At 54.4% G+C, this 59,298-nt stretch overlaps 3 protein-coding genes and 1 non-coding gene across 7 annotated transcripts; 2 read left to right on the top strand and 2 right to left on the bottom strand.

Moving 5' to 3' along the window:
* Window positions 1-4,941: 4,941 nt before the first annotated feature.
* On the top strand, window positions 4,942-14,647 carry MAK16 (MAK16 homolog). Its single transcript, XM_075910690.2, has 10 exons — window positions 4,942-5,067; window positions 6,520-6,569; window positions 7,506-7,615; window positions 9,658-9,722; window positions 11,079-11,230; window positions 11,578-11,632; window positions 11,728-11,802; window positions 12,903-13,016; window positions 13,898-13,954; window positions 14,416-14,647. The coding sequence occupies exons 1-10, from the start codon at window positions 5,053-5,055 to the stop codon at window positions 14,623-14,625; spliced, it is 903 nt and encodes a 300-aa protein (XP_075766805.1). The 5' UTR covers window positions 4,942-5,052; the 3' UTR covers window positions 14,626-14,647.
* An 87-nt stretch (window positions 14,648-14,734) lies between these two features.
* TTI2 (TELO2 interacting protein 2) lies at window positions 14,735-22,811 on the bottom strand. The gene is made up of 7 exons (XM_006132633.5): window positions 21,931-22,811; window positions 20,590-20,776; window positions 19,387-19,479; window positions 18,319-18,506; window positions 18,095-18,238; window positions 16,243-16,405; window positions 14,735-14,892 (listed from the first exon to the last, which is right to left on the bottom strand). The coding sequence occupies exons 1-7, from the start codon at window positions 22,671-22,673 to the stop codon at window positions 14,812-14,814; spliced, it is 1,599 nt and encodes a 532-aa protein (XP_006132695.3). The 5' UTR covers window positions 22,674-22,811; the 3' UTR covers window positions 14,735-14,811.
* An 860-nt stretch (window positions 22,812-23,671) lies between these two features.
* On the top strand, window positions 23,672-23,770 carry LOC112547386 (small nucleolar RNA U13). The gene has a single exon (XR_003091129.1). It is a non-coding gene; the product is annotated as a small nucleolar RNA U13 (small nucleolar RNA).
* Window positions 23,771-26,279: 2,509 nt separating this feature from the next.
* On the bottom strand, window positions 26,280-58,853 carry RNF122 (ring finger protein 122). Of its 4 annotated transcripts, none has more exons than XM_075910665.2 (7): window positions 58,500-58,853; window positions 57,367-57,529; window positions 40,550-40,706; window positions 31,749-31,794; window positions 30,174-30,334; window positions 28,943-29,025; window positions 26,280-27,651 (listed from the first exon to the last, which is right to left on the bottom strand). In XM_075910665.2, exons 1-6 carry the CDS (start codon window positions 58,569-58,571, stop codon window positions 28,989-28,991), a joined length of 636 nt encoding a protein of 211 aa, XP_075766780.2. In that variant the 5' UTR covers window positions 58,572-58,853; the 3' UTR covers window positions 26,280-27,651; window positions 28,943-28,988. The 4 variants fall into 4 exon arrangements, with proteins under 4 accessions (XP_075766780.2, XP_075766779.2, XP_075766781.2 ...); XM_075910664.2 differs by having other exon boundaries at window positions 30,293-30,334; window positions 58,500-58,825; XM_075910666.2 differs by lacking the exon at window positions 30,174-30,334 and having other exon boundaries at window positions 58,500-58,835.
* Between the last annotated feature and the right edge of the window lie 445 nt (window positions 58,854-59,298).

Here is a 59,298-nt window from a genome sequence, read left to right as displayed (position 1 = left end):
GGGGGGAAACAGGACTGGGATAGCTCCCCGGGGGGTTGCACCCCTGCAGACGTGTCCTCCCCTCCCAGCTGCAGCGACGTGTGCACTCAGCGTGGAATGAAAAGGAACGAGTCCACGTCAGGAGCTGATTGTATCAGTCGGTGTGTGCCGCTGCGGCAGCTGCAATTTCCTTTGCCCAAAGCAGAGTGGGGGGGGGGGGTGTGTGGAAAGAACAGACGTGCCCTGTGGCCAAAGCCACCTCTGCGGTGGCCCTTTCACCTCTCACAAGCTCCAGTACCTGGAGGAGACACCTCCTTAGAAAGCCGGGGACTGCAGAGATCAGTACGGGAGGCTCAGAAGGGCTACATTAAGGGCAGAGACCTCAGGAGCCATCGAGTCCAGCCCCCTGCTCAAAGCAGGACCAACCCCAACTCAATCAACCCAGCCAGGGCTTTATCAAGCCGGGACTTCAAAACCTCCAGGAATGGAGATTCCACCTCCTCCCTAGGGAACCCAGCCCAGCGCTTCCCCATCCTCCTAGGGAAACAGTTTTTCCTAATCTCCAACCTAGGCCTCTCCTACTTCAACGTGAGCCCATTGCTCCTCCTTCTGCCATCTGCCCCCACTGAGAACAGCCTCTCTCCAGCCTCTTTGGAACCCCCCTTCAGGTAGTTGAAGGCTGCTCTCAAATCCCCCTTCACTCTTGTCTTCTGCAGTCTAAACAAACCCAAATCCCTCAACCGCTCCTCATAAGTCATGTGCTCCAGCCTCCACATCACTTGTGTTGCCCTCAGCTGGACTCTCTCCAATGCATCCACATCCTGCCTATAATGGGGGGCCCAGAACTGGATGCAATACTCCAGCTGGGGCCCCACCAGTGCCGAATAAAGGGGAATAATCCTTTCCCTAGATCTGCTGGCCATGCTCCCCCTAATGCACCCAATATGCCATTCGTCTGCTTGGCTACAAGGGCGCCTTGTAAGACCGGTGTCCTGACCTGGTTTCCATGCACTTTCTGCCTCTCTAAAGCTTTCGGAGGAATTCAGGATTCTATTTCAGCTCTTGGGCTGACGGCTTCTGCGCCCTGGCTGTTGTGCTGAGCACTGTTAAAGAGCTTCCGGGCGCCAGTTCAGAGCTGCATTTCCTGCTGGGGGTTACGATCCCGCTGTGTCATTCACAGAGTGAACGAGATGGGAAAGTGCTTTCGGAAATTGCATTGGCCTTTGGGGGAATCGAGCGGGGACGCGTGTCTGGGGAAGCAGCAGCAGCACCGGCTCTGAGGACTCCAGATACTCCTTAGAAAAACCCCGGCTGCAAAAGGTTCCTAATTTAACCATGCGTTGCCTGTCAGGGACTGGGGACTCGTACATACGTCCTCCATAGTGCCCTGGAAAATGCTGTAAGTCTATAGGTGGCTGGGAACCAGGATGGGACTGTGAACAAGTTGGCACGGAGGTAAAACGGTTGCTCACAGGTACAAAGTCACTGAAGACTTGTCCCTAACGCTACCCAAGGGCACCACACAGCGCAGCGTCCCGGCCCTCTCTCTGACACATCCCTGGGGGCGTGTACTTCTCTACATGCAGCTTTTCTGGAAAGTGGAATCCCTGTTCGTGGGCTCACAGCTCCGGGAGCTCGCGATAACTTCAGCCAAAGGCCCCAGGATGACCTACATATGAGTAAGGGATGTAAAGGGTTAACCAGTTAAGGGGGCAGGTTTACTGCTTCCAGTTAAGGGCTGGAGCTGCTCCCCGACTGACTTGGGCAGGTGGCTGCTCCAGCCTCGTGGGGCCCACAATGGGCAGGGAGTGCTCTGTGGGGCCGGGCCCCCTCAGGTTACACGCTGGCTCCCTGGGAGCCTGGCTGGGGGTGAGGAAGGGCGGGCTGTTGGCTACGCTCCTAGGGAGGCATCGCTGTGGGCTTTGCAGTATAAGGCATATCTTATATATCATCTCGGTTACACAGTTACGTTTTTAAACGACTGTTTACATCCCTAACGTGAATCTGTACCACGGCCCAGCAGAGTAGCGGATGGGTCAGGTAGGTTACCTGTTCGACTGGTTACCTCCCAGGGAGAGGAACAAAGGGAGGAAGGCGGAGGGCAGCCCCTGGCTGGGGGGCAGGGCTGGAAGATGGGCAGTTTCTGTCTGGTATCATGGAGGAAGCAGCCTAAGCAAGGGGCTGGGATTTAGGGGCCCAGTCTCCCCCATCTCAAGGGGGGCTGAGACATCCTAGGCCTGCCTGGAACCAGATTACATCTGTGCTGTATCCTGGAGAAGCAATAAACTTCCTCTGTTCTACTGGCTGGTGGATCTGTTCGTGCCATTACCGGGGTGCAGGAGTCGGGGGAACACTGACGCGTTGTCACAGGGGCATTTCACCGATTCAGCAAATTCAAGGGTGCAAAAGGCCTGTTAGTTCAGCCTCGCCTGTCCCCAGTGCAGGCTTGTTTCTCACAATCTATTCATTAGGGCGACATCCCGTCTGATTTTAAGGGTCCGGAGTGATGAAGCTTCCACTGGTTCTCTGAGGGGGAGGATTTCGTGGCCTCGCAGACACGTTGCCAGTTCACAGCCATGCTACATGTTCCACGGCTGGTTTCAGCCGCCAGTTTAAATAACAAGCTCCTTGCTGATAAGACATCACAATCCCGTTATTTGGCCTCCGTTAATTGCCTCCATGACTCATCCAGAGCCACTGAATACAATCAGCCAAGGCCTCGGCTTTCATCTGGCCCACAACCTATACACATAAGACCTGAAAGACCAGACTTCCTCCTGCTTCTCATTGAAATCCCAGCTGCACGCACAAAGCGGCCGCTTTCATCTGATAAGGTGGGTTGTTATTATTAATAGCCCGCAGAGAGGGACGTGGGTTCTGTCAGAGCAAAAGAACAACGATGGACAAGTGGATGGACGGGGAGGAGGAGTCCAGGGGAACACAGCTCCCCTGAGAGCCTAGCTCAGAGGTGTATGTATATCTTCCCCCAACAGCAGGGCTGTAGTTAGTAAAGAACGTGATGGTCTCTGGTCTCCATGAGAAGGAAAAGGCATCACCGAGAACATAAGAACAGCCAGACTGGGTCAGACCAAAGATCCATCTAGCCCAGGGTGCTGTCTGCCGACAGTGGCCAATGCCAGATGCCCTAAAAGGAATGCACAGAACAGGGAATCATCAAATGATCCCTCCCCTGTCATCCATTTCCAGCTTCTGACAAACAGAGGCTAGGGAAACCATCCCTACCCAGCCTGTCTAACATTTATTGATGGACCTATCCTCTATCAATTTATCTCATTCTTTTTTGAATGCTGTTAAAATCCTCATCTTCACAATATCCTCTGGCAAGGAGTTCCACAGGTTGACCGTGCATCATCTGAAGAAATACTTCCTTTTGTTTGTTTAAACCTATTACCTATTAATTTGGTGACCCCCTAGTTCTTGTGTTATGGGAACAAGTAAATAACTTTTCCTTATTTATTTTTCCCAAACCTGTCATGATTTTACAGACCTCTATCATATCTCCCTTGCCCAGCTAAAAAGTCCCAATCTTATTGATCTCTCCTCATAGGGCAGCTGTTCAGAACCCCTAAACACTTTTATTGCCCTTTTCTGATTTTTTTTCCTAAAAAGGTCACATCGGCACCTCTCTTGTAACATGGCGGGACTTAGCCGTGAAATACTCCTGCCAGTCTGCAAGTTTAGAAGGTTTCAAATCACTAACATATGATGGATACAGAGACAGGAGGAAGGCAGGGACCTGAGAGATGGTTTCAAAGAAGATCCAAGCCGGGACATCGACAGGGCCCACACAGACAGTCCATGACCAGCTCGGGAGAGGTGGCTTCCCTCCCCAGCTTGCCACAGACTCAGGCTACGTCTACACTGCAGGCTTTTTGCCCAAGAAGTTTTTGCACAAGAGCATCCATGGCAGCGTGCACGCTCTCTTGCTCAAGAAAGCTCGGATGGCCATTTTAGCCATAGGTGTTTCTTGCACAAGAAAAGCTGTTTCCGTCCACACTGCCTTCTTGTGCAAGAGCTCTTGTGCAAGAGGGCTTATTCCTCACGGGGAGAGGAACAACTCGTGTGCAAGAAGCCCTCTGTTCTGATGCCTTACTGTAAATGTACTTGTGCAAGAACACGCGGGCCGTGTAGACGTTCCGCAAGTGTTTGGCGCAAGAACGGCCATTCTTGGGCCAAAAGCCTGCCGTGTAGACGTAGCCTCGGTGTTTGCGGAGAAGAGCCCGCCCCGCTGCTCTCCACACCGGAGCAGGGCGGCCCCTGGGCGTGCGATTTGGAAAGCGCGGCGCATCGGCTGCTCCGGGCAGACCCCGCCGGGGTGCGCGACAGGGACCCTCGTGCCCCTCGGAAGCAGCGCTCTGCGAACACGCAGGAAGGACGGACACGCTGAGCCTGGGACTCAGCCAGTGGGGCATTTGGAGGGGAGGAGGGGAAATGCAGACAAGGCGGTTGCAAAAAAAAATCTTGGCCGGGCAGGATCCAGGAGGAACCGCCCCCCCAGCACCGACTTCGGGCATCCACGCAGGACCCACGCACTGTAACCCCCCCCCCCATTATCCTCGGGCAGCAGCAGGCCAGGTGCGCAGGTAGGATCCGCGGACCCCGCACCTGCAAGAGGCGCCTTGCTGCCATCTGCTGGCGGCAGGCGCGAACGACACCCCACGCTGCGGTCCCGGTACCAGGCCTGCCCCAGCGCTCCCCCGGGGGCGGCTTATCAGTCCAGAGCCGGCAGAGGACGGACGGTGGTTGGGGGGCGCTGATAATTGGGGGGGGGATCTAGCCCATGGCCCCGATGCTTCTGCACCCCCCAGCGCTTCCTCCCTCCTTTATACCCCTCCCCCTTCCGACCCCTCCCATCTCCCCCTCCCAACCCCAAAATCCTCCCCCCACCGTTTATCCCCCCTATAATTCCTCCTTCCTCCCTTCGCCCCTCCTCCTTTGCACCCCCCCTCCCGATCTCGCGAGAGCCCGGCCTCTGCCCTCCCACTGTCATGGCGGCTCCCTGAAGCCCCACCGGCCCCACGCGTGTTGCTGTCGGCGGAGCCCGGAGCCAAGATGCACTCGGACGATGTGAGTCCGCGCCGGGGTGGGTTCGGCTGCGTCCGCCCGCTCCAGGCAGCCGCGTCCTAGCCAATCAGCGCGCCCCAAGCCCGGGTTGATTCGGTAGCGTCCGGCTGGGTGGCCCGTCCTCCTTGCCCACGTGGAAATGCGGGGGGCAGGCCCTGAGTGTCCGGGAGGGGAAGCACGTGGGGTGGCAGATAGGGGGCACTAAAGGGGCGATTGTCTGGGGGGCCCCTAAAGAGCCTGGTCCCAGCCGGACTTGGGGACCCACCAGCTCCCATGGGGCGGAGAACAGGGTAAAGCGGACCCAAGTCTCCCATGGGGCAGCATCTGGGGCTCCCTTTCCGGCTTCCTTGCATCTAGGGGTGATGGGAAACCAGGTTTTCTGCAGGGCTGCACGGGGTGCTCGGTATAGCTTGGAAACTGGATTTGTAATCCACCTGGAGTATGTTCAATAGAGAGGTGGGGTAAAAATAGGGTATTTAAATAGATAAATAGGGTCACCCCCATGACTGTGCTGGGGCTGAAAGAGCATGGTCGGGACAGGGATGGGATGGTTTAACTGGTTAACCAGGAAGCCTCACCCTTAATGGATGGGGCTGACCAGTTAAGGTGAACTGATGGGGATGGGGGCGCATTCCAGCCAAGCAGTGGGTGCCCCCTTGTAACTGGTTAACTGATTAAACAACCCTGTTAATTGGCTAACCAGTTAAACATTATTGGGCAGGCACCCAACAAGAGCGTGTGAGGTGCCTGTGCTCTGGGTAGCAGGTTTGTCCAAACAGTCCCGGCTTCATCATGGGCTAGCAGCTGGCTATAATGCAGCCGGCTGCGGTACTGTTGTGTGTGAGTGTCATGGCACCCAACGCTATTCCAACACTAACCGGAGAGCTGGGACCGCACAGGAGAGGTGGTCTCTCTCCTAAAGAGTTCTGGGTTTAAATGAAAACGTGAGAGTCCCAGCGGGGGATGTGGTCCTGGCAAACCCTGCATCCATTGTCATGGGTTTTAATACTTCGGGATTTTGTAGCTGTTGTTTGTTTTACACTGTGAAAACTTCTAACATGTGTCAGCGGCAGTGCATCCTTCCGTGCTCCTTGCACCCTTCAAAACAATGAAAACCACACACCACTCGAAGAAAGTATGGATACACAGGCTGGGTATACCCATACCAATACCAGGCTCCAAATTTGGCTTCCTTGCCTGCAGTGGGCTGTAGTAGATCCACACAAGTCAGGGCTCCTGGGTTCAATTCCAGGATGTTCTGCTGACTTTAACCCCGACAGTTTGCTGCTCTGTACCTCAGTGTTACCCTCTGTAAAATGGAAATAACAACCCAGCTCTTCCCTCAGATGGGCTGATGGTCCAAGAATGTTTGTAACGTGCTGTGAGAGCTCGGGGTGACTGGCTGCTCTACGTGCTACCCTGTGAAATGCACTAACTGAACTCTGCTTAATTCAGGTTGTCTGGGACACCCTGGGGAACAAACAGTTCTGCTCGTACAAGATAAAGTGAGTATTTCCCCGGGCAGCTCTGCAGATGGCGGCTTGAGACCCGAGTGGCGGCGGGGAGGGAGGCTGGGGGCGCTCTGAATTGAATAGGGTGTCCCCTAGCGCTTTCATTTTACTGCTGGAGGAATTCTGCACTTTTGGGGCGGGGTGGAGCCAGCATTTGGAATGGGAAGCTTAGGAAACGCAGGGTACGCCTACCCTGGAATAGAAGGCCCACAGCATGGCCATGGCTGGCCTCGGGGTAACCGGGGGGCCTGGCTTGGGGCATCAGCAGGGGTTGGATCCCCCCCACTCACCACAGTGGCAGGAAGCGAAACCACCGGGCTGGCCTGGGAGATGGGGACAGAGAGGAGCAGGCTGCTGGGATGCTCCGCTTGCCCCCAGCTTCTGCCATCGCGGTGAGTGCAGGGGGGCCTGATGCCTACGACCGGCCCCAGCCCGCCCAGGGCCCCACAAGCTAACCTGAGTATGGGGGACCGGCCCATCCCTAGCATGGGCCTGGGGCGGCCACCCCGAACCATCCTGAGGACCGGACAGCTGCAGACCACAGGGACGTGCCGATACGGGTGTGGAGCTAGCAGCTGGAAGCTGCTCTAGCCCCAGTGCGCTGCCCATGGTGGCGGTGGGGGCCCTAGGAGGGCTTAAATCACCTGGGGGTGGCAGTGCCCCCCCGAGTCCTGCCAGAGGAGGGTGCCTGCTGGCCCACAAGGAGGATCTGAGCCCTGGCATTGACCCTAAGGTGTGTTACGTTTGAGATCCCTGCGCAGACATACCCTGAGGGCATCTAGTGCCATTTTATGGGTGGGGGAACTGAGGCAGAAACACCCTTCTCGGCCTGACCGCCGCCGCCGTGGAGCGCAAGGCACGAGCGCATGCTCCGGTTGTGAGATGCTCAGGTGGACTGTGCGCGGCTCATCCCACGTCTCTTCTTTCCAGGACAAAGACCCAAAGCTTTTGCCGGAACGAGTACAACCTGACAGGGCTCTGCAATCGTTCGTCCTGCCCCCTGGCCAACAGCCAGTACGCCACCATCAGAGAGGAGAAAGGTGAGGCTTCGGCAGGGCTTGGCACGGCTCTGGCACCTCGGCGCTCTCCTTGGCATCCTGGGCCGCTCTGGCTCCCTCTCCTCGGACGGACAGGGTCCCCGGAAGGCCTCTCTGGGTCTCGAATGTACCCAGCCAGAGGTCTGCCACGCATTACAGCTGGACGCTGCAGAGGGGAAGTCTGTCCTTTCCAGCAGCCCCCGACAGTCTCTCTCTCCAGGCCACGCCTTGAATCGCCCAGCCTGGGCTTTCGGGAATTTTCTGTGTGTTCCTTTTTCCTCCCCAGTGAGCTAACGGTAGCCGGAGGGAACGGCTCCGGGTTCTACGCCTCGGGTTTGGAAGCTTCTAACCGACCCCCAGAGCAGTGGTGGGCCCCTCGGGGTTCTGTGTGCGGCTCACGGGACATTTTGTTGACCACTGACCACGTGCAGGGTGGCCAGATTTTGCTGGTTGCCGTCTGCATCTTTTTTTCCCTACTGGTAATTGCTAAAGGGACATTCACGTACAGCCGGGGCCCAGGAAGTGAGGTGTGTGCTGACTGCACCCGTTACTGACTGTGAGAGCCGTGGGCTCCCTTTGCATCCCACCAAATCTCTGCCACGGGTCAGTCGGCACCTCCTGCAGATTGTAGGCGCGCCAGCCCCGTTAGCAAAGCTGCCCTGTCTCCGGAGACTGTCTCAGTTCGGATGACCTTGCAGCCTGCTGAGATGGAGGAGGGCCCGCTCACTAGCCTGCCTTGCCCATCGCTGCCGTAGACTCTCTGGGGGTGTCGGCGCTGCAGTGTAAGCCCGGGAGAAGTTGAACTCACGTTAGCAGATGCAGGTTTGAGGATCTACACAGTGTAACCCCAGGGTAGGAATTAACATAACACAAGAACGGCCAGACTGGGTCAGACCAAAGGTCCATCTAGCCCAGTGTCCTGTCTGCCCACAGTGGCCAATGCCAGATGCCCCTAAAGGAATGAACAGAACAGGGAATCATCTAGTGATCCCTCCCGTCACCCATTTCCCTGACAAACAGAGGCGAGGGACCATTCCTACCCATCCTGGCTAATAGCCATTGATGGACCTAACCTCCAGGAATCTATCTGGCTCTTTTTTGAACCCTGTTAAAGTCCTGGTCTTCACAACATCTTCTGGCAAGGAGTTCCACAGGTTACTGATCCCTGGGTCCCAACCTGGGCCTCCTCATGTCCAACTGCCCATAACCCAGACTTCCTTGTGCTCTCCCAAAGTGTGGCCATTCTCACCCTGTCTGGTGCTGGGTGGGAAAACGTGGCTGTCTCCCAAAGAGAGTCAGCCCGTTGGATTGTGGGATACTCCTAGAGCACAAGTCCAGTGGGGCTGTGTCCAGTCTGCAAAGCCATTGGGCCTGAGTGTTATTTTGACCCAGGCTTGGACCTTCCACCCTAGGGCGGGGATCCTGAGTGTCGTGTGCAGATAAGAGGGCTAGGTTTGAACCATGGCTTACCCGGCAATGGAGACATAATCTCTCGGAGCGACGGGGCGGGGCCCTCAGCCCGTTGGCCCAGTTGGAGAAGCGAGGTCTTCAGTTGGAGGAACCCTTGAATTCTTGGCTGCCCTGGGTGGGTGTGAAAGTTCCCGTCCCACAGGACTTTCCTGTTGTGCATCTGATCCCAAGTGGCTGCATCTCCGTGGGGTTCTTTGGGGCACAGATGCTGTGTGTCTGCCAGTGGTGGCCTTTGGGCAGGCCGATCACCCACGCTCCTGCATGAGGTATCTGCTCTGTAGAGTGGATGGGACGTGGTTTGAGTGGACGGGTTGATTTCAGGCGTGGGTGCCTCTTTCAGTGCCAAGTGGGCACGCTAGGCTGGTGGCTTTTCACTTGGGAGCCGGGCACCTTACCCTTGCGGTGTCGCCCCGTGGTGAGCGCTGGGGTCTGATGTTGGACCCCCCGTTCAGGCTGGGGGCCAGGGCGAGCGTCTCAGTGCTGGGTGTTTTTGCAGAGACTGGGAGGAGCTGCGCCCGTCTCTCAGGTGCCGGCTTGCCGTGTGGGCGTGTTCACGTCGTTCCTCTTTCCCTTAGGTCAGTGTTACCTGTACATGAAGACGATAGAGCGGGCGGCTTTCCCCAGTCGACTCTGGGAGCGGGTGAGTCGAAAGGGGGAGGGTCATAGCACCCCAAGCCTGCAGCTTAACCCCGCCAGCTGACACATCATTGGAGTGAAATGTGCCGCGCGTGTCTGTCCTGTGGTGGGGGTGGCATAAAGAGGAGGTGGGGAGACTGACAGCTCAGCAGTGGGGTCCAGCCACGGCCAGCCTGGGACTGGACTAGCTAGTCCAAATGATTTGAATTTCTCTGGGACGTTTGGATAAAAATCAAAGTCCCAGCCGTGCTGGGGAGAACCTACCCTCTGTTGCTGGGCGTTAAGGCAGCGTGTGGCTTGGACGCTGGCCCTTCAGAACCCTCGTGTCACTGCAGTTTGTGGGGCTAAACATCCTAACGAAATGTCCCATGCACAGAGAATACACATAGGCCCTGCTCTCCGTAGACTGGCCAGGAGGTTGGGTGCAGGAGAGGCCTGAGAGTGCGTGGAAGGGTTTTGGGGGGAGATTAGGTGCAGGAGCAGGCTGAGGATGCGTGGAGGTGGGGGGGTCAGGTGCAGGAGTGGGCTGGGGGGTCGGGTGCAGGAGCGGGCTGAGGGTGTGTGGAGGTGGGGGAGTTGGGTGCAGGAGCGGGCTGAGGATGCGTGGAGGTGGGGGGGTCGGGTGCAGGAGCGGGCTGAGGGTGTGTGGAGGTGGGGGGGTCGGGTGCAGGAGCGGGCTGAGGGTGTGTGGAGGTGGGGGAGTTGGGTGCAGGAGCGGGCTGAGGGTGGGGGGGGGTCGGGTGCAGGAGTGGGCTGGGGGGGTCGGGTGCAGGAGCTGGCTGGGCACGGGGGGGTCTGAGCAGCGAGTGGCTGCCTGCACTATTCCCCCAGCCGGGGGTGGGGGAGGAGCAGCAGCATGCAGAGCCACTTCCTTCCCCAGTGAGCTGGAACCAGCCCTGAGACCCCCAAGCCAACGTTTCAGGGGGCATGTGCGAGGCTGGTGCGCCCGCACGGGCTCCCTGCTGCAGGAGTGGAAGCGAGCCCTGAGCCCGCGGCCCACCTGCAAGCTGGCCATAGGCCACAGACCACACTTTGAGACCCACTGGCTTGTGGTCTAAACCAGCAAGACCGACCGAAGGCAGGAAGGGAATGGTCCCCATTTCACAGGAGAGGAGAGAAGGGCGGGGAAGATGAAATGACTTTCCAGGGTCACTCAGGGAGTCGGTGGCAGAACTGGGATTGGAAGCCAGATCTTGGGAGCCACTTTCCAGTGTCTTATCTGCAAGGACGTCCTTCCTCGGGGGCCGGGTTTTAGAGGAAGCTGTGCAGCCCCACCACCCCCTTACGCTCCTCTCCCCTTCGCGAGGATGTCCCGCCACGGCTTCCGCTCCAAAGCTTTTCGCCCTCCCTCTCTCGCCAGGTGCGACTGAGCAAGAACTATGAGAAGGCTTTGGAGGAGATCGACGAGAACCTCATCTACTGGCCACGCTTCCTCCGGCACAAATGCAAGCAGCGCTTCACCAAGATCACCCAGTACCTGATCCGCATTCGGAAGCTGACCCTCAAGCGCCAGTAAGTGACGGCGCTCCCCTCCCTTCGGCCCTCCCCCCGCACTATACCATCTACCCGTTTGCCTCTGTTAGATCTACCGTTTAAAAAAAATCCCTCTAACCGAATCAGTCTGAAACCAATTTAGTTACACGCCTAATGTAGACGCACGTAAACTGATTCAGACTGCGCTTTTACAAGCTTAGCCTCTATTTCCTTTGAGAAGCTAGGGCATGCCAGGCAGGGAGCAGGGAGTACCCTGTATCGGAGGTTGTGGAGGGACTTGAATAAACATTCGCTCGCTCGTTGTTCACCTGTGGTCAGTAGACCGAAGTCATCACTAACCGCCCGTCTCTCTTCTCTCGCCACAGGAGGAAGCTCGTTCCTTTAAGCAAAAAGGTTGAAAGGCGAGAGAAAAGGAGGGAGGTAACGTGATGCTTGTGCAGTTCTGACTTCACTGCTCCCGGTTATTTACGTCTTGGAAGTGAATTGATGCCAACTCCTCTTTCCCCTGGTACTAGGAAAAAGCCCTGATCGCGGCGCAGCTGGACAACGCCATAGAGAAGGAGCTGCTGGAGAGACTAAAGCAGGAAACGGTAAGAATTGCCTTTTTGTGCGAGGAGCTGGGAGGGGCTATCCCTCGGCGAAGGCGGGGGCATTTCCCCCGCTCGTTCTAACAGCGATACGGGAGGCAGACGATGCTGGATTGTCTGCAGGGTTGCTCACAGCAGTTCCAACTAACTTGTGGTCATTCGCTTGGCTGAGATGGGGGGCACGGAGGGCGGGTTGGTCTTACGTGGCCGTTCCTCTGATGGGGAATGCTGGTGGGAAGATGAGCGCTCTCATCTTAGGACAGCGTTACTGGTCGCTAGCTCTGTCCTGTACTTATTCATCGCTGCAGAGGTTCTGAGTCAGTCCTGAAGTGGCCCATCACACGACGGGCATAAGGTGCGGCAAAAATCAGCGCTATAAACCAGTGAACAACCTGAGCCAGGCCGGGCCCCTGGCCTTCTACAGCTGGGTCAGCAGCGTGAACGGCCGGGCTAACAGCAAGGGCTGGCGAGGAGCCCTGATGAGAAAAGCTACACGGCAGGGAATCGCTGAAATTTCTCCCTTTTTATCAGACATGATTAGAAAGTTCAGTTTTTTCCACCAGTTCTAACGAATCAGCTCTCTCCATATGCCACAGGGGCAAGACAGCTCAGTAATCTCCCTTAGCGAATCCACCCTATGCAAGGAAATTACTCCACCTATTGAACCAGAAAGGGGGGTACCAGGCATTAGATTTCACAGAGCTGGGTCACTTCAATTCAGCGTGTTAACCTGAAACGCTCCAGAAGGGAGGTACGTGATAGGGTTTGGCTGCAGTGTATCACCAAAGCCCTGTCAATGACTTGAGCATCAGAACCGTGCGTCTTAAGCTAGGGGGGTGAGTTTGGGAGAAGCTGACATGCATCCGGGCATTAGGGGACCAGTGCAAATGTCAAGGAAGTAAGTTCTACCCCTTCCCTTCCCTTCCCTTCAGGCTGCTAACTCGGGCAGGTTTCTTAGGGGCCAGTACCATATGTGGGCCTACGGGTCTCATCTGGTTTGGTATCACCTGCGTTCTTAGCCCCCAGCATGGTGCGGAGGAGTCAGTTCCAAGCGGATCTGTCTTCTCGGCAGGATTTAAAGCAGGGGCTTGTTTTCCTTTCAGTACGGCGATATCTACAACTTCCCCATTCATGCCTTCGACAAGGCTCTGGAGCAGCAGGAAGCAGAGAGCGAAGCAGAGTCGGACGCGGAGGAGAAGGAAGAGGAGGAAGAGGAGGTTAATGGGTTTAAAATGAATTCTTCCAGCGGAGTGTGGCAGTTGACCCTGGACTGCTGTAGAGCTGGGTGCATGGGGCTGCATGTGAATTTTGCAGAAGAGGGACGTATACGGAGACAACGGCATATTAAGAGTCACTCACATCTCCCTTCTCTTCTGCCGTTTCCTCTTCTCTCCCTCTTGCTAGCCGAGTACAGCAGCGATTTGGCTTGTAGCTTTGTAACCTGCAACCAGTGTTCAAATCCCTTCCGTGAGAATCGGTGCCAAGATCTATAGGGGGTTTAGGCCAGAAGTCAGCTGTAAAGATACCATCATGGTGTATTTGTTCTGTTGACGTACTCCCACAGACTTCTCTTGGGTGCCCCTATGGGTTATGGGGCACTGCTCTAGGCCACTCCAGGGTCCCCCCCGCCTCTGGGGTGTCCCTTATCCTGCCTTCCTAATGCAGAAGCCTGGTCCATCCCTAGGGCAGCCTTTGTTGGTTGTCCAGCGGCTCCCAGGACTGGAACCTGCACCACCCTGTGCTCTCCAAGTGAATGTGCTATCCTCTAGGCCACTCCAGAGCGGAGCCCACCCCACCTCCCTTGCTAGCAGCGACTAGCGTTCCTGGCTTGGCAGACACACCACTAGCTTCTGGACTCTGCTGTGTGGTGCGGAGAAGGTGTTGCTATTAGCTCATCGTTTACAGTTTTGAGTCCATGTAGCGAATGGAGGGACGGAGCTCCAGGCTCTCCTGTGAATCCTGCTGTAAAAGATGGCCCAGCACCTTGACTTTCACTCCGAGTGGGGTGCACATTCCTTGCGGTGATATCCTCCCCCCACGAGGTCCTCGGGCCGTGTACTCAGGCTAGATGCTCGATTTCTGACCTGATCTCTTGCAGGACGCTAACAAGAGGGAGTTTGTAGAGGTGGACGAGAGCGACCTCAGTGATTTCGAGGTATGTGAAACAGCCTGATCCAGCTGTGCATTAAACGGGAAGGGGGACGGTGTCCTGGCCCCACTCTGACAGCGGGTGGCACTCACCTGGCTGAAGGGTTCTAGTTCAACTCAGAACAGGAACGGGTACTAAGTCAGTGGAATGCAGCCCTGATCACCCTGATATTTTCCGCCCTCCTGCAACTGCCCAGATTAGCTCTTTTTAATTCCCAACTTCCTGCCCTCCGGCTGTGGTCAGAGCTGGGTTCAAGGGATTAGTGCCAGAGCACTTGGATTCACATGCTGTACTATCAGACTGCAGTGTGTCCATTCTGTTCCCTTCCAAAGCAGCAGGGAATAGAGAACGGGGAGCCAGGACCTCCACAGGGAATCCTACACTTGCAGCGGAACGGAGGCTTAGCTAAAGCCCTGTGCTTTCTAGTCAGTATCTGTATTCACCCGTCTGGCTTGCCTCCCGTCCAGGACATGGATAAGCTGGGGACAAGCAGCGAGGAGGAGCGGGATGACCAGTCCTCCAGCGAGGAAGAGGAAAGCGAGATGGCGGAGCGAGCTCATCCCTCGAAATCCAAGGGCAAAACGCCCGTGAAGGGACCAGCCAGGAGGAAACGAGCCTACGTTGAAATCGAGTACGAGCAGGAAACAGAACCTGCAGCCAAATTCAAAGGAACCTGACTCCTTCCACGGAGGGCATGAACTTGAGCTGTGTGCTGGACAGCGGGGCGGGAGAGGCGGGGGAGTGCCTGACAGACTCTAGCAGGGCCACTGACAAATGCGAAGCCCACACCTTGAAATAGTTTAATGTAAAAAAAAAAAAAAAAACCCCAAACCAAACCAGGTTCGGCTCTTCGTAGGCGGGTCTCAGGTGTTCTCTTGCACTTGCCTGATGCAGGCCTGGAGGCTGCTGTCGTCACAGCTCTTGCCGATTCCTTCAAGCAGGATCTGAATGGGGAAGAGCAGAACACCCCTCGTTCAGGGCTGTGTGGAGAGCCCTGCGTATCGGGGCTGCGGATATTCACGGATACCCAGGGTGGGCTCACTCCTTCGGCCTGGCGGGGGCAGGGATGCAGCAAGCTCCTAAATCTCCCTGCGAGAGGAGCCAGGTGCTGCCCCCGCCTGATGAGCTGGGGGGAGCCCTGGTCCCGGTTCGCTCGGGGACACGTGCTGCCCGCCCCACAGGCTGGTCTGTGCTGCCGGCTTGTGAAGCTGGGAGCACGTGCGGGGGGAGGGGACTGGTTTCTGGGAGAGGAGGAGGAGGGCTCCTAGCAAAGTAGCGAGCTACCCTGCTGAGGGGCAAGGGTGCAGGGTCGGGGCAGGAGCTGATGCTTCACTGCCCTGCTATGACCTGACAATCTGCTGCCAGCGCTCACGAGCCCCCAGCTGCAACAGCACCGGATGCAATTCTATTCCCTTCCCCGTCCCGCACCCCTTCTCAAGACCCTCCTGCTGCCCCTAACCCCAGTCTATGGTCTCATGCTGCCTGCCACTTCCCTGCCTACCCCCACCCCACTCACACATCTGTGCTCCCTCCCTTCCAGCTGGCCCTGTAGGGCTGCATCTACACTGGCAGCTTCTTGTGCAAGAACTCTTCCAGACGAGAGCGTCTACACTGGCATGACGCTCTCTTGCGCAAGAAAGCTCTGATGGCCATTTTAACCAGCGGGCTTTCTTGCGCAAGAAATTCATGTTGCCTGTCTACACTGGCCTCTTGCGCAAGAACAGTTGTGCAAAAGGGCTTCTTCCTGAGCGGGAGCATCAGAGTTCTTGGGCAAGAAGCCCTGATTTCATACATTAGAAAGTCAGTGGAGTTGTGCAAGAACTCACGGCCAGTGTAGACAGGCAGCAAGTTTATGTGCAAGAGCGGCCATTTTTGCACAAGATCGCGCCAGTGTAGACACAGCCTAGATGTGGATGGAAATAAAATCCACATGGTAGATTGGATGACAAGTTGAGCCTCGCAGATGCGGATCCCCGTTTATTGTATCTGCGCAGGGCTCAGCGTGGCCCTCAAGGCTTCCTCGTGTATCTACTCTCTCGTTACCCATCTTCAGTACCTGAAAGGCATGGCCAGCACGGAGGTGGCAGTGTCCCTGTACTTCAGTGGGTGACTTTTATAACTCCAGTTTCCCCATGTATGCAGCTGAGTCACCTCCTGCACCAGCTTTGTCTCACTTGGAGAAGGGGACACTGCCAGAGTTTGACACCTCCCTAAGGGATGTCCACACAGCAGGGCTAAAGCCGAAATGAGCTACGCAACTTCAGCTACGGCAATCGCTGGAGGCCCTGGCTCACCTTCACTTGCCCCTGAGAGCAGCGATCCAGCAGGATCAGGCACTCTGTGGCCCCTTGGAACAGGGCTGTTCTCGCTGGCTCGGGTGTCAGGCCTCCATCAGTAGCGACATCCCAAATCAGCCTCAGCAGGGCCTTGAGGAGCACGGCGAGCCTGCAGGCCATTCTGGGAGGGGAAAGAGACGCTGTGAATAGCCGGGCTGGGGAACGTTGCCCTGATCTCTGGGCAGCAGGAGCCGCTTACTGGAGCAGGCCTGTCTCCCATTCAGTCATGCTGGGTTCTAGCTGCCCGGTGGGCTCAGGATAGCTACAGGCTGGGTTAGACGTGCCTCAGAGGCGGGCGCTAGAGGGTTATTTTTAAAGCAGTGAGAGTAGTTTGGCATTTACTTTACACACCAAACGGTGGGAAATACCGTCCTAGAGCATGGCCCTTCCCGTTTTTCCTTCCCCGCCCTTGAAGTTTCCCTCCTTTAGTCTGTGCAGCAAGCCAGGGTCTGAGTCTATAGGATGCTAGTTGCCACGGAGACTATGAACATGGTTACAGCGCAAGCCCCGGAGCACAGCCTGACTGTCTGAAGTGCCCGACACCAATCAGCATTGCGGGCCGTTGACTGTACTGCGACTGTCCGTGTGGACTGTTGCTACGCAACAACCTGTGGGCTGTTAATTCACAGCCTGGCTTACTGCATAGCAACGTACCATCTAGAGCTGACCTTTAGGGATGTAAAATCCCATTTCATTAGTGAACCAGTTAAATGTCATGTTTAAGCAGTTAACCGACTGAATGGGGGTGGGCAGGGGGGCCGATGCAGCCCAGCCGGCTGGGTTGAAGCACCCCTGCGCGCCTGGGTCAGGCCCATGGTGGAGGGGGACAGTTCTAGCAAGGCTGGAGTGCCCCGTGTGTGGCGCGCCGGGCCAGGCCTACTACGGGTAGAGCTGCTCCAGCCCCGTGTGGTTAACCATAACAGGTAAGCATCCTCTGGTAAGCGTGATGTTTACCAGTTAACCTTCATATCCCTACTACCCTCGTGATTTGAACTTTCCTAAAATGCAGGCAAATCCTGTGGCCACTGGGATGGACGTGTTCTGATGTGACCACCAGAGGGAGCCCGCTGTCCCTAAATGCAGAGGAAACGGAGTATGAAATCGTGCAGCTACAGCACTGAAGTCTATAAAGAGCTGCATGCAGGACAAAGGGCTTAGTTCCTGGGTGGTACCACAGTTGTCAAGTCAGGCCAAAACAAGAACTGGTTTCGCTGTGAGCCAGTTTCTCAACTTGCCAGGGGGATTTCAGGCTGTGAGCGAGTCCTGGGCGCACAGAACTCCCCGGCTACGTCTAGACTGGCATGATTTTGCGCAAATGCTTTTAACGGAAAAGTTTTTCTGTTAAAAGCACTTGCGCAAAAGAGCGTCTAGATTGGCATGGATGCTTTTGCACAAAAGCATCCCTGCCAATCTAGACACGGTTTTGTGCAAGAAAGCTCCAGTGGCCATTTTCGCCATCGGGGCTTTTTTGCACAAAACAGTTTTTACCTGTCTACACTGGCCCTCTTGCGCAAAAGCATTTGCGCAAGAGGGCTTTTTCCCGAACAGGAGCATCAGTGTATTTGCGCAAGAACACTGACAATCATACATTAGATCGTCAGTGTTCTTGCACAAATTCAAGCGGCCAGTGTAGACAGCTGCCAAGTTTTTGCGCAAAAGCAGATGCTTTTGCACAAAAACTTGCCAGTCTAGACGCACCCACCCAAGACTAAGTTTTCCTCTAGGTTCAAGATGCCCAGGCAAGTGTAAGCTCCGTAAGAGCCAGAGCCAGTTAGCTCTGGCTTCCTAGCAAGGCTGTCTCTGATGGTACCTTGGCCAGGCATGCTGTATGGTGCACTTCAGTGTCTCTAGTATTCCCAGTCTGGCTGCTTCTTCTGGACTGTCACAGACCTCCAGATAGCCCATGATCACTCGCTCCAGCCTCTTCAGGTGCTTTGTGACCAGGATGCCAAGTCTGCCAAGACAAGTAGAGTCAGGGAGGGAAGTAACCATGCCTGGTAAGTGATCCCTGACGGCCTAAGGGGCAGCGCTCACCTCTCCACAAAGGCAGGCAGGTTCCTGGCATACACTCTGCGGAGAGGGAGCCGATGTTCTGCTTCCATGTGAGTCAGCACGAGCTGCAGGACGTCATGGCAGGGAGCAGCTGCTTTGGGTTTCTGGGACAGTCCCTGCGGGGCTCTCTCCAGCACCAGCAGCAGGTCCAGCAAGCACAGCAGCACCACCTGATGCAAGGAGAAGCAGGGTGGGAGTCGCCATGCAGTGATTTTAGTACTCTTGGGGCTGTGGTCCTTCCCCCTTTCCCAACTACTGCACCCCTTCTGAGAGTCTGATTTGTCTGTGGTACCCCCACATTTCATCTCCCTTAAAACGACTTGCTTACCACATCAGATATAGCAACGCGAAACATCACAGCATGCTATTGCTGAAGCAGACGGCTTTACTAGCGACTGGAATACTGTACTTACACGGCAGTATGTTGGGCATAGAAACAAGTCACTGTATGAAATTTTTGAAACAAAAAACAGGACTGTGTAGCACTTTAAAGACTAACAAGTTGGTTTAATACCAAAGGATACAATTAAAATCCACTATTTGATCTGAGGAAGTGGGTCTGGCCCACGAAAGCTCATCACCCATTAAACCATCTTGTTAGTCCTTAAAGTGCTACACAGTCCTGTTTTTTGTTTCAGCTGCACCAGACTAACACGACTACATTTCTACCACTATGAAATTTTTGTTTGTCCTGAGTTCACTAGTGGTGTTTACATAGCTTGTAAAACCAAGCAAATACCTAGATGAGTTGACGTACCCCCTGGACTACCTGTCTTAGGGCATCAGATTGTATGGCATTCCCTCATGGCCCTTCGCAGCTTTAGCCTCTCTACTTGGCTTGCCAATGTGGGGATCAGGAGGTGAGGTCCTTTTCCCTGTCCATTAAGACCTAGATCCAAATTCATGTCATACGGGGGCCACTAACTAATTGTCTGAGAGTGCTAACCTAAGCCGAGATTAGAAAGGGTGACCTAGAGAATGGAGATTCTACATCTCACTCCCAATCGTCTGAATTAGCCAGTATAGTAATTAAAATCCCCAGCGGCTCACCTGCATGAGCTGCGCCTCCCGTGCATAGAGGTGCTGGTACAGTGCGTGGTAAACAACCTGGGACCTGTTGAACTGGTTCAAATCGGCAGCTGGCTGCAACAACATGGAAACATCCGTGTGTATATTCAGCATGATGGAAGGTGCACCATATACAGTAGTTTTATACAAGGCTGATCGCCTCACCTCTCTTAGGCCATGCCTTTACTATTGGGAAGATCAATGCTGCGACAGTTGATCTTCTGGCATTTGATTTAGTGGGACTGGTAAAGGACCGGCTAAATCAAACGCCGAAGGCGCCCTCATCGATGCCAGTACTCCTTGATTCGCAAGGAGTAAGGGAAGTTGATAGGAGCATTTGATCCTGTCATCTCCCACTGCAGAGATGGCACCAAAGATCAAATTAAGGCAAGTTGACTCCAGCCCTGCAGATAACAGAGCTGGAATTGCGTATCTTAATTTGACCTTCCAGGTAAGTATACACAAGGCGTTAGAGAACAGGATACTAGCTGTGCCGCACTTCAGAGCATAGGGAGAGTGCAACAGCAAATCAGTGCTTTACAAACCAGCACTATTAAAATATTCTTCCAAATAACAAACACTAAGCCCTAGCGTAATGGTTGCAGGGAACTGGAAAACAGGACAGCTGAGTTCTATTTCCCTTACTCACCATGTGGCCTTAAGTCACTTAACTGCTCTGTACCTCTTTTGCCATTTTTTAGAGAGGGGTGAATATTCACCAACCTCGCAAGAGGGGAAGATGGTGTCTTTGTATCTCTAAAGTGCTTTGAGATACTATGTGAAAGGTCTAGAGAAAAGCAGTGTTTTATTAATAAACAATTCCTGCTCAAACAGCACTGCCTGAAAACCCCCACAGCACTAAGTTTAAGGTAATTGGGAGCATATGTGGAAATATTTTAAGATTTGCCCAGCCTCTTATAAATAGCCCCTATTAGCATCTACCTTTTTATGAGTCACACACAGATGGACGTGAATATTTTCCAGCTGCCACCATAAGTAGTTTGAACACTAATGAAACAAAGCTGAGAAACGGTGTTCCCTGTCCCCGGTCATCCTGAGAGTGAACAGCAGAGCCAGGAATCCTGACTTAACAGTCCTCTGCTCTAACCATTGGACCACAGTTCCTCCTTATGTTCTCCTCTGGCACCAGGGTCCCTCTTCCTCCCAGCAGTGATCCTTCCTTACCACATTGAGAATGATATGATGCAGGCAGCACACGCCCAGGATTTTATTCTCCTCCTGGTAGTCATCCGAAAGGAACAGAGATGGGGGGAGGACCGTCTCCAGGTGATGGCTAAGCCGCGGCCGGGTGACTTGACGCAGCGTCCAGGAGAACACATGCTTTGTGGCAGGATTACGCTTCCAAGTTTCTCTGGAAAAATGCACAAAGCAAAGATTTACCATAGTGATTTCACTGAAGCATCTCACCATGTAAGATTCCGGTCACAGATCAGGACCGGATTGGGATTAGGGCAGACTTCCGTTTTTTAATATGCAAATCTTTCCTCTCTTCAAATCAAGTAGTTTCTTGCTCTGCAAAGAATCCTTGACACTTGAACCAGCAAAAAGGGGATGATAAGGCCACTAGCAGCAGAAGTAAGAGTCCAAGTAAATAAAACATTAACACTACAGACTTTTGTCGACAGAAGTTTTGACTATCTGTCGACAAAGCTTCTGTCAACAGAGAGCGTCTAGACTACAGCCAATTCTGTCAACAAAGCAAGCTGCTTTGTCGACATGACAGTGTAGACGCAAAGGACAGTGTAGATGCAATAACGCCTTCTGGCGACAGAACTCTGACGACAAAAGGCGTTATTCCTCGTAGAATGAGGTTTACCGCCGTCGACAAAACTGCTGAGTTCTGTCGACGTTATGTAGACAGAAACCCTAACCCTGTAGTCTAGACACACCCTAACATTTTCACAGGTAGCCACAAATTATTATTTTTAACACTATTTACATGTCTAGGAAGTTTTACCAGGTTTATTAATCCTTGCTGTGAAAATGTCAGAGATGTAACTATCGTTCCAACAGTGGTTTTTGTTTAGATAAGAGAAAGCCAGTAACATAATCGTCTGGTCTTTCTATTACCATATTACAGTCAGCATCTTTCTGTTACCTGTGGCCTGTTGTTTCCATAGGTTTGGGGGTACACCACTGATATCCTTCAGGCCTGATTCTCCACAGAGCTCCCATTAACTTCAAGAACAAGCAGAAGACGGGGCCAGGGCAGGCACACTTGTTTATGTCTGTAACACGTGCCGAACAATAATCAGGCCAGAGTAGCAGTCAGCAACCTCAGCTACTGGGGCAGACTAGCATACCGCTTCCCTGGGAGGAATCCAATGTTTGCGCTGATTGATTTTCCAACTCAGGTGCTGATCCCAGCTAGGTGCCCTATCCTCTCAATAGAGCTTGTTCCTCATCTCACTGCACAGTGGACACCAGTAATCCAGACCTTCAATAGTGCAACTCAAGCCAACATTTCCACCCCCAACATGCCCCCCCATAAGTGATCTTACTCACTTAGTCAGCTCTGGCTTCAGAAGTCCCATCACGGCAGCAAACTTCCCTTCCTCATCTTCGTTTTCTCCCCGGAGGAATTCAGACAGCGACCCACAGCCTGCAGCCTGAACCAGCAAAGTCAGCAGTTCCTTTGCTACTGCCTGAGACTTCGGGTTGGTCCATGGCTTCTCCGAATGGTGTGCTGCAGCAAAGATGTAGATCCGTCCTAGGCAGCGTGGCGGGATCTGTCTCACTGCCAGGGCACCCAGGGTCTTAGAGCCCTTGGTAGCTTCCACTTTAGCAAGGAGGCTAAGAAATACCAAGCCAACCTCAGCTGTTCTATCAGGCACTGTGGCGTAAAAGCCCTCATCGCTGGGTGGGCCCCTGGTGTCCGACTCCTGCTTTGGCAGTCCTGCGTAGTGGCTCAGGGCAGTCACCAAATCTTCCAGCAGCTTGGGGGTTGCACTAGGGCGAGAGTCCCCAAACAGCCACTGACAGTCTGCCGCCTCGAAGAGCACCCGCAGGTCTCTGACCATCCCTGCCTTGGCATTGCTGCTGACTCCTGGGGCTGAGAAAAGCGAGAGGATTTGGGAAAGAACCTGCTCTACTGGAGGGGCAGAGACAGGGGGGCTTTCGGGGTCTCCCCTCTCCCGCTGGCTCTCCAGCTGCAGGGATTTCAGCAGGCCAGCGAGCTCCATGGTGCTGACTCCAGACACCCCTCTGCGCTTCCTACAGTGACCCTGAGCACAGCCCCCTACACACATGCACACCCTCTCCCTCAGTGATGGATCTGACCCCAAACTCCTCTCCCTAGACTGACTTCTCTCTTTCCACTGACCCCTCACCCTTAAATGCTGACCCCCCACAATGGTAAGCCCCACCCTTAAACCCAGACCCCACTCCTTCTCCTTACGCTGCCCCCCCACTGCAACCCCCACTCTAAACCCTGACCCCACCCCCTCCTCCTTGACACTGCCCCCCCAACTGCAACCCCCACTCTAAACCCTGACCCCACCCCCTCCTCTTACCCTGCCCCCCCAACTGCAACCCCCACTCTAAACCCTGACCCCACCCCCTCCTCTGACACTGCCCCCCCCCAACTGCACTCCTGACCCCCCTTACACTGACCCTAACTACCCCCTGCCTGGCTCAGCTTGCCCCCCCCTCAGGAATGACTTTAGCAGCAGGGGAAAGCCGCCCCCACCCCCAGCCCCGCCCCTGTGGGGTCCAGGCCCCAGTGCTGGCCCCCCTCCTCGGGGGCCGGGGCCCCGCCTCCCCTCCCGAGCGGGGGGGGGGCACTCTCCCTGCACCAGGCACCCCCCCCTTCAGGGGGTGCCCAGGCGTGCGAGGGGGGGGGCCTGCTGCTGCTGGGGGGTGCACAGAGCACAACCCCCCCTCCCTAGCTGACAATGGAGAACTCCCCACGCCCCAGGAAACCCCCCTCCCCCACTGCCGGAAACCACGCCGCCCTGTCGCAAACACCCCCCCCCCCAGTCATGGCGGAGCGCGCGGCGCGGGGAGGCGGGGTCGGGCGGCGCATACATTAGCATGCGTAATGAGGCGGCTCCTCCGGCTCAGCCTCTGCCCCTCCCGCGGGCCCGGCGGGGAAATGAGGCCCCGCGGGAGCGGGGGGGGCCCTCGGGCACCTCGCACCGGGGGGGCCCGGCCGCAGGGGGGGGTCAGGAGCGGGCCCGCCCCGCTCGCCCTGAGCGAGAAGCCGGGCGCGAGGCGTGGCCAAGCCGCGCGCGGCAGCGGGGCGCTGATCCTTCAGGTTCTGCTAAATGATGAATGGGGAGCGCACACGGCTGTGTGACATGTGCCGCCCTCTGCTGTTACGACGGGGCACAGCACCCTTCTGATCCGAACCTGGGGGGAGCTACTGGGGGGTTAGGGGGGAGATCTAGCGCCCCGCGGTCCCTGAAGGGCAGCTGGGACTTGTAATAGTAAATCCTAAATAAAATAAAAACAAATCGTGAGGAAGGCTGCACAGCCTTAGAATAATGGCCTCAATTTTTTTTAGCATTATGCCTCCCTTTTTGATTTTTGAAGAAGGCTCATCTCCCCCAAAATAGCTCATCTCCCCCAAAATAGCGGCAAAACGTATTTAGCAAAAATAAATAAATAATAATTGGTATTATGCCCCCCCCTTTTTGATTTTTGAAGAACGGCCCATCTCCCCCAAAATAGCAGCAAAACTTATTTAGCAAAATAATAATAATTAATAATTGGCATCATGCCCCCCTTTTTGATTTTTGAAAAACCCTCATTCCCCCCGTCCCTCCCCCAAAAATAGCAGCAAAACTGACCAGGCAGCAAAACTTTCACTAATTTGGGGAAAATCAGGTGTAGTTTGTCTCAGAGGGGTTGCCGTGTTAGTCTGTAACTTTAAAAACAAGTAGCCCCGTGACACTAACCAAAATATATTGGCTCATGAGCTTTCTTGGGGTAAAACCCACTTCTTCAGATGAGCTGTATTTAGGGCACTTAACCTGGGGCACAACCTTTAGTAATTTTTTAAAAAAATCATGCGCTGTGGCTATAGAAGTCATTTCTGTGGCTAGAACTCACATTACCACTTCTTAGAGCTTGGGCTAAGAAAGCTTATTTTATCAGACTGCCTTGCATTCCTTTTTATCTCATTTACAGAATTCCTGCATTTTTTCTGCAAGGAGAACAGAAAATAATAATTGGCACTGCCTCTGCTTATTGCCCTCCAAACGAAGTACTCCTCTTTGGTGACGTCAAAACTTACAGACTTGGTCAAAGCCTCAAAAACCAGATTTCGGAATGCCCGAATTCCATGATCAAAGGTGATTTAAGTGCTTAGCAAATTGGGGTTTAGACACTTAGAACATGTGAAGACTCTGGCTTGGTAACGTCTCTGTCAGTGACTTCCTTTGCCACTGTGGGCAAGTCACTTTTTCTTTGTGTAGCCAAATTTCTCCTTATGTGCAGCAGAGATAACAATACTTCATTTCCTCATCAGAGATGCTTTCATATTGAAGGACAGTGTAAGGGGGAATACTATACTATCCCTTAACTGGACAGGTGTTTGGGACAGTGCCAAGCAAGTGAGAAAACTCAGGGAAGTGCCGTATTTGCTGAATTGCTCAGACTTCCTTCCACCGGTGGGTTGTGTCTGCTGTGGGGTGAATTTTCCGATTGTGTCCGACAGGTGGCAGTAGGGAACGTGGGAAGAGGCACCGATGTTATTAGAGTTGCCAGGTGTCCGGTATAGAACCAGTATTTTTGCCTCCTGTCCGGTAAAAAACATTCAGAAAATACCAGACACCTAAAATGTCCGGTACTTTGATTTTTTTCCTGGCCAGGAGGAAAAAATCCTGGACTGTCCAGCTCAATACGGAGGCAGCCTGGCACCCCCTAGTGCTTACCTAAAGCTGTGCGGCCCGCTGCAGGGAGGCAAGATGGCGGGCGGCCACCGACAACCTGTTAGGGCCAAAAAGCCTCGCCACGCGATTTTTAAAGGGGCCACGGTGGGGTTTTTTTTTGAGGGGGGGTGTGTTTGTTTTGCTTAAACTTTTTCCTGGCATGTTTTGTTGTTTGTTCGGTATTTTTTCTGAAACCATCTGGCAACCCTAGATGTTATTACCCTGCAAGGGCTCCATCCGCCACTAAACTGTGATTTTACTAGCATGAGAGGAAAGGCCCAAGAAACACTTAGGGACTTGGAGCTAGAGAAACTAGGGATGTAAAATCCCGTTTTATTGGCTAACTGGTTAAACATATTGTTAGACTGGTTAATTGATTAAAGGGGGAGAGGGTGAACTGGAACGAAGCCCTGCCCATCGCTGGGTTGACTCCCCCCTCCCCGTCACAGGCAGGGGCTGCTCCCGCCTGGCCAGAGCAGCCCCTGCCCATAGGGCATGGGCGAGCGCACAGGGCTCCCTGCACTGCCCCTGCCCCGAGCACTAGCTCCGCACTCCCATTGGCTGGGAACCTGCTGCCGGCTGCTTCTGGGGCGCAGCAGGGTCTGCGGTGCCAGGAGAGGCAGGAAGCTGCCTTAACACTTCCCTCCACCCTGCACTGCTGACTGGGAGTTGCTCAACTACGCCCCTCCTGCCCCTGCCCTGACCCTCCGGATTCCCCTCCTGCACCCCAAAGCTCTCCTCCTCAGCCCCCCCACCCCCCCCCCAGACCTCATCCCAGTCAAATTTTCTTCAACTGGGTCATGAGAAAAGTATAAAAACCACTGCGCTAGTGTGTGTCCTAAGACAAGACACTTCTCTGGCCCTTGAGAACTTACTGCCAGACACCCCTTGTCAGAAACAAAACTTCAGAGACTAACAATATCTATATATAAAACGCACTTCCACAGAGGAGTTGGAGTGGGGAAAAAAACCTCCTTACACTGAGATGTCTTCAGTTTAATTATTGTTTTACATAAAACTGTACATCCCCCATCCTCAGGGGTGCGTAGGAAGCCTGAGACAGTCAGGAAAGTAATACATACAAAAATACTATTTACAACGCAACAGGCTGGGTCGGAGGTGGGAGAACCCAGTCTGGGTTTTCCACCCATCAGGTCCCTCCTCCCCGAACTTTCTCCTGTATGCAAGGAGTGAGAGCTCACTTTCAATGTACAAAAGATAATATCTCCAAGTGGTTTTACCGTTTTACAGAGTCTCTGAGCTGGAAGGAAATTCTGAGAGGTGACTTTAAAAAAAAAAAAAAAAGCCTCAAGTTTAAATTAAAAATAATTAAAAAAGAAAAAACCCCACTTGCTTTATAGTTGAAACCTCTCCAAACCATCTCCACCAGCTGCCAAAGGTCTTACTAGATTGATACAAGAAAGGAATAAAAATGGCCGATATAGGGCATTCCTCTGGCTCCCAGCTGTGGTTCCTACACACCCCTCCCACTCTTGCAACAGGATCTAATCACATACGACTTGCCCTCCACAGCTTCGGTTTTTGTTCAGGCCCTACGTAAACACGGACTATTTTGTTAAGACAAAGAAATCCCATGAATGGGCCGTACTCGATCAGACTCAGAGCTGTGGTTCCAGCAGCCAGGGGACAATTCCCTGGCTGGCTCTGGTAGAGCTGAAGTTTTGGCCTGTCCAAGGGACCTCTAGGAGAATTAAGGCTCTAGATGTAGGTTCTGGTTTTGAAAGAGGGTTCCAGGAGCCTGTGAAGAACAGCAGAGACCGGTGGGTTTCAACCGCAGCCTCCCAGCCGGCTAGGGAGGAAGCTCCTGCCTTGTTTGAACGGGGTGGTCTCTGCCAGGAATCTCCAGGTTCAGAAGCCGGGGGCCTGGGAATCAGACGTCCCCGCAGGATCAGCCAGGAAGGGGCACGGTTCCATCGCCCCGGCCCTTCATGCATCAGCAGTTTGTGGTGCTCCAGTCCCAACGACCCCACGACAAGCCAACCCTTCCTCCTCCGTGTGCTTCAGAGGAGGATGCAGCGTGCTTTGCTCCGGCGCGCATGGCAGCGGATCTGTCCCGGGGGCTACCAGGGGCCCTCTGCCCATGGCAGCAAGTAGCCAGCTTAGCAAGCCACGGGGGGGGGGGGGGGAGGTAGGCGGAGGGGTTCAGTGTGAAGGGCACCGGGAAATGGTCCGTCCGGATGGCTGTTTGGCTTCATGGGGGGTGGAGACACGGGGCCCTCACACCAGCTCATCCAGGAGGGTCCCGATGGCTTGGTGCGGCTCTGGGGGGCCTGCGATGGGCTTGTTGCACATGGGACAGACGCAGCGAACCTCCAGCCATTTCACTAGACACCTGCAGCCGAGACAGAGGGACGGGGGAGTGGGAAGGGATTTAGGGCAGACGTGACTTTCCTGAGCCCATCACCTTCCTCCCTCCTGCCCTCCCACGTAGAACATCAGGGGCCCACGTAACCCAGCAGGCTCCTGCCACTGGCATGCGCCCACCCCAACGGGAAGAGTCGTTTCGCCTTAGCGCTCCAGTGGTCCATACCCCCCCCGCAGGCTGCTGTGTTACCACGGTGCCTCTCTCACCTCCTTCAGGGATCCCAAGACCTGTGCGAGCACGAGCAGCCTCCAGGACCGAGGGCTCTGTACATCTGTCCCTCCCTGGTGCTCAGAAAGGGGACCCGTCCCACGCAGACCTCCCCCCGCCCCCTTCCCCAGTCAGTGTTTCTCGCTGGACGCAGGCTTTGGGTGGGGAGGAGGCCGCGATGGGTGCAGCGGTGGCTCTGAGTGCGGGGATCGCCCCCCACAAGGGGCGGAAGGGGACCAGCCTGCCGGAGCCAGCTATTCATGGCTGCAGCTCCTGCCATGGCCGCTAGGAGCCATAGGGCCCCGGCGTCAATTTGAAGGGCCCAGGCCTCCCACTGGGGCTCTGGCAGATGCAGGGACCCTTTCGTCCCCCTCCCGCCCTCCGCTGGCAAATCTACTGACTGTGGGGGGGCGGGCAGGGGTAACGCTGCTGTGTCGGCACTGTAACATGGATCTCGTCTGGGGTGGCACCCACAGCTCCACGGAATCCGCGGCGCCTGTTCCCACTCACGCCGTGGAGGGGAAAGAAGGGGGTGCAGCCGTAAAGGGTGCCTGCTGAAAGGGCTGATTAGAGAACTCGGCCCTGGGGCAAGAAGGGCCCGGCCACGTCCTCACGGCCAGCCCTCTGCTGCCAGCACATCATCCCGCTCAAATTTGCCCAAAGCAGCTGCCCCTTCCTTATCTCTCCCCAGCTCCGACTGGGACCTTGCTCCAGAGCCTCGCGCCTCAGGGGGCAAGAAACCATCTTCCCGCATCCGGTCTGAAGTGTATTTCTGACCCGTTGGCACCCAGCCGAGATGCGACTCCCCCAAGCAGAGGCGGGCTGAGGGGGTAGCCCGGGACCGGGGGCACAGGATGATCCAGCTTGCTCAGAGCTGCCTGGGACATCTTTGCCCTCCAGAGGTAGGGAAGGACCAGCCGTTTTGGCCTCTCCCTACGCAGGAGCTGCACAAGGCTCCAGCCTCGGGCCGGCGAGGCACAACTGAACCCCGGGCCTGGTGCCAAGCCGGGGGCACGGAGCAGGCTGCAGGCTGTTCTTGGCAGGGACTCACTTTCTGTGGAAGGCATGTTGGCATGGCAACACTCCCAGCTCATCTTTCACTTTGAAGTCTTCCAGGCAGACGGCACAGGTCTGCTGTGGGGAGACAGAGAGGGGGGAGGAATGAGCCTGCCGAACAAAGCGTCGCACCCACAGGCCCCAGCTGGCCCAGACAGAGCCGGCCCCCCGCCATCGCCTTCTCGCACTCTGCGCCCTCGGCAGCTCCCACAAACAGCCCTCGGAAGGGAGAGGTTCACGCACTGAGTGCAGCTGCACCCGCTGGGGCCTGCCTAGCATCCGCGTTCCCCGGAGTCACCCAAATGAGCCTCGAAAAGCATCGTTGGCAGACAGACAAAGAGACCGGGGCAGACTGAGCAGGCTCTCTGGGCTTGTGAATGTCTGTCTGACCTCCAAGCCCCACGATAACGAGTTTTGTTAACAGGCATCTGCTCCCAGGCAGTGAAATTCTCCCAGGGGCCCATAAGAACGGCCAGACCGGGTCAGACCAAAGGACCATCCAGCCCAGTGTCCAGTCTGCCGACAGTGGCCACTGCCAGGTGCCTCAGAGGGAGGGAACAGAACAGGGAATCATCAAGTGATCCCTCCCCTGTCATCCATTTCCAGACAAACAGAGGCAAGGGACACCATTCCTACCCATCCTGGCGAATAAAGTATTGATAGACCTAACCTCCATGAATTTATGTTGCTCTTTTTTTGAACCCTGGTGAAGCCCTGGCCTTCACAACATCCTCTGGCAAGGAGTTCCGCAGGTTGATTGATGAAGAAAAACTTCCTTTGGTTTGTTTTAAGCCTGCTACCTATTTATTTCATTTGGTGACCCCGAGTTCTTACCTTATGGAAACAAGTAAATAACTTCCGTATTCACTTTCTCCACACCAGCTATGATTTTATAGACCTCTATCCTATCCTCCCTTAGTCTCCTCTTTTCTAAGCTGAAAAGCTCCAGTCTATGGCAGCTGTTCCAAACCCCTCATCATTTCTGTTGCCTTTTTCTGAACCTTTTCCAATGCCAATGTCTCTTTTTTTGAGATGAGGCAGCCACATCTGTACGCAGTATGCAAGATGTGGGTGTGCCGGGTATTTATACAGAGGAAGTAAGATCATTCTTTGTTTTATTCTCTGTCCCTGGTAATCATCAAGTTATCCACCCCCTATCTAGTTCTTTTTTTTTTTTAACCCTGTTAAAGACCCGGTCTTCACAGCCCATGTCTGGCCAGACCTACCCCTTATACTCCAGGGAACAAAGGCAGAAAGAAATGGGGCTCAGAGGGGGCAGGAAATCCCATGAGACCTGTTCCCAAAGTTCAGGGTAGAAATCAGAGCGGAGGTTGGTCGTCCTTACCCCGTGCAAATTTAACTTCCTGGCATCCCCTTTCAAAACCACCTGCAGGAGAAGAGGGAAAACAAGGCGGCAGAGGAGGATCAGAACCTGTTCTCTCAACACGATGGGACTGGTTATTTTTAACGAAGCAAACGTTGGGCCTGTGAAAGCGGACAGCCTGACAGAGCGCCCAAGCAGGAGAGGGCTAGCTAGTAAGTGGTACACGATTCCACTCGGGATAACCCCGAGAGTGGGCTGTAGATCAGGATGGAAGCGCATCGACGGGGGAGGGAGAGGAGGGGAGGAGGGGAGTGGGAGAGCCCCGGCCCGGCACAGGGCAGGACGTCGGAGCAGTGATGGAGCCGGAAGGGATCCCAGAGCCGGAAAAACAGGGAGCAGTAAACCAGGGTCAAGAGGCGTTGGTGGGGGTGGGGTGGGAGATCCGACCTGGAAAAGGAGGGCAGACTGCCCGTCCGCACTGAGGGGCATTGGCAGAGGTAGGGGGAGGGACCTGCCCTGCATATGACCACACCATCCCGGACAGACCCCTCTCCTCCTCCTCCCCGCCCCCAGAAATAAAAGCCTTTGGCTCCCTTTAGGATGGACACCTGGCCCCTGCAATGTCAGGTCTCCCCCTGTGGAGGGCAGCACCTGACTGCCCAGGGCCCATTCGCTGCTTGTTTAGGATCCCCGTTGTAGTCCTGGCAGGCTTTTCCCCAGCACTGGCTTTGCTTTGGCTCTTTATTCAGTTCAATGGCATCCTCAGCACTAAATTACCCCGGGCCTTCCCCTCCATTCCCAATTCCCAGCCGTGCCTCAGCTCTGTTCTCTCTTGGCATCTCAGACGCCGCGTGCAGCTCTACTCTGGATGCCTGGGAGTTAAGCTCCGAGACTTCACACTGGCCTCCCGTGCAGGGGTAAATTATCACCCTCTTGTGAGCAACACAGTTGCCTCTAGAAATCAGGGTCTGCACTAAAAAGGGAAAGGTCGAATCAAGATACGCAACTCCAGCTACATTAATTACGTAGCTGGAGTTGACGCACCTTAGTTTGAGTTTCCCCAGCATTCCCACAGCGGGAGGCCGATGGGAGTAAATGTTCCTGTCGGCTTCTGGTACTCCTTGCAGAAGCAGGAGTACCAGCCGCTGGGAAGGACACCCTCAGGGTTTGATTTAGCGAGTCTGAACTAGACCTGCTAAATCAAACTCCGGAAGATGGATCACGGCAGCATCGATCTTCTTCTGTTTAGTGAAGAGCTGTCTCTAGGAGTCCAAATCACTCTTTGGGGCAGCAGTGACTTCAGGCTATACCCATTGATGGCTTTTTGACCTACATAATAAATGTGTGTCAGTCCAACTCCTTCCAGAAAAATGCCTCACAATCCCCTCCAGTCACCGACACTAATCTACGTGCTTGTAAATATCAAAGGCCCGCAGTGAAACCTTACAGCGATATTTAGAAATTAGCCACACTTTACCTCCTTGTATCCAAATCTTTCACTCTGTGCCTGATGCCGAAGTTTGCTGGTGAAGGAAAAATAATATATTCGGTCATAAAATAAACTTGGTGAAAGGCAGTTAAGGCAAAACTCAAACTTCTCAAACTAAAACACTACAGCATAATGCCTTCTCACATAAGACATCCCCCACTCAGACTCAACCCAATACAGTTGCTGGGGCCCAAATCCTGAGAGATATTTAGGTGCTTGATTCCTATCGATTTTGGCAGTGAAATGCCTAACGACCTTTGAGGTTCCAGGCCCAAGATCACCTTTACTCTGCCCTTCATTTGATTCAAGGGATCCTGCGGGATATGGGAATTTTCAAATGAAGAAGACTAGGAAAGGACAAAGCCCGAGAAGAACAATGAGAAAGTCAGAGAAAAGTCTGCTCTATTGTCCGTGCAAATCTGACCTAACGTCACAGGAAGCACGAGGGGAGTTTGGTGTGGGATTCTATAATTGGATCGGATTAGAGTCAGTCATGACCATCAGCCACCGAAGGCTGTTTTGGAGCCTCTAAGAGGTGACCTTTGTCCAGCTTCTAGTCTAAGAGGTGCCTCTATCAAAAAGAAACACTGCCTGTTTCTCACTGAATGCCCCCTTGCTTCTGGTTTCAGGAGAGAAGCCAAGGGACTGAATAAGCCATGGAGAATGAGCTCCCTTCTTCCAGCTCCTCCTGGAAGGGCGACCAAGGAAATAAAGGACAATTATATGAAAACCATCGGACAAAGCTTATTAGCAAGGGACACCAACCCACAGAGATGTATTCATAGCGCGGAATATGTTGCCATCCCAATGAATGGGCCTTTTCATAAGGGACTCGAGGGCAGTCAGTCCAGAACGTTTCACCAACACAACAGTCAAAAAAATAATAAAAAAAAAATCCTACATTTCTTCTAATCGGTTAAAAAAATCAGAGGAGATTTTCAACATCCGTATTTAACAATGAAGTAGCATTTCTGAGGCACCTCAGACTTTGCTCCGGGCGCTTAAGCTCTCTCAGGGAAGATTAAGCATTGGGTAGGAAGAGTAAGGGTATGTCTTCACAGCAAAGTTATTTCGAAATAACAGCGGTTATTTCGAAATAACTTTCCTAGCGTCTCCACAAGCCAACTGCTATTTCGAAATGAATTCAAAATAGCGGAGGGCTTATTTTGAAATTGGCAAACCTGATTCCATGAGGAATAGCGCCAATTTTGAAATTGCTATTTCGAAATAAGTGCTGTGTAGACGCTTATTTCGAAATAGGGGGCTTCCAGCCCTTCCCAGAGTGCTCTGCTGACCGCCCTGGCCACAAGATAACTTCTGACCTGATGCTCTGCCAGAACCAGTTCCAGCCGGCCTTAAATGCGATTCAGCGTCCAATCAATGTGGATGCGCGATTTCGAAACAGCAAAAAACTATTTCAAAATGCATTTTGTGTGTAGACGCGTTATTTCGAAATAACTATTTCGAAATGAGGTATTTCAGAATGACACTGTAGGGCAGACATACCCTTAGAGAAGTACGGGAGTTTATTGAAGAGGTAGACTTTCTAAAGCTTCCTCAGATTTGCGGTGGTCCCCGTCTGAGAAGCCTGGTGCTGGGTCGGAGGTACACCGAGCGGCTGCATTGCTCGAGGACTCCGACGAGAGCCCGGTGAACCCAGCCTCTCTCATGGCGGCCATCCAGTGACAGAGGTAGCTGAAGTCACTGGTCCCTTTGGAGGCTCTGTCCAAGGCCTCGGACAGGAAGCCATTTCTGAGGTGGGACTAGGAGGTGGGCATACCCAGCTCCCAGATTTGTGCTTGGCCCACTGTGTCACCACTGAGACAACCTCCCGTCCCTTCTCTCCCTGCAAGGGCAAGCAGCCAGCGTAAGCGTTTGCCGGGGGGAGGGGCATTTATTCAGGACGGCCCAACGCCATTGGTTGTCCAAAGGCCGCACGTCCAGGACTGGACAGAGCACAAAAGCGTCTCCTGAAAGACCAGCAGGAATCGGAGATCATGCAGCCTGCGGCCCCAATTGTTTTAGTTAGGAAGCAGGGAGCGTTCCAGGAAGCCCTGTATTTCCAGAGCCTGCCAGCCCGCCGGCAGCAGCTACACCAGCCCCCAACCTCGGTCTGGCGGGGGGGAGGAAGGCTGGAATTCCCAATTCTCCAGGGGGGACAGTGTGGGTGACGAGATTCCCTGCAGGCAACGGGCAGGTCCGTTCATTTCCCTTGCACTCCGGGGCTCTTCAGTTGCACCCCCCGCTCCTGCGGCTTTGCAGCGCTTGTGGAAAAGCTCGTTATCGACGCGGCGCATCGCAGGAGCATGTGAAGTCTGTAACCCCGGCAACTGAGCTGTGTCTATCTGGGCTCCTCTTCCCCGAGTCCTGCCAGCAGCTCGCAAGCTGTTCGCCTGCTGCGCCCAGCGACGGCCAGGGAGGCGCCAGGCTTACGGACACCCCGCTAGCAGGGAAAGGGGAAGGGTGGGGAGGAGCGTGAGGCAGGGAGGGAGCAGACACATGCCTTGGCCCCTAAGAGAGCCTCCTGTTGACACAGAAACTTGATTTTACTTTCCCCTGGCTTTGATTCACGCCCCCGGGGACGGGCCACGGGCCCTCCTGGTGCACCACTAGATCCTGCTTGTCACCTAGCTATCCGCGTCCTTAGCCGCCGAGGGGGACTGGCCCGCAGCTGCTGTCCTCCTGGGAAGCCGGGCAGGCGCTGGGGTTGCTTTCCTCAAGCTGTTCAGCATAAGTGGTGGGTGAAGGTAGGGCTGGGGGAGGGGAGCCCCTCAGACCCACCCTAGCCCCGCCCCTTCTGCCCAGGCCCCGCCCCCTGCACCAGGTGCACCAGCCTTCCGCCCAGCGCCACAGGGAGGGCGGGAGGAAGGCATGCGGTCCCAGCCTCCCTGGCCCCGGAGCAGCAGGAAGGGCCCCAGCCGCCTCAGCCCTGGAGCAGATGGAGGGCAGGCGCCCCGAGGCGGCAACTCTCCGCCCCCAGAACGCCTCTAGTGTAGGCGGAGCGTGGGCGGGGCCAGGCTGGCGGCTTGGAAAGGCAATGCCTCTCCCTGCCTAGCACATCCGCCGCCCATGCTGTCCAGGGAGCTGGTGTCACAGCCGGGAGCAGCGGGAAACGGTGACCCGCTCCGCACTGCTTCCCGCCGCTCCGATTGGCCAGGGCTCGCCCCTCCCGGCCAATGAGAGCTGCGATCTGCTGAGCCCTGCGGCGGCGGCGCAGGTCAATCTAGTGTCAGCGGCCCACCGGGGACTAACCCTGTCGGGTCGCCGTTTTGTCATTGCCTGCCCCGGCTCTAGCTGGAACAGTTGCCAAAATGAAAATAACCCCCCTCCCCAGGCTCGACAGCGGGGCCTGAACTCAGTCCCATCCAGCGCGGGCCTCTCCCTTTGCGCTAAAGGAGTAACTTCGCGGGCAGCAGTTGTAGGCTGTTACCTTCGAGCGGCCCAAACTCGGGGAGCAGGAACGGGACCCTGTGTGTACTCGGTCAGGGTGTTACACAGGGTGCGGGGACGCAAACTGCTGGGCGTTCATCCTGGCAAACCAGGAGCCGGGGCAGGCTTGAGGCTTCATGTTTATCCCTCCAGCGCCCCCTCCTCAGAATCTCGTTGGAGAGCCGAGGCCTGAAAAGGCCCCTCACACACAGAGCATCCTTTATGTGCCAGCCGGGAACAGCTGCAGAAGGGGCTTACGAGCCACCAGAGCAGTTTCCTGGGCAGTCTGCCTCCCCATCCCCGCCCCCGCTAACCCAGGCCAGCTGTAAAAAGCCCAGCTCCCTCCGTGTCTTCTCCTGACCCCCCTGCTTCTATTTGAATGAATAATATTAACTACATCGCTGGAGTGAGAGAGCAGCTGAGCACGGGCAACAGGCTGTTTCACGTGGCCCAAGCTAGTGCCAGGCCAAGGTGCTGTGTCCACAGCTGGGTGGGTCCGTGTGAGGCAGTGGCTGTGTTTCCTGCCCCCCCAGGAGACCCTGGGGCAGAATCCAGGAGCTGTCAGGGCGGGTGGAAAGTCGGATATTGCGCTGCCAAAAGCTACGGGGGGACCGGCGCCTCCTCTCTACAGAGGTTCCCTGCAGGTTCGAGGGTTCCCTTGCGAAGGAAGTCGCAAGCCGGAGAGGCACTAGCCGCGCTGGGGAAGCCGCAGGGCAGGGGGGGAGCAGGGTGGAAGGGCTGCAGAGCAGGAGGAAGGGGCAAAAGCAAGCCACGCAGAGTCTCATGACTGGGGCAACGGGAGGGCAGACACGAGACGCAGGAGCAGAGAGGGGTGAGGCCCCCCCGGCGGGTAATGAATCCGATTTTCCCCAGCCCACTTGGACTTCTCTAGAAATCCCAGCTGTGACTGACCTCAGGCAGTTAAAAATAGCCTGATGAAAAGACACATCCGTCCCCTATAAACAATGTGTTTGTCTAGCTGGGTCACCTGAATCATAAGGGACCCCCCCCCCCGTTTCCAGCATTTCCTGCTCCGCGGAGTCGCAGTTCGGTCTGTGCTTCCAGGGAGACCAGGATCCTGGCTCGGCTCCGAGTCCTGCAGGGAGCTGACGGTTTGCGCCTTGGGGAAAGAGGGCCATTGCTCCTGGCCCACGGCTCCCAGCAGGTTACGGAAATAAATAGCCGAGGCAGCAGCAAGGGGCGTGCTCAGAGCCGGGCGAGACAACAGGGGGCTGGAAACACTCAGCCCCGTCTGCATCCCAGCCTCGGCTGTGGCTCGAAAGACAAGAGCGGGCGAAGGGGGCGAGTCACTCGGCCCATCTTTGCCAGGGTGGGGGTGATGGAGAGCTCCCAGCGGGCTGCCAGAAATGGAGGCACCTAAAATCAGAAGCTGCTTTTGGGGAAAAACGGGGGGGGGGGGGACGGGCAAACGACTTTCCTAAGGTCTACGCAGGGCTGGATTAATGGGGGGGCTAGCTGGGCACCTCTAAGGGGCGCCGTGCGCCGGGGCCGGGGTCTGCGCGGTGCCCCTTAGGGCTGCCATCAGGCACCGCGTGCCCGACTGCAGCTGTAAGGTGCGCAGCGCACCGGGGGCGGGGCCACGCATGCGCCATGCACCCTGGGGCGGAGCCATTCATGCGTCACGCACCCGCTGCCCAGGGCACAGGAACGGCTCAAGCCAGCCCTGGGTCTACCCGTGGCAAAGTCCTGAAAAGAATCCAGGGTTCCTGATGCCCAGACCGGGCCTGGGCGCATTGGGCTGCGTTAGGAGGAGCATGGCCGGCAGATCTAGGACAGGGAGTGCTCCCCGTTATTCGACACGGGTGAGGCCGCATCTGGAGTGCTGCGTCCGGGTCTTGCCCCGCTACAGACAGGGTGTGGGAGCATTGGAGAGAGTCCAACAGAGGGGAACACAAGTGATGAGGGGTCTGGAGCACCAGAGGCGGAGCGAGGGTGTTACACGCCTGGGGGGCAAAGGATAAATCTGCGCCCCGCCCCTCCCCCTCGCCGGCACCCCCGAACCTGGTGCATGGCTGAGCCCGACCTTGGGGCGGGGAGGAGCTTGTATTGCTTCTTCCCTTGCCCTCTCCAGTTTGGGGCTGGGCCCCCACATGCACTAACCCGCCAGCGGGAGTTGGGCTGGGTGCGGAGAGGATGCTCCAGCCAGCGGCGGTGGGCAGAGAAGGAGCAGGCGAGCCGAGGGATGACACGGGGAGCGGAGGGGGACTAAACTGGCCATCCCCCCCCCAGCGTGGTGCCTGGGGGTAACTGCCCCACCCCCGCCCCTCCCTACTCCCCTGTGGGGCACATGACCCCCGAGGAGAGGCTGAGGGATTTGGTCTTGTTTACTCTGCAGAAAAGAAGAGTGAGGGGGGATTTGATGGCAGCCTCCAACTATCTGAAGGGGGGTTCCAAAGAGGACGGAGAGAGGCTGTTCTCAGTGGGGGCAGATGGCAGAAGAAGGAGCAATGGTCTCAAGTTGCAGTGGGGGAGGTCTAGGTTGGCTATTAGGAAAAGCTCTTCTCCTAGGCAGGTGGGGAAGCGCTGGGCTGGGTTCCCTGGGGAGGGGGTGGAGTCTCCATCCCTAGAGGTGTTTAAGTCCCGGCTTGCCAGAGCCCTGGCTGGGCTGATTGAGTCGGGATCGGTCCTGCTTTGGTCGGGAGGCTGGACTCGATGACTCCTGAGGTCTCTTCCAGCCCTGAGATTCTCTGGGCTGAGATCACTGACCCAGCCTTGGGCCATGCTCTTCGGTGCCTGAGCACGTGAGTTTGCCTGGCAGACACGACCCCTAGAAAACGCCCCTTCCCTTCTGCTGTCTCCCCAGTGTATTCCTCGGAGGAGGGAGGGGGGCTTTATTTGAAGCAGAAGAAGCTGCTCATTTCCAGCCCTGTGTCAGATACAGACAGAGCGTTCTGTAGGGAGCCAGCTCACAGCTGCTGTTCCGAAAGGTGACACATGGAGGGACCAGGTGTCAGATGACAGCAGAAGCCTGCAAAGGCGGAAGGGAAAGTGCTGCTCAGAAGCAGATTTTGATACTAGCTTTGCTGGGTCAAAAAAAGAAAGGAAAAAAAATCCCGCCAGACAATTTGTTTTTCTGCTGTCCTCTGCCAGCCCTGATCCCCAATTCCACCCTTCCCCAATGGGACGCTTTCCCAGGCAAGCCAGGCCTGGGTACACACGGGGTTAATGCTCATGGATTTGTCACAATGACCCTCCAGGAAGCTCAAGACGGGCTGATCTTGTAACACAGAAGAGATGAAACGACTAATAGTTTCCATAAAAATAACAGAGCTCAGTCTCGGAACAGAGGCGACAGGCAGCTTCTGGGGGGCTTTAAAGGCTCCTAAAAATAGTCCCAGCTCCTCTGATGATGCCATCTCCAGAATTCCCCTGGTGCGTGTCCACACAAGGGTCAGGGTTACAGCAGGTCTTTCCTTCCTTCCTGGCTCGGCCGCCCCCAACACCGATCAGCGCTGCGCCTGGCAAGCGGTTGATTCTCTGCTCCTTGGCGGAGCGAGAGCCGGCAGGACTGCCCTGAACAAACGGTTCCCAGCAGATTACAGGGCAGAGGGGAGTGAGGGTTGGTTATTTTTAAGGGATCACCCATAAAAACTCATTTCCATGGCGGGGGGGGGGGGGGGAGGAGGAGAGAGAAGAGGGAGGGAGGATTTGATAGCAGCCTTCCAGTATCTGAAGGGGGGCTCCGAAGATGATGGAGAGAGGCTGGTCTTAGGGGTGACAGAAATCAGAACAAGGAGCGATGGTCTCAAGTTGCCATGGGGGAGGTCTAGGTTGGCTATTAGGAAAAACGATTTCCCTAGCAGGGTGGGGAAGCGCTGGGCTGGGTTCCCTAAGAAGGGGGTGGAATCTCCATCCCTGGAGGTTTTTAAGTCCCGGCTTGACCAAGCCCTGGCTGGGTTGATTGAGTTGGGTCGGTCCTGCTTTGGGCAGGGGGCTGGACGTGATGACTCCTGAGGTCTTTGCCTGCCCTGGGGTTCTATGAAAAACCACTAGAATGATGGCAGCACAAAGGAGGCATAAGGCAGCCTCTCCTTACAGTTTGCAATGGGGAAGCGGGTTAATTCTGCTTCCGTGAAGGGGCCCTGAGGGCGGCAGAGCCGGAGGTGTATTTTCCCCCCTCTCAGACGCCTACAGGGCCCTGGAAGTTCTTCATTTGCCTTCTTCAAATCGGAAGCTTGAGTGCGCTTTAGAAAAAATAAAGTAGCCTGGCCGTCATAAGCAACGCTAACAAGTCCGTGTCCTCAATGCAGGGTTCACAAGCAACCCCTACGATCAACAGCCACCGCGCGCGTGTGTGTTTGTGCGTGTGTGCGCACACGCGTGTGCTAGAGGAAAAATCTGCAGCATTTGTTGGAGCAAAACAGAAAGAGAAAGAAATGCAGAGGTCTTTTGTACAGATATAAAAGCAGGAGTGGGCAAGTATGGCCCTCAGGCTGGAGTCGGTCTGCTGGGATTAGCTCCTGGCGGCCCCATGCTGTTATATTTACATGCATGGCCACTTCCAACCGCTCCCATTGGCCGGGAGCAGTGATCTGCAGCCAATGGGAACTGTAAGAAGCGGTGTCTCGCTCCGCGCCGCTTCCTGCCGCTCCCATTGGCCGGCAGCAGTGATCTGCAGCCAATGGGAACTGTAAGAAGCGGTGTCTCGCTCCGCGCCGCTTCCTGCCGCTCCCATTGGCCGGCAGCAGTGATCTGCAGCCAATGGGAACTGTAAGAAGCGGTGTCTCGCTCCGCGCCGCTTCCTGCCGCTCCCATTGGCCGGCAGCAGTGATCTGCAGCCAATGGGAACTGTAAGAAGCGGTGTCTCGCTCCGCGCCGCTTCCTGCCGCTCTCATTGGCCGGAAGCAGTGATCTGCAGCCAATGGGAGCTGCGATCGCCGGTCCCTGTGGCCGTGCAGGGGAATATAGTCCCTCATCAGGGACTAGCTCTGGCGGTCTGCCACCATGTTATTGCCCACCCCTGTATAAAAGCGACTGTAAACTGGGGTGGCACAGTGGGTTTGTCTGGGATTCTCCCCACTGGGTTCCCACGAAATGGGTGAGAGTTGGAGGTTGCTAGGCTCTCTCATGGGAGCCCCTGAAATTAAGGCAAGTTACAGTGTTGCCCGTTATCGTGGGTTTTATCACGAGGGCCAGGGCTTTTTCAAGACCCAGTTCTTGGAGTCATGTGATTACGTGACTCCCCCAGCTTTCACCTAACACATTTCCCACTGGCCCCCTGGGCCCTCGTGTCCTTACACCCCGCCCCAAACGCAGCTGGGGGTGAAACTTTCCCAGGCTGGAACCTCGAGGAAAACATCCCACCCGGTGCAGACAGAGCCCAGGGCTCCCTCGCTCACCTGATGAAGTAGCAGCAGAAGATGAGGCTAAGGACAAAGACAAAGATGCCGGTGCCGAAAATGACCATGTAGATATTCAGCGGGAGGTCCTGGAAGGTGATGGGAGGCATCGTACACGATTTATTGGTATAAATCAGCCCCAAACCACAGAAGCATCCTTCGGGGAGAGAGAGAGGAGAGAAGTCGCTTTTAGGATGAAAAAAAAAGAGGAAAAAAAACCTGGAAGATCAAATATTACCTTCTTTGAGAAATACAATGCTGCCCCCACAAATTCTGTGCATGGGCCACAGACAGCACAATTGTATCTCGCTGCGGCTTTGGCTATGTTCCTCTCTCGTTCCCTCCCCCCGCGAGACAGCCTGGCTCTTGCACTCAAGATGTAGAGATTAATGCTTCTCGCCCTAGAAATCCCCTTTCAGGTCCTGGGGGTTTGGCTCTCGCACGATAGTTTTGGGTTTTATCTTCCGCCTGACGCGCCAGCTAATCCGGACTCCAGCCACAGAACGGAGACCCCCGTGGATTCTTCGTAGGCACTTCGCAGTGGGGCCCAACCCCAGAAGAGGCTGGGGACAAAGCCTTGGCACATGGGACTGGAAGCCAGGACCCTGGGCATAGGGCTGGCAGCAGACACCCCTGATGGATGGGGCTCAAACCAGGACCCTGGCAGAGCTCCTGCTGTGTGGGGCAGCAGCCAGGAACCTAGTGTGTGGGGTGCCAGCAGATCCCCTGGTGCATGGGGCTGGCAGCAGAGGCCCCCAGCACATGGGGGTTGAACTGAGGCTTCAGCACGCAGGGCAGCAGCCACGACTGGGCATGTGAAGCTGGCAGCTGGGATCTCAGACCCTAAGCTGGCAGCCCGGTCTGCTGCAGCACCCACCCCCTGCACCTATGGCACATCATGCACCATAACATTGTCATAGGCAGGGACAGCTCAGTGGTTTGAGTATTGAGCTGCTAAACTGAGGGTTGTGAGTTCAATCCTTGAGGGAGCTATTTAGGGATCTAGAGGAAATCTATCAGGGATGGTACTTGGTCTGGCCCTGAGGGCAAGGGACTGGACTTGATGACCTTTCAAGGTCCCTTCCAACTCCATAAGTATATCTCCATATATTATTATAATGGGTTGCTATGCAGAGGAAAGGGACTGTGTGTGTCCACTGCTATCAGCTATCCCCGACTAAGACCAGGAAGGCTCAGCAAAGCCACCTGGAGTTGAACTGGAGCTGCTAATCTGAGTTAAAAGTCACACTGTCCTGTCTCCACTGCTACTTTAACCCAAGTTAAGAACACTATGCACAGGTTTGGAAGGACTAGATTTTTTTTTAAATGAGTAAACATCGCACACCTACAAACGCAACATTATTTTCAATCAAGGATAATCAAAATGTAGAGAGGCAAAGAAAGAAAATACTGTGAGAAATGTTTACAGTTAAAATCCCATGATGTAAACTTTTGAATGAGGCTGGTTATTAAGGGTCTAATATATTAATGGTTTAGTGAAAATGGGTAGAAGTTGAATTAAGAGATCTATTTTGACATGCAAGGTTGGCAATTTGTGTTTTACCCATTTATATAAAGCTTTAATTTTTTGAATGTCAACTCTACAACCAATAAATAATTGTCAAATCCCTCCCAGCATTTCTCGCAATTATGAAAATTTAAAATTGGATTTAAAAAAGGTTAAAATCAGGCACTGATTATTAGCTGTCAAAATTAAATACAATTGCAAACCAAATTCTGCCAAGCCTAAGTGTAGACATATGTAAGAATGGCCTCTGTTCACACAGCATCTCTCTGCTCCCTGTTAGGCCAGGTCTAAACTTAACCAGACATACATGCTCTGGAGATTGATCTTCCTGGGGTTGATTTAGCATGTCTAGTAAGGACCCACTAAATCAATTGCTGATGATGCTCCCATCAACCCCAGTACTCCATGGGGTCATGAGGAGAAGGGAAGTTGATAGGAGAGTGTCTCCTGTTGATTTCCCGCAGTGGGGACATGGCAAAAATTCGACTAAAGATACATTGACTCCGCTATGCTAGTCTCATAGATGGAGTCACGTATCTTAGGTCAACTTTCTTGCGTAGTGTACACCTAGCCTTAGTCTGAGTCTGCGCTGATGACTTCATGGCCTCAAACGCATGTTTCCACTCCCATTAACCCTTTGGAGCCGACAGCTGCAGGACAGCAAACTGGAGTCTTGTTCTGCCCCATGCAACCACTAGAGAGTATCGAGTCCAGCTGCAGAAACTTTACTGCAGGAGCAGGAAGAGCCCAGGTTGATTTTTTTTATAGACCTCAAAAGTAGGGTTGCCAGGTGTCTGGTATTGAACCGGACAGTTCGATATTTTCGCCTCCTGTCTGGTAAAAAAATTCAAAAAATACCGGACACCTAAAATGTGCAGTATTTTCTGATTTTTTCCCAGCCAGGAGGCAAAAATCCTGAATGCTTACCGGGATCCGCAGGAGAGCTGTTTGGCCCGGCACAGGGAGGCAAGATGGCGGGCAGCTGCCAGCAGCCTGTTCGGGCCAAAAAGGCCTCAAAAGCATTTCTTAAAGGGGCCACGCTTTTTTTTTTTTATTATTTACTTGAGCAAAAAAATAACAACTTTGGTCTTCCCCTTTTTTTTCCTCAACAGAATTTTTTCCCTGGTGTTTTTTTTGGGGTGGGAGCTGGGAGGCCAGGGTTTGTTATTTTTCGTTAAACCTTCTGGCAACCCTACTCAAAAGGCGTTAGCACAACGGGAAGAAAATAAAACCAAACTGTCACCTTGGGGCTTGCAGAGCGAATAGCCCTGGAGCGGTCAGAGAGAGAAGAAATAGCTTTGCTGGGCCCCCTTTTACAACATTGCCTCACCTGCAGAGCAAAGCTTTTATCTCCCCAAGATCTTCCCTTGGGGGACTTCAGCCTTGTTAGGGCTCCTGGGGAGTGCCTGTGCTGAAGGTCACCTTTGTTCTACCTCCCCTGGATGCCACGTTGTTCTTCCCACATTCCCACTGACCCCCCAGGACAGTGAAGTCAGGCCTGCGAGTGGATCTCTGGATTTATCCGCACTGGGGATTTGCCTTGAGTTCAGCAGCTGGGGAAGCCTCCAGCTTCGACAGGGTACACTGCTAAAAGCCCGTTGGCACCGATGCAGCTCACCCTCGTTCCAAGCAGAGGTGGCAAATATTTTGATGCGTTGTTATCTTAGTGCAGCAAACTCTAGCAGCCTCAGTCACGGACCACCGTGCTAGGTGCTGTACGAACAGACTCAAAGAAGAAATGGACTGTGTCCCATACAGCTTGCAAACTTAACAGCTGCTTTGTTTGTATATACAAGGGGTTTTCTCTGGGCAGCTACAAGGGGTTTTCCCTGGTGCAGCTACAAAGAGGTCGAGGACAGCAAACCTCTTGCATTGGAAGTGCCTTTGTTTTGCATCAACAATGCAGACATTTGGGGCAGCGGGTAAAGTAGGCAGGGGAATGCTCTGCATTCCCAAACCTCCAGGCATATCCCTGTCCCACACTGCCCTACCTCTCTGCGGTGCTGGGCAGAAGGGGCCGGGTTAGAGGTGTGGCTATGTCTACACTCGCGGCTTCTTGCGCCAGAAATATGCAAATGAGGCTAAGCGTGGAATATCGCCACGCCTCATTTGCATACCGAATGAGCCGCCCATTTTTGCAGAAGAGGCTCTGGCGCCAGAAGGAGCTGTCTACACTGCAAGAAAACTCCTCTCGCGCAACGCCGTTATTCCTGAAAATAATCAGCGTAGCGGCATTGCGCAAGGGGTTTTTCCTTGCACAAGGGGCAGGGTAGACAGCTCCTTCTGGCGCAAGGGCCTCTTCTGCAAAAATGGCGGCTCATTAGGTATGCAAATGAGGCGTGGCGATATTCCACACTTAGCCTCATTTGCATATTTCTGGCGCAAGAAGCCGCAAGTGTAGACATAGCCAGTGAGTGCTTCTTTATGGCAGGTGCGGTCTGTCAAAAGAGGAGCACAGGGGAGGCGACCGCCGTCCACTTGCTTCTGATCTGTGCTGTTCTTAACCCCAGTGGAAACGGATTTTTATAAAAACGATTCTGCTCCGTCAGCATCCTGGACCCCCGGCAGAAGCCCGAGCATTTGCAAGAAAGTCTATCTGATGTCTGTCTCCCTCCACAGCCATACAGAAAGCTCCCTTCCCCGTCCAACATAAGGGCAGATCAGAAAACAAAGGCTTGAAAACCAGGAACAGTTGGCATGTGTCATTCCAGCCTGGTGCTAGCACACACGAGCCAGGAGCTGAAATTGACTAGATCCTCCCTAGCCGGGGAGGATGGATGAATTCCTGCCTCCACGCCTGGAGCGGGGGCACCTTCAATGCGCCTGCTCCAAACGACCTGAAGTCAATGGGACTTTTTTCCAACTGACTTCAGTGCACTTTGGGTTCAGCCCCCGGTGCCCACGTTCCCCACTGCATTCCTCCTGCGGCTCGTCTTGGTGCTAGCGGCTAGGATGGGATTTGACTTCCGCATCCCAACTCATTCAGCGGCTTGTTCCCTTAGGGTTTGGAATCGCACAGGCCCCACCAGGGAGGCAGCCAACCTGGGACCACGGCCAACGGCCACATCACGGCTGCTCGGCCAGAGGCAGCAGCGCAGGCGTCCGAAGGGGAGCACAACCAGCTCTGGCAGGGGGGCCACGGGGCAGCCGGGGACGGTGAAACCAGCAGCCTCGAGGACTGGGGAGAGCGCTGCGGTTGAAACAAAGAGAAGAAAGCAGAAGGGGAAAGCCCAACGCCCACGCTGACAAACTCCCCTGGACCCTGCGGGGAAGCAGGATTCGGCAGGACAAGGTGCCCTCTTTGTCGGTCAAAATGACGCCAACGTCACGAAAGGGGGGGGGGCTTGGATTTCACTTCAGAGCCCGCGCCAGTGGCGATTTCCAAGGGCAGCCGCCTCCGGGCTGAGGCCCCATCTGTGTTCTCAAGTGCCTCTTCCTCTCCCCTTTCCGCTCCAGCGCCCTGCCTCCCTGCTCCGCCGCCTCTCAATCAACCCCTCCTTAAGGCTTTCATGACAGGCAATTAAATCCCCCTTCTCTCCCCCAGCCTGTGGAAGAGGGTGATCACTTCCCCCCTGCTCCCACCCAGTAGGGGCGGAGTTGTGGACAGTGGCTTATGAGCACAGAGCTCCCAGCTTTGCAGGCTCTTGGAACAGAGCCACGGCCAACGGCTCGCCCAGGAGCCAAGCAGGAGGCTGAGGACAGCTGTCCAGAGACAGCAGCACGTCTAGAGAAAGTGGAGGGGCCTGGAGCTGAGTTTTGTCCCATCTCTTAGGCCAGTGGGTTTCGCACAACAGGGTGCGGCTCAGCGCTGGGTGGTGGGGGGACGGGCGCTGGGGCTTGTGGCTGCAGGGGGATCAGGTGAACCGTGGGGGGCTGAGGCAGCTCCCTGCCTGTCCTGGCACCGCAGACCCAACTCGTAGGGGGAGAGGGCTCCCCGCACTGCCCCTGCCCCTGCCCCCAGCACTAGCCCCTCACTCCCACTGGTTGGGAACCGGCTGCCGGCTGCTTCTGGGGTCTGTGGTGCCAGGAGAGGCAGGAAGCTGCCTTAGCCCCCACTGCTGCACTGCTGTCCGGGTGCCGCTCAAGGTAAGCCCCTCCCACCCCAGCCCTGTCCCCACAAAGCCGGAGCCCCCTCCTGCATCCCAAATCTCCCCTCCTCAGCACCACCCCCGAGCCCACATGCTGTCACATTATGTTGTGTTGCAGCATCAATGATTTTCTTCAACTGGGTCACGGGAAAAAAAGAAACCTGCAGTCTGGGGGGGGGGGGGGGATGTTCCTACAAAAGGGGATGGATGAATCCTGGCCCCTTTGAACTCAGTGGCTCCCTGATTTGAGTGAACCAAGCTGTCCCCCAGGAATCTCCTCCCTGTTCCAGGACTTCACTGTATGAACTCGGGCACATCCCCCCCCCACCCCTCTGGCTGCTGGTTTATCCGTCCTTCCAGAGGGACGACGGCGCTTCCCTACCTGCAGGGGAGGGCTCTGGGGGTTATGAAAGCAACAGCTGTAAAGTGCTGGACAGTCCTGGGATGTAACGGGCTACGGACACTCGCTGCTATCCCGCCACATCCAGCTCTTCCTAGCCGGACGTCCCAGACACCCCCCCGGAAGACGGCGTCGTCCGTTCGGACGCATGCGAACACCCAGAGACAAGGGGCCTCGCCTACCGATCTTACGGTCCCAGGCCAGGTTCTGCAGCCCCGACTCGGGCTGCTGCTGCGGGCGGGGCAGAGCCGAACGCGGCAGCTGGACGGATAATTACAGGTCTGGGATGTGTGGTTCTACAAGCCAAGAGAAGGGCGGTCAAAGTTCATGCTTTAGGGTGCAAACTGAGCCCTGCAAGGGTCAGGCATGAAATCCCGCAGACCACCCCCTCGGTGTGTTGCTAGCTGGGAGCTGGGGAGGGCCTTGGTTTTTGCATAGCTTTGGAGTATGAGGTCTCCCATGGACCGAGGGAGCAGCAATCAGAGCTAGGACAGGCGCTAGGGTGCTGGACTGTATGGAGGGGAGAGGATACGGGTGAGAGACACCAGCGATTTGTTTCACAGTACGAAGCAGAGTGTGTCGCGCCGGGACAGGCCCTGCCCACCCAGTATCCCCACTCGGCTTGTGTCTCGAGACTCCTAAGCTACTTCCCTTTGGACTAGAAATGCTCCTAGGGCTCAGAGTCCTGTATCCCTTCTCCCGCCATACCGGAGCAGAGCCTCCGCCACCCCATTTCCCAGCATCCTTCTCTTCTGCCCCTAGGGGCGGGGAAAGAGACGGGCATGGGGGGGGCTCTCTTCTCTGTGGGGCCCGAAACGCATCAGAAATGGTCAAAACAGGATTAAATCACCCCTTTTTTTAAAGACACAGTAGGGGTATCCGGGGCAACTGGGGAGGAAGTTGGGGGGGGCAGCCACGTACCTACCCACGTAGCTACTCCCCGTGCCTCTCGGGGAAAGGCCAGGACCACGTCCCCTCCACCCCAGGCTCCACCTCGCCCCACCTCGTCCTGCCCCCACCCTCATCCTGCCTCTGCCCCCAAGGCCCCTCTTCACCCCCCACCGTCTGCCTTGCTACACTTCCTGCCAGTGCGCGTGGGGGTGGGGGGCAGAAGGTCTCACCTCTCCCCCGAGTGACTTGGAGAAGTGAAGCCGCATTGACCGCTTCCCTCCGTCACTGATGGTGTGAGAGGGCCCGACCCCTCCTGCCCGCACCAGGCCCCTCCTGCTAGTCCCCCAGGCTGCCCAGAGGCACTGGCCCCTTGCCCCTCCTGCCCACAGCACTTGGGGGGTTATATGCCCCCACCACACATACCCATTGTGCCATATTTAACTTCGCTGCCTGAGTCCCGAAGGGGGGCTTGGCGTGTTCTCACTGGACACAGGAAGGCCCGTTAGCGGTTACCCCCTAAAAGCGATGACTGACGATGGGGATACCGGGCCACACATACATGACGGCAGCTTGTTGTTTGGGAAACTCAGATCACCCAGCCTGGCAGATGTCTACTTGGCCGCCAGGTGACCCGCAAAGTGCCAGCTGCCGGTCCCTGGGACTGTCTCTGCACAAAGGTTTGCAGACAGAGTTTGCCACTCAGGCCTGTGACGTCTTGCTTGAGGGCAGGCCGAGGCCTCCAAGCGACGCGGAAGGAGGATGTGTGGTTAAAGCCACTAGACTAGGAAACAGCTGGTCCGGGTTCAAGTCGCAGTGGTCACCGCCGCACTGGGTGACCGTGGACAAGTGTTTGGCTCCTGCAGTCAAGCTTCCCGACAGACTGGAAAGACTCTGGATTCTCCCCTGGCTGTGGAGTCGAGCGTTAAACTCACAGCGTGCGGCATCTCTCGCCGTGAGCCCCTGAAAGCAGTGACTCAGAAGAGAGATTTTGTCCTCGAAAATGATCCAGGCCTGAGAGCCAGCCTCTTGAGTGGCAATTTGATCACTCGTTTACGATGGAGTGGAAAATCCCCGTCATAAACGCGTCTCAGCCGCACCTGCTCTGGACGTTCGGCTCTTTGAAAACCGGCACGTGGAATCCAGGAGATGCAGCTCGAAATGCCATAAAGAGAAGCAGCCTCCCTTCCCAACGGGAAACGGTCCAGTCCAAACTAGACTAGGGCAGAAAGGGGAGTTGTTGGCGCCCGTTAGGTAGCAGGCGCAGGAAGCGTTGCTTTACCGTCATGGTTCTCAGCGCATGGTCTGCAGACCACTAGTGGCCCACCACCATCTTGCAGGTAGCTGCAGGCTCAGGGCTCACCCCCTGGTGCTCCCGCCCTGCCCCCGTGAGGCTGGAGCTCCAGCGCCGGCATCCCGCTGCGGGGAGGGGTGGGGGGAAGTTGAGCCTCAGAGAGGAGGCTGCTCACACGCTGCCCTCTCCCCTCCTCCCATTGGCCAGAATCATGGCCAATGGAGGCAATGGGGGGGGGGTGCTTGGCAGCGACAAAAGGCACGAAGCCAAGTAAGCACCCCCATTCCTCTCACGCACTCCCTCCCACCGAGACCCTGAATCCAAGACCACTCCTGCACCCCCCCTCTTCCCAGATCCCCCACCCCTAGCTCGCTCCTGCACCCTACCTCCCACCCAGACCCCTCCACCCCCAGCCCACTCCTGCACCCATTTTGTCATCATGGGTAGTTGGCAGGTGATCTGTGGAAAGGCCTGTTTTGCGCAGGGTGGCCAAAAAGTTTGAGAACCACAAAGCTAGTCAAATAGCCACCTCCACCCCCCCTCATTCCACCAACGCGCCTTGAAATCCTAGGCTAGCTAAAGACCTTGTCCACATGGACAACTGCATCAGTTTACGTGAATCCAATTTAAAAGCAATTCAGAGTAGGTTGAAGATTAAAATAATTAAATCCTTCTTCATCCAAAATAAGAGGATCCACTTCAAGGTTTGCATCGGTTTAAGCAAAACAGTGCACGTTTGTAGACAGACGAGCCCTGCACTTGAATGTTTTGAACCGGGCATCTGCCCAGGAAAGCCCCCCTCCTGAGGAGACAACGCTTTTGTTTGTACAGGGCCACCAAAAAAAACCGAGCAGACAGCAACAATCGATTGCTCAGCGCTGTGCGGAGAGATCCCGCTCACAGACCAGGAGACAGTGAGAGAAGCCATGTTCATTTTCAACATTTCAAAGCAACACAAGCGTCTTTTTAAAAAATAAGAAAAAAAAAAAAACTACGTTTGCTGCGGTAGAAGAGACCAAACGTGTTAGAACTTCTGGAAGAAAAAAAGGAACATCTCCCACCCGTGATAAGAGAGAAAACAATGGAGAGAAAACAGCCCTCGACCCTGTCCCTTCAAAGTTACTTGTCAAGGACGAGATTTGCATTTGCTAGCACGTATTTAGGCATGAGATCATCCACCGTCTCGGTGCCAGATTCACTGGCAATCCCAGTGAGAATGAGGTGAGCCCTAAACACGTACAGGTCGCCGATGAGAAGTGGACCACAGAAGCCTTGCTGAGCTCGGGGACCCACCATGGCAACGGTCGCCGAGCCAAAGTCTGCATGTACTGCCCCATCCAGATTGGTGCAGACACAAGGGTCTGGACAAACTGCTTCAAAATTGGGGATTGGGGCAAGGGCAGGCCTCGTACCTTTTCGTGAGGCTCATGAGACACCCAGGAGGTCGTGAAATAAACACCACACCCAGCCCCGCATCTCATTGCTGTTCCCAACACATGCATTCCCCCAAGCCAGTCATCTCTGTACCAAACAGCCCACTGCCGGGATCACGCCATCCCTGGCTCACTTGGCTCTCAGCCACCCCTGGAGTGTCTCTCTGACAGACCAAATATATAATTCAGCATTCTGTAAACAGCTCAACAAGAAGCAGAATCTTTTATAGACTTCTAAATAAATCATAGGAGTTGGACTCCCCAGTTAACTGTAGCATGTGCTACCTGCTACCCAATAGGAAACAAACCTGATTTATGGGGAAAGATCAGTTTGTCCATCAGGGCAGAAGCTTAAGCTAAAGCAATCACATCCTGCCAACATTTTTGCTTAACTTTTAAGTGTGTGAGACATCTCCAAAATTCACAAACCACAGGGCCTAAGGTTAGTAGACTCAAGTGCCTCTCATCTGAAGAAGTGGGTTTTGCCCACAATGCTCACGATACCATCTGTATTTCTGTTCGTTTCTAAGGTGCCACAGGAATACTCGTTTTTTAAAAGTTAGTTTTTAAGTTGTAGACAAATATGGCCACCCCTCAGTCTCCGAAAGCCATGGTTAGGTTTCTGAGAAAGAGTGGTCTGGTTTTCAACTTTTCCAAGGACTCTCAACTTCTGAAATCAACGGAGCAGAACTCTCAGAACCTCTGCAATCCACTTTCTGTTATTTAGGAGGCTTTATGCATCCAAGTTGGAACATTTGTCTCTGATAGCTTTGCGCACATCTAATTTTAAAGAGGACAAGTGCATTCTCAGCAAACCAGCACTAACCATAGGGCAATACCACGGGCTTCCTGTCCCCAAAGCTGCATGAGAACAGTCTAGATACGAAGCCGTGTTGTGGGACAGGAAGCTACTGGTTGCCTTATATTCCACTTCAAACGTTGCAGCTCTTTCAGAAGTTTCAGTCAACCTGCCTCTCACCAATGGCTTAATGAGAGCGTTCCCAGCACAATTTTGAATCGCTTAGTCATAAGAAAGGTTTTATTATTGCATAAAACTCATGAAATACACTTGGTTTTGTCATGTCCCTTTTGCATGCGTAGCACAAGAGAATAGAGGTACAAGGCCCTATCTTGGGTGCTTTTTTAATGGGTTTATTCTCATTCTGCGGACTCTTGGAAGTCTGGTTTTCATTATTAGCAGCCTCAGACATGAATGCCTGGCAAATTAATTTAGTAACTGGCTTCTATTCACCAAAGCGAAGCAGGATTCGCTGTCCTTGAAATAACCGATTCTCTTCCCCACTCCCCTTCCTTTTCCCTTCCATTGTCTTTTAGCACATGGCCAATTGGCTGTGTTAGTTAAATTTCATGAAACTATCTACAATTGGGGGGGGGGGGGAACAAAATGCAAACTAGCCTTAGAACAAAAAGCCTCTTGAAATAATTGATCCAAGCTCAGCATGAGTAGATCCAAGAAAGGATTCTTCTTCTAATTAACCATGTTCCATACAAAGAGCATTTACCATCTGCTAGCTATTAAAACCACATCTCTGGGAAGAAAAAACAAAGGCGGGGGGGGAGGGAGAGGAAGCAGACTAGGAGAACAGCAAAAAAGGAATAAAAAAGTTTCTAAAACTAAACGGAAATGATTTTTTAATCATTATTTAGAATCGTATTAAAGGTACTTTGATGTTTAAAGACAACTGAAATCCTTTTTTTGGAGGGGGAGGGGGTTTAAAGGAAAATAAAGAACAGCCATATAAGCCAGTCTATTTAGGTGAATTGGATCCCAGTTTGATTATCCACAACAGAAGCTAAGCTTTGTTTTTACTGGAAGCTGTGTGAATGAATTGACTCACCCTAATAATCGTTTAACAATTAACTATATTCAAACACTATCAACGCCCATCGCAAATGGATGAAAGGGAAAATAATCACAGAGCAAATCTGGATAATTCAATTCAACAGTGGGAGAGGAAAATCTATCCTTCTAAAGGTAATAAAACTGGGGGGGAAAGGCATCCCTTGGGAATAGTGCTTGGTCTGGCTTTGACTTCATCCAGGATCACTGGCCCCCCAGATCTTTTTAAACACACACAAAGAGGAAAGTGGAAACAAAGCCGGAGCCTGCATCTCACATGGCTCAGCAGAGCTCTCCCACTCCAGATCTCTGAGGAAAGGAGGAGACTTAAAACAAAATCTTGTAACAAATAGGTTTGGATTGTGTGTGCAGAGCGAGCCTGCCTTTAAACATAGGAACAGCTTCCCACCCCCCATCATGTCACACAATGAACTTGGACACAGCCTGTGTGCAAGTGGACACACACATACACACAACTGAGTGACACCACTGAAATGGGTGCAACATTGAGGCCCCAACACACACATAGACACACAATCCCCCCTACTCACCACACAGACACAACCCCACTACTCACCACACAGACACACACACACAATCCCCACACACACAACCCCCCTACTCACCACACACACACAGATGCACAACCCCCCCATACAAGCCCCTACTCACCACACAGACACACAATCCCCCCTACTCACCACACACACAGACACACAATCCCCCCACATACAACCCCCCTACTCACCCCCCCACACACAGACGCACAACCCCCCACACACAACCCCCTACTCACCACACAATCCCCTCCACTCACCATACACACACAGACGCACTACCCCCCCCCACACAGACACACACACACAACCCCTACTCACCACACAGACACACACACACACACACATCCCCCCCCCCTACTCACCACACACACACACACACTCCCCCCCCCCACTCACACACACACACACTCTCCCCCTACCCCCCACACACACACACACACACAACCCCCTACTCACCACACACACACACACACTCCCCCTACTCACCACACACACACACATACACACACACAGGCACAACCCCCCCCCCCCACAACCCCTCCTACTCACCGTTACACCACTGAAATGGGTGCATCAATGACCCCCAAAGTCCTGCAAGGAGCAGAGAAAGCGAGAAGCGGATCTTTTCTCTTTCCAGACGCTGGAGGGGCTGGGCAGCCGAGCAGTGCTGGGAGAGGGCTCTCTTCTTCCCCCCCTGTCCCCCCCAGCAATCCAGGACACCGGCCGGTTGGGCTTGCAAGTGACAAAAAGAAAAGTCCCACGCCCAGGGCAGGCTGGCAGAAAGTTGGTGGCTTGGCTACCAGGGGGCCTCTGAATTAGCAACCATTGAAATGTACAAGCAGCTGCTGCCCAAGGATTGTCTCCTTGTCTCTGCTACATTTCTAGGAGGCTGAGAAACAGCCTCCCCCCCTCTAGCTTGTTAGCCACACACCTCGCCAACCACAGCCTGAGCTGCTGGGCTCATTAACATACTTTCCTCCCAAAGTCTGGTGTGATAGGCTGGCCTGGAAGTCTCTCTCCAGCGTATGGCTTTTAGGCAAGGTTTGCTTTTCTGCAGATGTGCTTGCCCTGGCTAACACAAGGTAACTTTACATGGATCAGTTGAAAACCCCAGTCATCTAAGGAAGTGGGCTGTGTTTTGTTAGTCTATAAAGTGCTACCAGACCATTTGTTGTTTTTTAAGTTTATATGGAAAGCCTGCGAGTCAACTCATAGGTCTTTCATAGGTGAGAGAGTCCTCAACGCGTCCTCTAAGCGTTAGTGAGTAAAGATGCATTGTTCTACATCGGAACAGGTCTGCTTTTTAGGGTTTGCACACCCTAGAAAGTAGAATATCCTCCCTCATTCCCTTGGAAGGCCACAAAGGACAATACTGCTTCGCGTTTATAGCAGGCTTTATATTGTCACAGCTGTGTGCTCACGGGACACTGGTTAGACCTCACTCCACCCGTTATGTAGAAATGGGGAAATCAAGGCATGGGCTGTAATGGAAGTTACTTGTCTAGGGCCTTGCTCCTCAAGGCAGCAATAATGTTTGGATCAGAATTCAGGACTTGGGGTGAATCCGTTGGTCCACACTCTGTCAGTGCGGTGGAAAGCTCTCCTATAACATATATTCTCTCCCCCGAATCCCAGAAATCGGTGTCACTCACAGAGATGTGTTTCGCATCCGTTGCCAGGGCTTCTCCAAGATTTGAATCACATCGTACCCACAGGCCACTTAGCCCTTGTCTTCGCTAGGGCGTTATTTTGAAATAACGCCCCTTATTTTGAAATTGTACGCGGAGTGTCCACACGCCCAAGCCTGTTATTTCGAAATAACGGGCTGGGTCTTTCAAAATCAGCACTCCTGCTTTCCTTGGGGAACAATAAATAGTTATTTCAAAATGGCGGCTGTGTGGACGCTCCAGTGCCGCTATTTCGAAAAAACGACTCCCCAGAGTCATTCGAACTAATTACTCCCCAGTGCTTCCCAGGGCTCTCCGTTGAGGTAGCACATCCGCATTAATGGAGCCTGCCTCGGACTATTTTCAAGGCTCCCCCGTAGCAGGAACATGCTATTTTGATCTGGTTATTTGAGGAGTTATTGTTTCAAATTCAGTTATTTTGAAATACTTCCCTAGACATGCCCTGAACGTGCTGCAAGTGGAGGAAGAAAAAGTTTGAAAGGCCCATGAACTGTGAACCCTGCACTTCAAGGACTAACCCAACTGGTGGTGGATAGGAAAAGTCTCATTACGCCACAGTCAATCACTGTGGGATTTCTTGTCCTTTCCACCGAATCAATTGGTACCAACCATGACTTCAGGCAGGATCATGGGTTAGGCAGACAACAGGTCTGATCCAGTCTGCGCGTTCCTGTGTCTCTCTCTAGTTCCTTATGGTTTTATGGTCTGGCTTTACAATATTGGAGGATGAATATATTAAAAAAAAAAAAACCTCACAAAACCTCCTGCCCATCTCCATGTATAAATGAGTTGGCTTTGGTGGCGTTTCCATTCATTAGCGTTTGCTTTGTGGCTATTCCAGCAAACATGCATCCCAGCTGCAGGGGTCCTGGAAATGTGTAGCTTGAAGAGAGTATCGGAAAATACCATAGAAAACAACTTTGACATATTGGTCAATGTGAATATCTTCCGCCACAGACACCTGATTCTAACAGCGGGAAAAAGAAACACTGCCGTGGATAGCAATTTTCAATAACAAATCTATCTGAGCTCATTGTAAATGGCTCCTGGATAATTTGTGAACAGAAAATTAGGCAGAAGTCATTATATAAATTAGTCTTTCTGCCCAGGCAGGATCTATCCCCTGAGGCTTTAGGCCTTGTCTACACACAAACTTGCAACAGTTTAGTTTAGCTCAGGTTAGCTCAGCCAGTGCAAACCCATGGGCTACGTCTACACTGGCCCCTTTTCCGGAAGGGGCATGTTAATTTCACCTATCGTCGTAGGGAAATCCGCGGGGGATTTAAATATCCCCCGCGGCATTTAAATAAAAATGTCCGCCGCTTTTTTCCGGCTTTTAAAAAAGCCGGAAAAAAGCGGCGGACATTTTTATTTAAATGCCGCGGGGGATATTTAAATCCCCCGCGGATTTCCCTACGACGATAGGTGAAATTAACATGCCCCTTCCGGAAAAGGGGCCAGTGTAGACGTAGCCATGGTGTGCACACTGCAAGGTCAGTTTAAGAGGGATTTATTGAGACTGAGCTTAAACCTATTTGTAACTGACAAACGAAAGTGAAATAATCCCAATTTAAGATGAAATAAGAGTGAAATAAGCCGTTTGCACTTGTTTAACAACATTCTACAAGTTAAATTGGTTCTGCCCTGTGTCTAGGCCATCCCGAGACCTGCTAAATATATTTAACACAGGCTACCAAAAAGGAGGTATTCATACCTCTTGCTTGCTAACCAGTCTAAGTTGTTGCTCTTCCCTCATACACGTTTCTCCTTGTGTCCCACACCTCGCTGGTCCCAGCTTTATCCCACGAGGGCAGTTCCCACTGTTACAGGCTTAATTAGCCACAGGCCCCACGCCAGCAGGCCCAGAGCCTGTGCGGTGAACTTCCTAAATATGGCAAGGTCTTTCAGAACAGCCCTGTTCAACTGCACAGTCTGTGTTACCCAGAGGCCTCTGCTCCTGCTCAATATTCTCTGTTACCCAGAAATCCCTAGGTTTGCTGCCTGCAGCCACCTCTATTGTTTGTATTCTCGGTGGCTTTTCTGGGCAGTTCCTCCGTATTGTCTTGCCGTGCCTTGAACAACCTAGACACTACAGCACAGTGTGGGTGGGATGCAATTCCCCCCTTCCCACAATTCCTAGCTCTCCTCTCTTCCCCCACGCCTCACAAACATCCCTTTTATCGACAAAGGGGGAAAGTAGCGTTTTTCAGTGTTTCCCTGGGAGCGTGATGGGCACCACGCCAGCCTACTGCTCGCTTGACTGGGCCCTCGGCCCTGCCGAGACGCTGGGCCAGGTGCGCTACAGAGTCCCAGACGAGCTGGCTGCCGTCCAAACCGAGCTGAGTGGCTCTTGTGCGGCCGTCAGAGCTGTCGGCGACACATGTTTACAAGATCCAAGTTCTGAACGCGCAGGTCAGTCCGACCCGCCGGCCGGAGGGCCAGGAAGCAGCAGAAGAATGGAGCTATATTGGGAGCAGATGGACAATCGCCCCCGGAAGCGTGGTGGGGCCGGTTTGACATGGCTAAATCTGGTCTGAACGGTGACGTGTGTGTGGTCGTAGCTCATTAGCCCCTCTGTAGCACTTTTCCGCCATAGACCAGAGCCTTTTACAGAGATGGGCAAACAAGGGCAACCGAGGCAGCGGGGTTTTCAGAACCCCCCCCCCCACACTGGATTCTCCATTTTTGGATGCCCTGAGGCCTGATTCTCATGAACCACATTGGCTCAGTGGGGCTTTGTCCCCTGGCTACGGGCTGCCCCATAGAAAGAGGCTGGAGGCCGCTCCTTTCTGGAGCTGATGCTAGCGCCGGCTGTGGAGGCATGTGGCTTTTAGAGGAAGGTCTCCCAGCATGAAAGCGTAGCTGGGGGTGGTTATGTTGACCAGTGCAGTGCAGTTACCAGCTGGGGTCTCGCCTGTCTGGTCTCTGCTCCGGAGCCCTTCCGTCAATTCCCGTCACTCCTACGCACCAGCACCCTCGCTCCCACTTGTCAGTGTATGGGTCGCAAGACTGTCTCAGCCCCCAGACAACTGAGTCTAGGAGCTGTGCAAACCGACCGTTCCCCAAACTTGACTCACCTGAACTTTGGGGGGCCGTTTGGAGTTCCAGCCTTGACCAAATACGGCCGCATTTCCTCTGGCTTGGTGGCTTGAATGGACATCGATTGATGGGTTGAGACCACACCCCCAACATGGCGGTAGCTGTGCTAGGCTGAATCCACACAAACAACGAGGAGTCGACCTTAGAGATGAAGAGATTTCTTTGTCAGCGGTGGGCAATAAAGTGGCGACGGATCACCGGGGTTAGCCCTGGACAGGCCGCCACTGCTACATTTACCTGTGTTGCTGCAGGTACTGGCAATGGTGGCTCCCATTGGCTGTGGATCACCGCTCCCAGCCAATGGAGCTGCAGGAAAGAGCGCGGCCCGGGACACCGCTTCCCGCAGCTCCCATTGGCTGGGAATGGCAATCTGCAGCCAATGGGAGCTGCGGGAAAGAGCACGGACTGGGACACCACTTCCTACAGCTCCCATTGGCCGGGATCAGTGATCTGCAGCCAACGGGAGCTGTGATCTCTGGTACCTGTGGAAACGCACGTGAATACAGCAGTGGGGGCCCACCAAGGGCTAACCCTGGCGGACTGGATCCGGCCCACCAGCCGGTATTTGCCCACCCCTGGCATAAGCTTTTGTGGGCAAAAACCCACTTTGTCAGACCCCACATGGGGAGCAGGGATCTGACCCCAAGGGACAGGCCTGGTACGCTAGGAAAGCTTCTGGCAACCTGGGGCTTTCACAATTCCCGATCAAATGCAGTGGGGTGAGAAAGACGTCCCGGCTTTACTCGGGATCCTGCCTGGCTCATTGGAAATGTGTGCTCCGGAGCCCTCCTGGGACCGTTGAGAGTAAAGCCAAATAAAGCTGCAGACGGGACCAGCCCGAGCTGCGTAGTGGGGATGGGAGCTGCCCCCTCACAATCCCAGCATCCTCGCCCGGGATGTGCCTGGCATGCCCAGTTCAGGTGCTTTGGAGAACAGCCCAGAACTCCCTCAGTCGGCAACACCTCCCCTTGTACTTCCCAAACGCCTGATGCCCTCAGAGACGCTGTTGCTGCCGCGTGGGCCTTCCGTGTGTTAGGAGAGAGGGGGCTGTCTACTCTTGGGGGCGTCCAAAAGAGACTTTTGTGTCTGAATAGTTATCAGAGAAGCTAACCTTTTCTGTGCCGGGTTTCCCGGCGCACTTGGCGGAGAGCAACGGCACCATCTGGTGGTGGATACAATTCATGAGCGTGGGTTCAGCATTTCCTCGTCTTGCCTTCTCCCGAGTCCATTGTCTACAGCTATATATATTGTAGACGTAGACTTAGAGTCTGTCTGTCTGTCCATTTGCCCAAGAACTCCTCCTAAACGGTAAGAGCGAGGGCCACCAAATGTGGTATGCGGGTTCCTCTTCTCCTAACATAAAGGAAGGTCAGAGGTTGGCTGTGCCAGGATAACGGGAAGCCCCTGGGAACAGGACTGTTTCCCGTGACATGCAAAGAGAGGGGCTGCTGTTTGGAAGGACGTGATATGAGGGGGCCCACTGGGCACAATGAGGCTGCGGGGAGGGGGTGGGGGGGGGGGTGTGCCCCTGGGCGCAGCCACACCACTACGGGAGTGGTCAATAGGGCTGTGGCTCTGCCATCGTACCTGCCAGCACACTGGGTAAGTAGCCACCTTTCCCGAAACCCTTTCCTCCATCCTGGCCCTTGTGTGCAGCGCCAGAGGGGAGAAGAGAACAGGCCCTGGGTGGGCTGTTGCGGGGGGGAGAGAGGGGAGGAGAATGGGCTGGTGGGGGGAAGGAGAGAACAGGCCCTGAGTGGGCCAGGGGAGGGGAAGAAGCCATGACCCTGGCCTCCAGCCTCCTGAACCCCGGCACACATCCCCAAGGCCATGCCCTGAAGGAGCCGGGCAACACCGGGTAAGTCTGCTAGTGTTGTATACAATAGCCTGGGATAGGGATGTAAGCGACT

The sequence above is a fragment of the Pelodiscus sinensis genome, chromosome 28 (assembly GCF_052426305.1).
Source record: "Pelodiscus sinensis isolate ZL-2025 chromosome 28, ASM5242630v1, whole genome shotgun sequence".
NCBI classification, from domain to species: domain Eukaryota; kingdom Metazoa; phylum Chordata; order Testudines; family Trionychidae; genus Pelodiscus; species Pelodiscus sinensis.
This window is presented reverse-complemented; position numbering and strand designations above follow the sequence as displayed.

What these genes read in the sequence shown, in the direction of transcription:
- MAK16 (XM_075910690.2), top strand. An exon ending in TTCTGCTCGTACAAGATAAA is followed by an intron (nt 6,570 to 7,505) that starts GTGAGTATTTCC and finishes TCTTCTTTCCAG; the next exon opens with GACAAAGACCCAAAGCTTTT. An exon ending in GCGACCTCAGTGATTTCGAG is followed by an intron (nt 13,955 to 14,415) that starts GTATGTGAAACA and finishes CCTCCCGTCCAG; the next exon opens with GACATGGATAAGCTGGGGAC.
- RNF122 (XM_075910664.2), bottom strand. Translation starts at nt 58,571, where the DNA reads ATGAATTGTATCCACCACCAGATGGTGCCGTTGCTCTCCGCCAAGTGC. An exon ending in TTCTGCTGCTACTTCATCAG is followed by an intron (nt 31,795 to 40,549) that starts GTGAGCGAGGGA and finishes TTCCTTCACCAG; the next exon opens with CAAACTTCGGCATCAGGCAC. An exon ending in CAACATGCCTTCCACAGAAA is followed by an intron (nt 27,652 to 28,942) that starts GTGAGTCCCTGC and finishes TCTCGGCTGCAG; the next exon opens with GTGTCTAGTGAAATGGCTGG.
- TTI2 (XM_006132633.5), bottom strand. Translation starts at nt 22,673, where the DNA reads ATGTGTGTAGGGGGCTGTGCTCAGGGTCACTGTAGGAAGCGCAGAGGG. An exon ending in CTGAAGCCAGAGCTGACTAA is followed by an intron (nt 20,777 to 21,930) that starts GTGAGTAAGATC and finishes GCATTTTTCCAG; the next exon opens with AGAAACTTGGAAGCGTAATC. An exon ending in GGGAGGCGCAGCTCATGCAG is followed by an intron (nt 18,507 to 19,386) that starts GTGAGCCGCTGG and finishes TCCTTGCATCAG; the next exon opens with GTGGTGCTGCTGTGCTTGCT.